General features: G+C 46.4%; 1 protein-coding gene across 3 annotated transcripts; it reads left to right on the forward strand.

The window, feature by feature from the left end:
- The first annotated feature begins 11942 nt into the window (after window positions 1-11942).
- KARS1 (lysyl-tRNA synthetase 1) lies at window positions 11943-60600 on the forward strand. Of its 3 annotated transcripts, XM_078779718.1 has the most exons (15): window positions 11948-12035; window positions 13201-13352; window positions 14193-14334; window positions 15190-15355; window positions 20032-20125; window positions 25874-26060; window positions 26182-26307; window positions 30842-30961; window positions 32986-33148; window positions 33244-33417; window positions 36586-36671; window positions 44748-44833; window positions 44927-45053; window positions 46451-46594; window positions 60160-60600. In XM_078779718.1, the coding sequence occupies exons 2-15, from the start codon at window positions 13237-13239 to the stop codon at window positions 60250-60252; spliced, it is 1824 nt and encodes a 607-aa protein (XP_078635844.1). In that variant the 5' UTR covers window positions 11948-12035; window positions 13201-13236; the 3' UTR covers window positions 60253-60600. The 3 variants fall into 3 exon arrangements, with proteins under 3 accessions (XP_067975935.2, XP_078635844.1, XP_078635845.1); XM_068119834.2 differs by lacking the exon at window positions 13201-13352 and having other exon boundaries at window positions 11943-12035; XM_078779719.1 differs by lacking the exon at window positions 13201-13352 and having other exon boundaries at window positions 11955-12054.
- Window positions 60601-63138: the final 2538 nt, after the last annotated feature.

Genomic DNA, 63138 nt, shown 5'->3' on the forward strand with positions numbered 1-63138 from the left:
TGCGAGACATGTTGTCCGTTCCTTGTCAAAGATCCGGACCCCATTTGCGACTTCAGATATGATGAGTCGTTTTGATTCTTCGAATAGGGATTGTAGTGTTGCATCCCAGTAGAAGGGGGTGCATGGTTTTAGGAGGTCCCGAAAAGGTCGCATCCTCTCGGTCATGCTGAAGCAGTATGTTACCTGATTGACTAGCCCAAACCAGGAGCGAATGTCAGTAATTGTTTTTGGTGTGGGGAAGTCCTGTATCGCTTGGAGATACCTTTGGCATGGTCGTACACTGTCCATGGTGATCTCGAATCCAGCGAATTCGACCGTGTCCTGACCAAAATGGAATTTCGTCGGATTTTGCGTAATCCCATTACGGCCGCACAGGTCGAGCCAGTTGCATGTCTGAAAAAAGCTCTCTTCCAATGTGTCGCTCCACATGATGGTATCATCAATACATTTGGACTTGTTTTTGAAGTCCGATACAATTTCGTCAAATCGTCTGGAGTATCCATCACCTGAAGCGATGTAACCTTGGGGAGTGGTGCAGTAACGGTATCGGCCCCATGGTGTGATGAACGTTGTCAGATGGCGGTCACATTCTCTGATTGGAACGCTGTGATAGCCATTCCAGGCGTCTGTTACCGTCTTTTTGGTGTTATGTGGCACCGCCATTGCTTGATGGAAGGGTGACTGGGTGTGGTGGGTCTCACGTGTGCAGTGCGCATTCAGTGGTTGCAGATCAACTGTCCTCCGTGGGGTCCCATCCTTCTTTGGACAGACGACCATTCTGCTGCACCATGTCACTGGTTCACCAATTGGCACCGGTTCCAGAACCCCTAACCTGATGTCGCGATCGATACCAGCCTTGACTTCTGCCTGCCAGTGTAAGGGGACAGGCACTGGGGTGTGCACCGCTTTTGGTGTTGCCTCGGGGTCAACCATCAGTGTGAGAGGCGGACCTTCCATGTGGGGTAGTGGCTGGTGTTCGCAGACATTGAATGTGCTGCTTTTGTAGTACTCCAGTAGCCATTTCTCCAGCCTCTCTCGGTTCTCGTCAGTGGCCGGAAATGGGATAGATGTAGGCAGTGTAGGGGGAAGCGATCTTTCCGGGCAGTTACAATTTGCATCGATAACTGCTGCCACTGCAGCACCAACTGTGTTGGATTCGCCAATGGTTGGGAAGCTACTAGACACGAGGCCTAGATCGACGCATGCTTCACGACTGAGATACATGTTCCGTGTGTCAGGTGAGATGTAGCAGATTTGTCGGGTTTCAATAATGTCGCCATTGGCTGTGCGACCAGACAGGTGTAGGAGCATGGCGCCGATAATCCGGACCCTTCCACTGTTAACAGCATTCATCTTCAGGTTGACAGGTAACAGGTCTTCATTACGCAGCCCGAGTTTGTGGAAAATATTAAGTCCTGTGAGGCAGCTTTGACAGCCAGTGTCGGCCATGGCCTGGAGCCTGGCCGATTTTGGTCGGGATGACAGTGGCTGGCCGAAATGGTCATAAGATTCCTTATCGATCCGTGCTATGAGTTTTATGTACGGCTGTGGTTGAGACTTCTTCTTGGTCCAGCCAGAGAGGTGGTCAAATATATGGTGGTCGAGGTGTAGTGGAGTTGACAAGGTGGCCATGGCCCTTTTAATTTGCGGCTTCCAAATGGCCGTTTCTCGTTCCGTGACAGAGCAGAGGAGATCGTGGACCTGGCTGCTTTCTTCCACATCATGAGCATCCATTGATTTGTCCGTAGGTTTGTTGTCCGCCTTTTTCGTGCCTCCCCGGCAGACATGTGCAAAATGGCCGCGAGTGGCGCATTTACTGCATGTTTTCCCGTAGGCATTGCAGAATTGACGCCTTTGGTCGATGTTCGGCTGTTTGCCATGACCAGTTTTGCCGCAATAACTACAAATGGCCGCCTGCTTGTCGGTAGTGATCAGGGCTCTTTTGTTCTTCCAGTTTTTGTATTGGCTTGCGCCATGAGCGCCTTCACTATCGAGCAAGGCATTCTGGGAACGTTTCCCTGCTTCCTTGGCCTCGACGAAAATGAGAACTTCCTCCAAGCTCATGTTCTGATTTTGATCGCCGAGAATGTCCTGTTGTATATCTTGATCGGCGAGTCCCCGACATAGGACATCGCGAACCATGTCCTTGGTGTAGTTGACATCAGTAGGGGGATTGCATGAGCATACAACAGAAAACTTGCAGATCTCAGCTTGACCAGCCAGACGGGCTGCGTAGGTACGAATTGGTTCTTCTCGGTCCTGTCGCATGTTGTGGAGGTTTACGCGGGACACCATGGTATTCTCCTCTCGGACAGCAAGGGACCGAATGGCTTGTAGTATAGCTGCCTCGTCCTTGATTTCAATGCGTGGGTTGCTGCGGTGGAGGTCACGTCGTAGGTTATCATCACAACATTCAAGGAGTTGAACGCGAACATCATTGCCGATTATCTGGGTCGCTGCCTTGTAACCATCCCATCTTCTGGTGAAATATTGCCAATCTTCGCTGGTACCGCCGGTTTGGATACGAGGACGGCTGACTTTGTCCGGTTTGGCTGGTGCAATGGACGTGTGAGTCATGGCGTGGATGGAGAGCTGGATAGCAGCAACGGCATTGTCAGTGCTGTCAGTAACGTAGACACAGCTCGGGAAGGGGCAGGCTGCAGCAGGCATCTTCAGATGAGTTGATTGTTCATAAACAAGAATGTATCAATTGAATGCAGGTTTATTAGCAACAACGATGAACAATCAATCTGCAAGACAAAGAAAGCGATGGTAGATATTAGAATAAGATAATAGATACAGAATATGCAAATAACAATGCGCAGTATTACACAAGATGAGAACGCAATAGAGAACAGCACCATACAAGAGTTGTCTACATACCGTTTTGTTGGAAGAGACGTAACGCCGATGCTTTCGATATTGATGATCATTTTAACAATCGGTTTGTTTGTGTTTCACACTGAATGAAAAACGTTAAGGTAGAGCATGGCGATTGTGATATATGACAGGTTCGACAATATATTTGGCATGAACAGCATATAAATCAAAATGGCGGTGTGTGGAGAGTCAGCATCCGCACCGCCGTAATGACATCAGACGTAATCACATCACCCTGTCATGTGACCAGATCCTCAGCTCTGATTGGTAGACGTTTGAGGGGACATACATACATGCATACATATATACATACAGATGCACAAACACTGTTCTGGACAGCTTTGCTCTATGGGCTACTAAAAAATTTAATGTTTCTATACAATTAAATGATTCTACACCAAAACGAAACAATATATAGCGTATTATTTCAAAAAAGTTGTGGCAGATTTTGAGAAAAACTTGTTGGATGAGTTGGTTTGGTGACAAGAACAAGCCGAATAGATTTTGGTTTTGGTCCGAATCCAGATCAGGCCTATGAGTGGGATACAAAACGTAAACTGTTCAGCCTGGCGAAGGTATACTCCCTACTGAGTGCCGTTCTAGTTTTTATTAGTTTAGGAGCGATCTCGGCAGTGGTCTGTGGCCTATACACTGCCCAAATAAAGAAATAAGCAATTTATGTAAATGCATTAAGGTTTTTCTGCATAATTTCGGTCTTAGCCTGAGTTTTTGAGGATGAATAGAGTAAAAATACAGAAGGGTTTTCCTTCATGTTTGTAATCCAAATAAAGGGTATTGTAGCGGTTACCGCTGGATGTACATAATCGCCTTGCACCGGCCAGAACACGGCCAGACGCGCCTCTCCCGGGCATGCCCGGACTCACTGTTCCCGGGCACGCCCGAACCTCCCGGGCACGCCCGGTCTCGTCTTTCCCGGGCTCGCCCAGAGCATCCGGGCATGCCCGCTATCGCCTTTCCAGGGCTCGCCCAGAGCGTCCGGGCATGCCCGCTATCGCCTTTCCAGTGCTCGCCCAGAGCGCCCGGGCACGCCCAGCCTCGACTTGCCAGGCCGCAGCCAAACACGCCCGGGCAGGTCCAGACTCGCCTTTCCAAGGCTCGCCCTTGATACCCGGGCATGCCCGGTATAGCTTTTGCCGGGCAAACTTCCCGACATAAATGTGTATATATATTGTTGCCCGAAAAACGGGCTTGTGAGAATACCTGAGCTGTTTTGTTTCAATAAAGCAACTCGGACGAATTCCGTCTTTGGTCGCGTCAATTATTTCGACTCGCGTTGGAGCGCAGTTCCTTCATTGGTGACCTACCGACATGGATACGGCAGTGACGCTTAAACTGCCTACCTTCTGGGAGGCTCACGCGGCTGTTTGGTTCGCCCAGGCGGACTCCCAGTTCGCCCTGCGAGGCATCACCGCGGACGACACCCGCTTCCACCATGTTGTGGCGGCGCTCGGTTCCGCCACCGCAGCCCGCGCCTTGAGCCTCCTCCAGCACCCGCCGGCTGCTGACAAATACGACGCGCTGAAGACGCTCCTCCTCGGCGCTTTCGCCCTCTCACCGGCAGCACGCGCACGGCGCCTGCTTGACCTGCCCGAGCTCGGCGACACGCGCCCGTCCGAGCACATGGACTATATGCTCTCGTTGCTCGGCGAGCACTCTCCGGCATTCCTGTTCCGGGAGCTGTTCCTCCGTCAGTTACCTAACCCGGTACGCCTCGCCCTGGCTGGCACGTTGATCACGGATTCCCGCGCCCTCGCCAGGGAAGCCGATAAGATCTCCTTGGCGGGCCAGCACATCGGCGCGGTTACCTGGAGCCCGCCGCCGTCCGAGGCGACGCCCACGACGCCCGAGCGCCCTGCGCGGTTGGAGGCCGAACTGCCGGTGCAACTGGCGGCCGCCACGCCGCACCGCCCGCTTCCGACACGACGGCCGGGGCCTCCACCTGACCGGGCGTGGTGTTATTACCACGCCAGGTTCGGACACAAGGCTCGGACGTGCCGGCCCCCGTGCACTTTCGGCAGGTCGGGAAACGGCCGGGCCGGCGTTCATTCCCAGCCATGAGCGCCGGCCACTCGGGCAACTTGCTGTTTATTCGGGACAAAGCGTCTGGACGGCATTTCCTGTGCGACACCGGCGCCCAACTGAGCATCATACCTGCCTCCGAGCAGGACAGGCTGGACGCAGTTTGCGGCCCCTCTTTGGTCGCTGCTAATGGCTCGGCCATACACACTTTCGGCCCACGCGTCGTCACCCTCTGCTTCGGCAGCCAGCGCTTTCAATGGACTTTTGTTACCGCCAGCGTCCCCGTGGCTTTGCTGGGCGCCGACTTCCTCTGCGCGCACGGGCTGCTGGTCGACGTCAAACGACGTCGCCTTGTCCACGCCGAGACCTTCAGCTCCCTGGCGTGCACAATGAGCAGCTCCGCGCCGACCGAACTGGCGTGCGCCCTCCCGGCAATGAACGAGTTCGCTCGCCTGCTCGTGGAATTACCGGCCCTCACGCGGCCGACGTTTTCGGCCGTCGCGGTGCGGCACGGGATCGAGCACCACATACCCACTACGGGCCCGCCGGTCTACGCCAGGGCCCGCCGCCTCGACCCAGCCAAGCTCGCCATGGCAAAGGCCGAATTCGACGCGTTGGAGCACCTCGGCATCGTGCGGCGCTCCGATAGCGCGTGGGCCTCGCCACTGCACATCGTGCCAAAGCCGGGGGGTGGATGGCGCCCGTGTGGCGACTACCGCCGTCTCAATGACGCTACCACCCCCGACAGGTACCCGATCCCGCATATTCAGGACTTTTCCGCCCGTTTGGCGGGACGGGTCATCTTTTCGAAAATTGACCTGATACGGGGCTACCACCAGGTACCTGTCCGGGCGGCCGACGTCCCGAAGACGGCCGTCATCACGCCGTTCGGCCTGTTCGAATTTTTGCGGATGCCGTTTGGCCTCAAGAACGCGGCCCAGGCGTTCCAGCGCTTGATGGACGGCGTGCTGCGCGACCTGCCGTTTCTTTTCGTCTATCTGGACGACATCCTCGTCGCTAGCACGTCCCGCGCCGAGCACCTCCTCCACCTCTGAACACTGTTCGGTCACCTCAGCGAGCACGGCTTAATTGTCAACCCGGTCAAATGCCACTTCGGCGCGACGACCGTTGACTTTTTGGGCCACCGCATCACCAAGACCGGGGCCGTGCCGCTGCCGACCAAGGTCGAGGCCATCACCACGTTCCCGCGTCCCCGTTCCATCAAGGCCCTCCAAGAGTTCCTCGGCATGGTGAATTTTTATCACCGATTCGTGCCCCGCGCTGCTCAGCTCATGCGGCCCCTTTACGAGGCCCTCCGGGGCAAGCCGGCCAAGCATGACATTGTTTGGTCCACGGCCATGGATGCGGCTTTCGCCAGTGCCAAACGGGCCCTCGCTGACGCAACGCTGCTGGCTCACCCGGTGCTCAACGCGCCCATCGCCCTCACTACGGACGCCTCCAACTACGCGGTGGGCGCCGTCCATGAGCAATGGGTGGACGGGGTTTGGCAGCCACTCGCTTTTTTCAGCCGGCAACTCCGGACGAACGAGTTAAACTACAGCACGTTCGACCGCGAGCTGCTCGGGCTATTCCTGGCCGTTCGCCATTTCCGACACCTCCTGGAGGGCCGCCCGTTCACGGCTTTCGTCGACCACAAGCCGTTGGTCTACGCAATGGCTAAGGTCACGGAGCCGTGGTCGGCCCCCCAGCAGCGCCACCTCTCCGCCGTGTCGGAGTTCACCACGGACATCCAGCACGTCGCCGGCAAAGACAACGCCGTGGCCGACTGCCTTTCGCGGGCCAGCGCGAACGCGGTCCACTTCGGCGTGGACTTCACGCTCATGGCGGCCGACCAGACCACCGACGCCTCGGTGCAGGCACTCCGCGTGGCGGACACGGGCCTCCGCCTGGCCGACATCCCCTTCGCGGGCACCGTCCTGCTCTGCGACGTCTCCCAGGGCCAGCCTCGCCCCATCGTGCCCGTTTCCTGGCAGCGCCGCATCTTCGCCTCCATCCACGGCCTTTCTCACTCGGGCCGGAAAGCTTCTCAGAAGCTGGTGTCGGCGCGTTTCGTCTGGCACGGCCTTCGACGAAACATCCGCGACTGGGCCAACGCCTGCACGGCCTGCCAGCGAGCCAAGGTCCACCGCCACACCCAGGCCCCGCTGGCACCTTTCGCCGTGCCTGAACGGCGTTTCGACCACGTCCACGTGGACCTGGTGGGTCCCCTGCCCCCCTCACGGGGGTTCACCCACCTGCTCACCATGGTGGACAGGACCACCAGGTGGCCGGAGGCCGTGCCCCTCACCTCCACCACCACCGCCGACGTGGCGCAGGCGTTCATCGCCACCTGGGTCGCGCGCTTCGGCGCACCAGCGGACATCTCGTCCGACCGCGGCCCACAGTTCACGTCTGAGCTTTGGGGCGCGGTCGCCCGTTCGTTGGGGGTCACGCTGCACCGCACCACGGCCTACCACCCCCAAGCCAATGGGTTGTGCGAGCGGTTTCACCGCTCCATGAAGGCCGCACTCATGGCCGGCCTTCAGGACGACGGTTGGGCTGACCGGCTGCCGTGGGTCCTTTTGGGCCTTCGCACGGCCCCCAAGGAAGACCTCCAGGCATCCGCCGCCGAGCTCGTCTACGGCCAGCCACTCCGCGTCCTGGGCGAATTCGTGCCTGACGCTACCAGTCCCTGGTCCGCCGCTCGCCAGCGCTCGGACCTCCAGGAGGCCGCCCGACGATTTGCCCCCGTGCCGACGTCCCGCCACGGTGGCCCCCAGTCCTACGTCCCCCCGGCGCTTCGCACAGCGGAGTACGTCTTTGTGCGTCATGACGCGCACCGGGGGCCACTCCGGCCGCCGTACGACGGGCCCTTCCGGGTCCTGCGACGGGGCGACAAGTCTTTCATCGTCGACTTCGGCGGCCGGCCGGACCGGATTTCTGTGGACCGCCTCAAACCGGCGCACATGGACGTCGACCGACCACCACGGTTGGCCCTTCCTCCGCGGCGAGGCCGCCCCCCGTCCACAGTTCCCCCCGCTCGACCACCCACCACCACGTCAGACCCCTCCCCACGACCCTCCAGGGGTCGCTTCGGCCGGGTCATCCGGACCCCCCTTAAATTGACCCTGCCGGTGCAGGTCGATTCTGGAGGGGCGTGTGTAGCGGTTACCGCTGGATGTACATAATCGCCTTGCACCGGCCAGAACACGGCCAGACGCGCCTCTCCCGGGCATGCCCGGACTCACTGTTCCCGGGCATGCCCGGACCTCCCGGGCACGCCCGGTCTCGTCTTTCCCGGGCATGCCCGCTCTCGCCTTTCCAGGGCTCGCCCAGAGCGTCCGGGCATGCCCGCCATCGCCTTTCCAGGGCTCGCCCAGAGCGTCCGGGCATGCCCGCTATCGCCTTTCCAGGGCTCGCCCAGAGCGTCCGGGCATGCCCGCTATCGCCTTTCCAGGGCTCGCCCAGAGCGTCCGGGCATGCCCGCTATCGCCTTTCCAGTGCTCGCCCAGAGCGCCCGGGCACGCCCAGCCTCGACTTGCCAGGCCGCAGCCAAACACGCCCGGGCAGGTCCAGACTCGCCTTTCCAAGGCTCGCCCTTGATACCCGGGCATGCCCGGTATAGCTTTTGCCGGGCAAACTTCCCGACATAAATGTGTATATATATTGTTGCCCGAAAAACGGGCTTGTGAGAATACCTGAGCTGTTTTGTTTCAATAAAGCAACTCGGACGAATTCCGTCTTTGGTCGCGTCAATTCTTTCGACTCGCGTTGGAGCGCAGTTCCTTCAGTATCATGTTTCTTGTCACTCAAGCTTTTGGGTCTCACTATCTGCCATGATCTTTCCTGGGAAAACCACATTTCCAAGCTGGCCTCCAAAGCCAGTCGCCGACTGGGCATCCTCCGTCGTGCGAAATCCTTCCTTGGCACACCTGAGCTCCTCACCACATACAAGGCTTTCATCCGCAGCTCAATGGAATACTGCTCTCCCCTCTGGGCCGGTGCTCCTGCCTCAAACCTAGCTCGTCTTCACGCTGTTGAAACCAAAGCGTTCTGAATCATTGGAATCTCCCGCGATGAAGTTAAATCTGAGGGCCTCTCACTTACTCACCACAGGCAGGTTGGTGGTCTTTCTGTCTTCTACCGACTCCTCTCCGGCCTCGCTCCCCCAGCTCTGTGCTCTGTCCCCCAAATATTCCTACAGGTCGCAGAAGATCTGCCTGCAACCCTCTTATGGTTAAACTGCCAAAATCAAGACTCTCTGCTCACCTTCACTCCTTCATTCATCTTTTCTCCCGCCTCTGGAACAAACTCCCTCACTCTCTTCAATCCCACTCCTCCCTCCAGGTCTTCAAAACAGATGTTCACCACCATCTCTTATCTTCCCCCATCCAAAACCTTGATCTTTTCTACCCCCGTTAATTCACCCCAGATCCACTTTTTTGAAATACCGACTTCTTTCCTGGAAGTCCTAGCAGTTTGTGTCCATTTTTTTTTTTTTTACCTCTCCCAACCACTCCCCACCCCTTTCCCATGCCTCCTCCCCCCCAAGCCCTCTCCCTCCCACAGATCTCCCGATGTCCCTGCTCTCAGATGTTGTACTTGTGTGCCTCCCTCTCTTTCCCCATCTTGTCTCCCGCTCCCTTTACTATATGTTTTTTATGTGTCAGTTTGTTTTCTGGTGATTAATGTTCGCTCTTCCAGGAGCCTCGATCTTGAATACAAAAAAAAGGGAAGCTTCCATAAAGTAATCAGAACCTGCGATGTTTGGGGCCTGCCTAAGGGCCCTCGACCCCACGCCATATTGGCCTCACACTCACATGTTCTACTCTCACACTTTTCAAAAGCGATGGACGCCATTGCATCCTCTGGACGGTCAGAGTGCTGGCAGGAATACCTAATATTGTCTTGCTCCAGAAATACTCAGCGATCTTCAAACCCACGCATTCACAAACGAGTCGGCCTTCTTTAGGTCCCCTGGGAAGATCGTTTTTTCGGGTGCAGCACCCTCTGCTGGCAATACTCTACTCCGATGCCTTTCACTCACTGCTTTGATCGCTTTTCACTTTTAGAGTGCAGCATCGGACAACCTCTGCTTTACTCCGAGGGCCTTTCCCTCACTCACCGCAGGCAGGGAGGTGGTCTTTCTGTCTTCTACCGACTCCTCTCTGGCCTAGCCCCCCCCCCCCCCAGCCCTGTCTGTGCTCTGTCTCCCAAATATTCCTTCAGGTCGCACAAGATCTGCCAGCAACCCTCTTCTGGTGAAATTGCCAAAATCAAGACTCTCTGCTCACCTTCACTCTTTCATTCCTCTTTTCTTCCGCCTCTGGAACAAACTCCCCCACTCTCTTCAATCCCACTCCTCCCTCCAGGTCTTTTAACCTTGATCCCAAAACCCCATCCAAAACCCATCCAAAACCAAAACCCCATCCAAAACCTTGATCTTTTCTACCCCCGTTAATTCACCCCAGATCCACTTTTTTGAAATACCAACTTATTTCCTGGAAGTCCCAGCAGTGTCCATGTGTTTTTTTTTGTTGTTGTTGTTTTTTTTATTTGTATACAGGATCGAGGCTTGTGAAAGAGCTAACATTTATCACACAAAAACTCAACCAGACAAACAAAATATATAAAAAGAGGGAGCGGAAGACAAGATGGGGAGAGAAGGGGAAGCACACAAACACAACATGTGAGAGCAGGGAGATCTGTGGGAGGGAGAGGGCTTGGGGGGAGGAGGCGTGGGAAGGCGGGGTGGGGGAGAGGTGGGATAGGTAAAAAAAAACACAAGGACACTGCAAGGATAAATAAAGCAATAAAGGGGCGCCAATTTGATTCATACACCTACATGAAGAAGCAAATGTATTTTATTTGCCAGATGTCGGGCGCCCCTTTATATGGACTTTAATAGAACATTACTTGGTTCCTCCTAAGAACACAAGGGTAGCTCCAGAATGCACACAATATTTTTTTTTTGAATGTCCCTTCTTTTCTATATTTTGCCACATGGCACATAACATATAAAGGGCCTTTTCTATGCCCCTGGCATTTTACCCAAGAATGGTGATAATAAGCTGAGGGGAGTTCAAGGCGTTCTCCCAATGAGATGCTCCCAGTTGTCCAAGACACAACGACATTGTTTCTTTTTCACAATGTAGGTATGGATCAGATCCGATGTACCTTACTCTGTTACAGTGTTGGTTCTGCCAAAACAGTGGCTTGTCCAAGGGTTGGACATGCTGGGCGGTTTGCCATCCCTTTCCCAGCAGTAGTTAGGGCAGGAATGTGTTGATGGTACTGGCAATAACATATGCCAACTCTTCGAGGACATTTTGGGATTTTTAACATCTACCAACTCATGCTGGCTGATGGGATGCCGAGTTTAACGTCCATCCGAGAGATGGCACACACATTGATGAATCACCCAGCCTGTAAAACACCTGGATTACACAGTTTATACCTGGGTCGGGATTCGAACCCAGGTGAGACAGCATAGAGTGTGCATACCTCTCGGGCCTCGGCCATCCTGTCAGCCCTTAAGTACCGTACCAAATATAATTTGTGCTGTGTTTGGTCACAATCCCATCAGCTGTTTCGGAGAAGTTGCAAATGTTTACGGACTGATGACGCGTCATCGCATAAGCTGCCCGGAACTACGGTCCAGGTGAGCTAAAAAGTGTCAGGTTATAGCGTCCGCTATGAATTTGGGGGTGGCTGTGCGGGTCGTGTCGTGATCCGGGACGACTGGCTAGGAAAGCGATAGCAAGCTGCTTGCTAACGGAACACATCCAAGGTTTGCCGGATATTGTGTAACGACTGCATCAAAAGTACCCTAGACTCTGCAAAGCTGTGTAAGTAGGTATTCGTTAAACAAACTGGGGATTATTTTTCCTTTCACAGGCGCGATGACTCCGTATGTAAAACGACATAATTGTCTCGTGGCCTATCTAGAGCCTCGCAGATCTAAAGACGCCAGTAATTAGGAAAAAGAGGAAGAGGGAACCTACCCCACAATTGGCGGAAGCGAAAGCAGAAGCGGAAGTTGTGTCTTTCGAACTCGTGGCTGTCATGGCAGATACGGTCGGCGAGGTGCCCGTCGGGGAACAGATAAGCAAGAAGTGAGAATTAAAGGCAAATGTGAATATTTTAACGTTCATATGTTGTTATGCAACACATATAACAACTAAGTTGCCATTTATTATTGATTTCCATTGTTTATATACATCTCTTCGCCAGGTCAACGTTCATATTGAGCGGAAACGTGTTAATTCATGCCTTGCCGTGCGTTTTCTTCTCCGTGTGATGCGTCGCCATGTTCCTGATCTTCTCTTTTCTCTTTATATGTATTTCAATCCTGTTAAGTCAAATGTTTATTGCGATGCTCACAGGTTTACGTTTTGGGCGATGTATAGCCAAAGGTGTTTAATATACTGTATTGTAGTCACGTTTGATTTTGATACCTTATCGTAGTTTACTTGGCGGTAACTGTTCTGGTGGTCTGAGTTTATCCTCTCAAAGGTACAGATGTGAAAAGCACATTTGGAAAGGTTTGTCTGAATTGGAGGAAAATCCCATGTTTCTGGTCCATTCCTATGAATGATTGTTTTTTTTTCTTCATTCCTGGTTCCATTGAAGGAAGGTCATTTGTGGGGAGGAATGAGTTGAAATTGGTGTCTAGAATGAAATGTTTTTATTTGGGATGAGGAGCAAGATGAGGTGTATCTATGAGAAATGGTGGAATGAAGGATGTTTAAATGAAGATAAATGAAAAGGGACATGTCCTACATTTTGTACTGGTGGCAATAATTTTATATCAGGAATAGGCCTGTCATTCTTTTTTTCTTTTTCTTTTTTACGATACCTCTCTCTGGACTTGCTTGTTACTTCATCTGGGAAAAAAGATGAACTTTGTATCCGATTCAAAGGGAAACTCGCCTTTTACAACTCACCTGATACGGGATTTTTGGCAGAACCAACACTCCGTATATAGCATGGTACATGATCACGAAGTTATCTTAGCAAACAGATCCTGATTTTCCTGTCCATCCAAGGGACTGTACAATGTTTTGAAGCAACATCGTGATTGTAAAGCACCAATCTGAGTTTATAAGTCAGGCCGAGAATCAAACCCACACTACACAGCTCAATTTTAAGTGCGCTGCTTCCACACGACCCTGTCAGACATTGTATAAATGGTCAGAGTTGAGTTAGAATTGGGTGGTTATGGCAGGAAAGGGTCATGACCCTTTCATGTTCCCTGCCATGTTGCCTTCTGTCTACCAGGTGTACAAGCTGATAGCGAGCAGGTGGTTTGAGGTCATGTCTTTGCGACTGAGGGGCAGACTGATGGGGGTCATGCAGGCGCTGGGGGCCGTGGGGTTTGCGGGGCGACCAACCGTGCCCTGCCGTGCAATGGCCGAGCAAAGTGATCGGAGGTGTGTTTTGTCACTGCGCCAAAAGCATCACGGTCGTCTCGGTTTACGTAACAAAGAATAAATTGTCTTTAAACATTTTCGCCAAATGTTATTATACCCACTCTTTTTGGAAAAAAACAAACAACGGGGAGATATTGTAATTGGCTCCGTCAGTTGGTCTGTCCGTCCCTCATGCTATTTCCTCCTAAACGCCTGTGCAGAAATTTGTGAATGAAATTTTGTATATGCAATCAACATTGGTGGCGCATGAAATGGGAAATGGGAAATTTTTGAATGAAATTTTGTATATGCAATCAACATTGGTGGCGCATGAAATGGGAAACGATTTTTTTGAATTTGACTTCCGGTTCATGCCCCTTGGGGTGGGGAGCTAGCATCTTAGTCCATGCCCAGGATGGGGAATTGAAATGTAAATCTATTGTTTGGTACGGGTCTGTTGCATTTTACAGGAGTCAAAATGGAAAATTGCTAACTCAAAATTTGATATTGGTCATTCTTGGTGGAACATTTTGCCATCTTTCAACTTTGCTTCAGGTGGGAAATGTGGGGATTTGTGAAGGTGCCATCGACTTTGCTCTAGTTTTGTATGTCACCACAATTATAGAATCTCGTTATTTTGCATTTTTCTATTCACATAGAGTGAGGAGTCTTTATTTTAGCAGAACCAGTCATTGAAATGCTAATGCATGGTTTCGGTGCAAGTCCGTTGCATCGGGCATGTCGTCTTTATTTTTTTGACTTGAGGAGTTTGAATCCTCAAACCCCGACATATTTGGCTTGTGTAGTGGATCGCTCTATTGTAATTCTAATTTTGCACCGTCTACTTGTGATGTTTCCCAGTGAGCAAAAGCGCCGACAAAAAGCCATTGCCAAAGCGGCCGAGAAGGATTTACGGCAGCATGAACGAGAGGCAGCCGCAGCTACTGAAGAGGATAGTGCCAATGGCTTCACTAAAGATGAAGATGAAATGTTGGATCCTACTGTAAGCTGGACAGGGATGGGTTTGGCCATGTTATCTATCTGATGGGTGCATTGTGATGAGAATGTAGAGAAAAGTTAAACTTGGATCATTCGTTTGAGGAAGGATTGACGTTTTAAATGTCTGGGACAAAGAACATGGAGAAAGAAGGAACCCCGGGAGGAACGGATGTTTTTTTTAAAGTTGTTGACTGATTTGGACGAAACTTGATGGACCGGTTGTGTGTCTGATAAGGACGGTTCGATTCGATTTTGGTGAAGATCTGAGTATGGATTCGGATATGAGAATTGTTTAATTTTTATGTGATTCTTCACCATTGGGAGATATAGTATGGCAGATAGGTGCAGGAATTGTGCCTTTGATGATACAAGTATGGCATTTGACACACAGTCAGAGTATGTCCTAAGAAAACTATTTGGCTGTAGGGCCATCGCAGATTTGTCCTTTTTTGAAAAATGGCCGCCATTGTTGTCACAGGACAAATCTGCGATGGCCCTATAGCCAAATATCTTCCTTTGGGCATACTCTAACTGTGTGCCAACTCTCGTGCTTGTATCATCAAAGTCACAATTCTCCCAAATATTTCACCTATCTGCCGTACTAATAGGGGCAAAAACGATACAAAGTAGGATATCTCAAAAAGTTATGCATGGATTTGGGCGAAACTTGTTGGACAGGTTGTGTGTGTGACAAGGAAGAATCGATTCAATTTTGGTGAAGATCCGGATCCAGCTAGTATTTTCTTTTTTTAAGTGATTCTTCACCATTGAGTGATATGGCCAACCAGGCAGAGGTATGCTCTCTACTGAGTGCTGTTCTTGTTTTAATATGTCTTGTCCCTTGTCGATTTCTTTTCAGCAATACCACAAAATTCGCTCCCAGGCAATTGAGCAGTTGAAAACCTCTGGGCCACACCCGTACCCTCACAAGTTCCACGTGGAAATCTCGTTGTCCAATTTTGTGGAAAGGTACAACAATCTGGAAGATGGAGATCAACTCACAGATGTAACTCTATCAGTTGCTGGTCAGTGTGCGGATTCCACACCCATCATTACTCGCTTTAATGCTGAATTGCCGCACATAGCATGGAGTTCCACAATTGGAGAAATAATTGACTTTTTCCTCGGGCATTTAATATTTCCTGCATTCGTACGCAAAACATCGACGTACTCAAGTGGTGCATGACGCCTGCAGTTTGTACCTTTGGGAAAGATTACAGAACTTTTTGGAGAAGTCTTTGGAAGAGCCAAAAGACTGAGCTATAAAGGGAACGTTGTGACAACTAGTTCTGAACACCGTGCATTGGTACCGTGGCAAGCATGATTATGCCTGCACTTTTTGAAAAAAAAACCAGGGGTATATTGTAATATGCTCCGTCTGTCTGTCCATCATTAGAGTATGCCCAATCCCTGGCGTTGGGCTAGCGGCTAGGGTGCCGGCTTAGGATCCTAGGATCCTGGGTTCGAATCCCGGTCAATCGCTGAATTAACGCCAGGGGGGTTGACTCAGCCTGTCATCCTTCCGAGGTCGGCAAATTGAGTACCAGTTCACTGGTAATTCCCTGCTTGTCGTTAAAGGCGGCAAAAAGGGTTGGCGTCAGGAAGGGCATCCGGCCGTAAAACATTGCTTCAAAAAGGGGACCGAAAAACAACAACAACCACAGTTCCCGAAAAAGGCCAACCCCCGCTTGCGGGGAAAAATGGCCTCTAAAGGTGTTTTTTTTTTTGTTTTTTTGTCTGTCCATCATCTCCTAAACACTTGTGCAGGATTTCGCCAAACTTGGTAGCTATGATCACCACCTGGCAAAAATGTGCAAGAGCAGTATCATCTTGGCCCTGCCCCTTGGGGTGGGGTCAAAATGTCAATACCAAAAATGCAATTACGGGCACAATTTAAATATTTTAAAATTAAACTTTGGTTATGTAATCAACATTGGGGGACACATTAAATATTTAACGAGTTTTTTGTTTGACCCCGGTTCATGTTCCAGAGGGTGGACACTTGTCTGTTAGCAGGATGCCTCAAAATGGACGAATTTTTACGAAACTTGGTGGACAGGTTGGATGTGTGACGAGGACAAATTAATTCAATTTCGGTGAAGCTGTATACGATAATTTTTTAAGTGATTCTTTACCCTTGTGAGATAGAGAGGGCCGAAATGTTTTTTTGCACGATATCTCAAATAGTTATTGACGGATTTGAACGAAACTTTGTATATGAGTTGGGTAGGTGACAGCAACAAGCAGATTCGATTTTGGTTGAGGTCCGGATGCATATCTGGCCTATCTATGGGATACAAAGGGTTAACTGTTCAGTCTGGCAGAGGTATGCGCTTTACAGCATGCCATTTGATTTTTAATTTGTATTCATTGCTCCCCTGGTCTGTCTGTACTGGGTGCATTCAGAAAGTATTTAGACCCCTTCACTTTTTTCACATTTTGTTATGTTGCAGCCTTATGCTGAAATCGTTTAAATTCATTTTTTCCCTCATCAATCTACACTCAATACCCCATAATGACAAAGAGAAAACAGGATTTTAGAAAGTTTTGCAAATTTATTAAAAAGAAAAAACTGAAATATCGCATTGACATAAGTATTCATACCCTTTGCTATGACACTTGAAATTTAGCTCAGGTGCCTCCCATTTCTCTTGATCATCTTTGAGATGTTTCTACACCTTGATTGGAGTCAACCTGTGGTAAAGTCAATTGATTGGACATGATTTGGAAAGGCACACACCTGTCTATATAAGGTCTCACAGCTGACAATGGATATCAGAGCAAAAACCAAACCATGAGGTCGAAGGAACTGCTTGCAGAGCTCAGAGACAGGATTGTGTCGAGGCACAGATCTGGGGAAGCCCACAAAAAAAATTCTGCTGCTATGAAGGTTCCCAAGAGCACAGTGGCCTCCATAATTCTTAAATGGAAGAAGTTTGGAACAATCAGGACTCTTCCTAGAGCTGGCCGCCCGGCCAAACTGAGCAATCGTGGGAGAAGGGCCTTGGTAAGATAGGTGACCAAGAACCCGATGGTCACTCTGGCTGAGCTCCAGAGATCCTGTGTGGAGATGGGAGAAACTTCCAGAAGGACAACCATCACTGCAACACTCCACCGATCTGGGCTTTATGGCAGAGTGGCCAGACGGAAGCCAAACAGTTCAATCTTGGTTTCATCAGACCACAGAATCTTGTCTGAGAGTCCTTTAGGTGCTTTTTTGCAAACTCCAAGCGGGCTTTTATGTGTCTTTCACTGAGGAGAGGCTTCCGTCTGGCCACTCTGCCATAATGCCCAGATCAGTGGAGTGTTGCAGTGATGGTTGTCCTTCTGGAAGTTTCTCCCATCTCCACACAGGATCTCTGGAGCTCAGCCAGTGACCATCGGGTTCTTGGTCACCTATCTTACCAAGGCCCTTCTCCCCCGATTGCTCAGTTTGGCCGGGCGGCCAGCTCTAGGAAGAGTCCTGGTTGTTCCAAACTTCTTCCATTTAAGAATTATGGAGGCCACTGTGCTCTTGGGAACCTTCAATAAAAACCACCGTTTAGAGGCCATTTTTCCCCGCAAAGCGGGGGTTGGCCGTTTCGGCGACCGTGGTTGTTGTTGTTTTTTGGTCCCCTTTTTGAAGCAATGTTTTACGGCCGGATGCCCTTCCTGACGCCAACCCTTTTTGTCGCCTTTTTACGACAAGCAGGGAATTACCAGTGAACTGGTACTCAAATAGCCGACCTCGGAAGGATGACAGGCTAGGTCAACCCCCCTGGCGTTAATTCAGCGATCGACCGGGATTCGAACCCAGGATCCTTGGATCCTAAGCTGGCACCCTAGCCGCTAGCCCAACACCAGGATTGGTGGCACTTGGGAACCTTCAATGCAGCAGAGATTTTGGTTTTTTGTTTTTGCTCTGATATGCATAGTCAGCTGTGAGACCTTATATAGACAGGTGTGTGCCTTTCCAAATCATGTCCAGTCAATTGAATTTACCACAGTTGGACTCCAATCAAGGTGTAGAAACATCTCAAAGATGATCAAGAGGAATGGGAGGCACCTGAGCTAAATTTCAAGTGTCATAGCAAAGGGTATGAATACTTTTGTCAATGTGATATTTCAGTTTTTTCTTTTTAATAAATTTGCAAAACTTTCTAAAATTCTGTTTTCTCTTTGTCATTATGGGGTATTGAGTGTAGATTGATGAGGGAAAAAATGAATTTAAACGATTTCAGCATAAGGCTGCCACATAACAAAATGTGAAAAAGTGAAGGGGTCTGAATACTTTCTGAACACTAAATATGAATATTTGTATTTTTAAAAAGAGTGATGATTAATTGAATGAACAGGAAATTTATTGAGGTATGTTAACCACCATAGCAAGCAAGGAGTGGCTGAGGTTTCTGGCAGTAATCCTTCATCAGAACAGAGGATGATGGGTTAACGCCCGAAACATCGGCTTCTCCTTGTTTTTCCGCATGGGTTCGAATATCTCGATCAACGTTGTGTTAATTCCATCAATTATTCTGCCTGTCCGCCGACACAGATAGACACTAACCATCACCAGCCAGACTAGTTCTTCATTTTAGCATCATTTTCATAATTGGCCAAAATAATTGCTTTTTTGGACAGGTGTTCCCTTTCGGTCAGGTTAGCCGAGGTTTATTGTATTGCTGGTGTAGCAAAGCAATTTGGTCCCACCTTGGGAGCGTAATTGACTGATCTCCACAATTGAAACATGTTCCATTTGAGAAACCTGCATCTAGACCGGGCAAGGAAAAGGGTCACGATTATAAATTGATGTCTCCTACTCAGGATACGATACGACTGCATTGGCAGGTTTTTACTTATTTATTTATTTTGCCTACTGGAAAATGAGACATTTTCAAAAGAAAGGGAAACTTGTCAAAATATACAATTTGTCATCGTCCTGCAGAAATAAATTGTTTTCGGACAAACAAAATGTCATGAGGAAGTTAAAGATCGACAATCTGGAGAAAAAGAACGAACACATATTTTTGAATTGCAACCATATCTGTTGGTTTGACCTTTGAGGTCACGTGTGATTGAGATGGGCTTGAACTAAAGGAATGTTTAAGGAAGTCACGTTGCAGTTTTCACAGCAAAACAATATGCATTTTTGCTATTTTGATCAAAACCTCATCACAATAACCATACAGAGCAAAATGAAGTTTGTATATACTTGGTAGTTGATAGAGCCTGAGAAGTCGCTTCATTTTATATTACAGCAGCAAAGGTACCTGGCGTTGCTGGCCATGCAGAGTCGCTTCGTGATGGGAATGTTGAGAGGGTGAAGGGAGAGAAAGAAGGGGGGGAGAAGGAAAGAAGGAGGAGAGGAAGTGAGGGGGGTGAGAAGTGGGAGGTAGAGGTAGAGGGAGAGCGGAAGCAAACATGGGCTATCGTTTTGTTTGGAACAGAGAAAGGTGTATCTTGGCTAAAAGGTGGTGCTTGTGACACTGGGGGAGAGGAGAGAAGGCGTTGCCTGTAGAATGAGCAGCGTTTATGACCCACAGACACAAACTCAGCTTTAGTTTATATTGCATGGTGTCAAAACCTTTTCTTTCATGCTTTGTTAAAGGATCCTCAAAGATTCATTTTCAGAATGCCAAATGTTTTTTGAATGATCCGAGGTAAATCTGAACACATGTGAAAACATTATTTTCACTTTAATCCTGGCCCCTCCACCGATCCCAAGGGCGTATATATGCCAAGCGAGTGTCAGGTGCCAAACTCATCTTCTACGATCTTCGCGGCGATGGAGTGAAGCTGCAGGTCATGTCAAATGCCAGGTAATAAGTTATTGGTGTCTGTCTGGTTTTGAGAGAAAATATTTTTTTGCCTCATGTTATACAATGTTTTCTGTTGTGTGAACATTGTGATGCAAAAGCAGACGTTGCACACGGAAATTGTAATTACCCCGTGCACGCGAAGCGAAAAGCGGGCTTAAGCTATTGGTTCATGTCAGTCTGTCCGTCCATCTGTCTGCATATCAGTTTATGATCGAGGAACAACCTATGTAAATCAAATGTTATGTTTTGAACATTAATCGGAACAAGAATGTGTTTGCTGGTTTACCGTACTTTGGCTCCGAATTCGCCCTGACCACACATGTGCAGCGAGGAATAAGATTTTTTTTTAAATGATCTGTCTGCCTGCTTGGCAGTCAGACAACATTGAAAATCATTCCAAACATAAAACTTAGTTTTTAAGGACGGTATAAAGGACATAAACCGGCACAAAAGAAAGTAACATAACGTGTTAGATTGGGTGATGTAATACAAACTAATAATATAAATAGGGTAAAACGGTGGTAAGACGCAGAATTTATTTATACAACTTTTACAATCTTTATTTTATTTAAATTGAATGATACACTTGAACACTAGAACATAAATCACCTTTTAAATACATCAAATAACCTCCAGTTTTCTGTTCTTGGACATGGTCAATAGGGTGGTGTACAAGACTGCTTCAATAGCGCGAAATTTTCGAATTTCTTTTGTACTGTCAAACCCCAACATCCCCGAGGGATATGTTCCTGGAAAATTCCACGAATGTCGGGGCATTGTTTCAATGGGAACTTGGGGAATAGGTTATCGGCGGTTCATGATGCATGAAAAATGCCACGAATTGCGAATGCACAGAGTGAACATCACACCTCTCATTCCAAATTAATGGGCATTAATATGGAGTTGGTCTCTCTCTTTGCTGCTATAACAGCCTCCACTCTTCCGTGAAGGCTTTCCACGAGATGTTAGAACATTGCTGCGGGGATTTGCTTCCATTCAGCCACAAGAGCATTCGTGAGATCGGGCACTGATGTTGGGCGATTAGGCTTGGCTCGCTATCGGCGTTGCAATGCATCCCAAAGGTGTCCGTTGGGGTTCAGGTTCTTCCACACTGATCTTGACAAACCAGTTCTGGATGGACCTCGCTTTGTGCATGGGGGCATTGTAATGCTGAAACAGGAAAGGGCCTTCCCCAAACTGGTGCCACAAAGTTAGACGCACACAATCATCTAGAATGTCATTGCATGCTGTAGCGTTAAGATTTCTCTTCACTGGAATTAAGGGGCTGAGCCCGAACCATGAAAAACAGCCCCAGACCTTTATTCCTCCTCCACCAAACTTTACAGTTGGCACTATGCATTCAGGCAGTTGCATTCTCCTGGCATCCGCCAAACCCAGATTAGTGTGTTGAACTGCCAGATGGTGAATCGTGATTTATCACTCCAGAGAACGTGTTTCCACTGCTCCAGAGTCCAATGGCGGCGAGCTTAACACCACTCCAGCCAACGCTTGGCATTGCGCATGGTGATCTTAGGCTTGTGTGCTGCTGCTCAGCCATGGAAACCCATTTCATGAAGCTCCCGACAAACAGTTGTTATGCTGACGTTGCTTCCAGAGGCAGTTTGGAACTCGGAAGTGTGTTGCAACCGAGGACAGACTATTTTTAACGCGCTACGTGCTTCAGTACTCGGCGGACCCGTTCTGTGAGCTTGTGTGGCCTACCACTTTGCGGCTGAGCTGTTGTTTCTCCAAGATGTTTCCACTTCACAATAACATCACTTACAGTTGACTGGGGCAGCTCTAGCAGGGCAGAAATTTGATGAACTGACTTACTGGAAAGGTGGCATCCTATGACGGTGCCATGTTGGAAGTCACTGAGCTCTTCGGTACAGCCCATTCTACTGCCAATGTTTGTCCATGGAGATTGCATGGCTGTGTGCTTGATTATATATACCTGTCAGCAATGGGTGTGGCTGAAATAGCCGAATCCACTAATTAGAAGGGGTGACCGCAAACTTTTGGTTATGTATTGTATATGTGGTAGCAACAGTCTGCTTCCCACGTCTCCGATCCCCCCCCCCCCCCCTCCACCCCGAGTAATACCCGGGAAGCACACAGAACTGTTCACACGGTGTTTATTACAAGAGCCTGTTACATGCACGGAATATTTTCAAAGTATGCGCCAAGCCGGCCGCGCCCGGTACACGGCAGCATGACCCACATTAGCCAGAAGCTAGCCGTGATGCGTACAATGCACAAGGAAGCGCCCCGAGGCCATACACTGAAAATCTTAGAGTTCCATCCGTCAAGCTGGTCCTATACATAGTTCTTACCATGTCTCCTACCCTCATCCCATACTGGGAGATCAAAGAGGTGGCCCAGACAGTGAGGAGCCTGAGCGGGCTGCAAGGCCACAGGGAGGACATAATATTTCACTTTTAGTGTGTGAGGAATCCAATGATCGTGGGAGCCGTGGGAGCGATAGATCTCCCAGGGAGGTCTTCGAGTGGGAAATGGAGTTATCATGTATGGTCTTAGACTACCCTCAAGAGGTTTGGGAGGGTACAGCGGGGGGCCAATACTCAGTATTTTAATGGAGAAGGTGGGAGATATATGGGTGGCCCCCAATCATTGCCACGACATATATATATATATATATATATATACTGTCGTGGCCAAAAATATTGGCATCCTTGCACTTTTTTCAAATAATGCACCATTTCCTCCAGAAAATTGTTGAAATTAAAAAATCATTGGGTATTCACATATGTATTTCTTTGGTTTGCAGTGGAACAAAACAAAAAAAGCTGAAAAAATTACGAAATCTAAGCTTATTCCACACATAAATCCTAAAATGGCCCGGACAATACCATTGCCACCTTTTAGACGTTGCTAGAAATAATTAGATTTCAAGCAGGTGATTCTCCTTTACCTTGGAATTGAACTCACCTGTGGTGAGTTGCAGGTGCCTGCAATATAAAAATCACTCATTCAACCAGTTTGAATGGAGAAAAGGAGTCTTTCTGCTGTTTTGTGTCACTGTGTGTACCGCAATGAGCATGGAGAAAAGAAAGAAAACCAGAGAATTGTTTGAGGAGCTCAGACACAAGATTGTAGCCTAGCCCGGACAATCTTAAGGCTACAAGTCCATCTCCAGAGACCTTGATGTTCCTGTGTCCACCGTACGCAATGCTATCAGGAAGTTTAAGCCCATGGCACTGTAGCCAACCTCCCTGAACATGGCCACAAGAGAAAACTTGATCAATGATTGCAGCAAAAGATTGATCGAATGGTGGAGAAAGCACCTCGATCAACTGCCAAACAGATTCAAGCTGAAATTCAGACACGAGGTACGATGGTTTCAACTCGCTCGATCCGTCACCAACTCAATGAAAGGGGTTCTATGGTAGGAGACCCAGGAGGACCCCACTGCTGAGAAGCCTGACTGGAGGAGGCCAAAACACACCTGAACAAGCCAAAATCCTTCTGGGAGAATGTCCTGTGGACAGGTGAGACCAAATTAGAGCTTTTTGGTGAAGCGCATCATCTGTGTTTACAGAAAACAAAATGAAGCCTTCAAAGAAAAGAACACCTTCTTACCATCAAACATGGAGGAGATTCAGTGAAGTTTTGGGGTTTCTGTGCTGCCTCTGGCACTGGTACCTTGAATGTGTGCATGGCATCATGAAATCAGGAGATTACCGAGGCATTGGGGAGCGCGATGTTCAACCCAGTGTCAGAAAGCTGGGTCTCCGTCGAAGGTCATGGGTCTTGTAGCAGGACAATGACTCCAAACACACTTCAAAAAGCACCCAGGAATGGTTCCAGACAAAACGCTGGACTATTCTGAAGCGTCCAGCAATGAGTCCAGATATAAATCCGATTGAACACCTGTGGGGAGATATGAAAACAGCAGATGGGAGAACTGGAGCAGTTTGCACAAGAAGAGTGGGCCAAACTGCCAGTAGAGAGGTGCAGGAAGCTCATTCATGGCTACAGGAAGCGCTTGACTGCAGTTATTTTGTCCAAAGGCCGTGCTACCAAATATTAAGCCTAGGGTGTCAATAATATTGTCAATGCCATTTCTTTTGATTTTCTGATTTAAAAGGATATATTAAGTTCTGAATCAAAAACAAACGTTCTGTAATATTAACAGTGAAACAAAGAATTGTGGAGACCAAATACGTTTGTCAATTTAAACTTATTTTTTGAGCAAATTGCGAGTTAGTTAAAAAAAAGTGCACGGGTGCCAATATTTTTGGCCACAACTGTATATATGTATGTATATGTAATATATATATATATATATATATATATATATATATATATATATATATATATAAAACACAGTTTGTGTGTGTGTGTGTGTGTGTGTGTGTGTGTGTGTGTGTGTGTATGTAATGTTACCGATAGACTCCTAAACGGAGAGGCTTACGTGCTTGATATTTGGCATAGACATGGCCATTGAGTCTGGGACGAACATGGCCGAACTCAAAATATTTGACGATCCATATTTTTTATTCATATTTACCTCAGCGCATTTCAGCGCACGGAATCAGAGCAGGTGGGCGCTGATTCGCTCAGAGCGATCACGTGATGACGCTATGGACGCTATGAACGCTATGACGCTATGAAAAAAAAAATCGCTATGACGCTATGAAACCCTATGAACGCTATGAACGATATGACACTATGACCGCTATGACGCTATGAAAAAAAAAAATTCGCTATGAACGCTATGACGCTATGAACGATATGACGCTATGAACGCAATGACGCTACGACACTATGAAAAAAAAAATCGCTATGACGTTATGAAACGCTATGACGCGATGAACGCTATGACGCTATGAAAAAAAAAATCGCTCGCTTTGCCAAGGGGCTCGCTCCCCCCCCGTTCCCCTCCCCTCCCCTTCCCCCTCCCCTCCCCTCCCCTCCCCTTCCCCCTCCCCCTCCCCTCCCCCGCCCGGCAATGCCGGGTACTTCTGCTAGTATATATATATATACATATATACATATATACACACAGTCACGAGAGGTGTAGGCGACGACTGTATATCTACCATATAAAACACAATGTCAGTTTGTGTGTTTGCCCAGATGTCTGTCCCCCTTCATAAAGGTAGATCTTAAAGGCCAATATTTTAACATGAATGTGTGTTCACTACGGTATACATTGAGGATAAAACAATCGTGGCTGATTTTATTGGCAACCCGCCGGACCGAGGAGTTGTACGTGACCAGTGGCATCAAGTTCGGAGGTTGAGAGGAACCCGATGAGTCTGGCAATCCCCAAACCCCGCATCTGTAATTCTTTTTATATTTTTTATTTATATAATGGAAGCCATTTTCTTCTTTTTTTCTTTCTTTTTTTGTATACTGAATCGAGGCTCGTGAAAGAGCTAACATTTATTTCACAAACAAATCAACCAAACAAAATATATAAAAAGAGGGAGCGGAAGAGGTGGTAACCTTTGGTGGTAACCTTTGGTGGTAACCAGTATTGCAAAATCATCTTCCTTTACCTTCTTCATAATATAATGGAACCTTTTCAAAATTATGTGTTGTGATCAATAAAAATGTCTTTCAAAAATTACAAATTTTAATATACATACCCAAGAATGTGCCACAGCACATTGCCCACTGTAGGTGGGCCGAGAAGGGTACTAATTATTATAATGCACCTGTGATGTAACACAAGAGGAAGAGAACAATATATTTTGTATTGTATGTTTATTTCCCATCTAGATTTTTCCCGACTGAAGAGGAATACTTTAAAATAAATGGCCGTGTACGCCGGGGAGACATCCTCGGGGTTAAAGGTCACCCCGGAAAGACTCGCAAGGGGGAGCTGAGCATCATCCCAACTGAGCTGCAGATCCTGTCACCCTGCCTGCACATGATGCCCCATCTGCACTTTGGCTTGCGTGACAAGGTTATAAACACAAGCACATGTCTCCTTGTAATGTTCAATTCTCCAGCTGGAGCATGAAAAATATTCTTACCATACTAAACTTGTGTTTTCCCCCCAACTGCAACAACCTCCATTGTTTCAGGAAACCAGGTATCGTCAACGCTATCTGGATCTTATCCTTAATGACTACGTCAGACAAAAGTTTACCACCCGGGCAAAGATCATCAACTATGTCCGAAAATTCCTGGATGAGATGGGCTTCTTGGAGGTATTAATGGTTTTGATTATCTCTAATGTTTAGAATCACGATAATGAGATTTCTTCCTTGCAATTTGTAGATTATTCTCTTGGGTACTTTGATCTGGTAGTTGATGGAGTGTCAATAGAGTGGAAATAATTTATTGTCCAAATTTTTTAATGGATTTTTAATTGGGTATTTAATTCACTTAAAAACCTTTTGATTCTTATTCTTCTTCTTCTTCACATTTGACCATTGAGTCACCTTTTAATGTGCCCTTTGCTAAACGTGTACACGGTCCGTTTGTTAATCGTGCACACGTGTAAATCTTCAAATGTACCAAATCGCTACAAAAAACATTTAGTCCAACGTCAGTTAAATATTTCTCCAAGAGTAATTACGTTGTGTTAAACAACAACAACAACCGGCAAATGTAGTAATTACGTTCCATTTATTTTGCAGCTTTAACAGACGAATTAATCCATTATGAGAGAGAGTAAAGAGCAACTTTCTGAGAAAGAGTAAAGATGTATACATGAAGAATTAAAAATAACTTATTATTTACTAGCAGAAGTACCCGGCATTGCCGGGTGGGGGAGGGGAGGGGAGGGGGAAGAGGAGGGGAGGGGAGGGGAACGGGGGGGGAGGGGAGGAGAGGGGGGGAGGGGGGAAGAGGGGGGGGGGAGTACCCGGCAGGAGGGGAGAAGAGGGGGGGATGGGGAGGGGGAGAAGAGGGAGGGATGGGATGGGGAGGGGGAGATGGGAGGGGGGGGATGAGGGAGAAGATGGGGGGGGGATGAGGGAGAAGAGGGGGGGGGATGAGGGAGAAGAGGGGGGGGATGAGGGAGAAGAGAGGGGGGGATGAGGGAGAAGAGGGGGGGGATGAGGGAGAAGAGTGGGGGGGGGGATGAGGGAGAAGAGGGGGGAGGAGGGGGAGAGTGGAGGGTGGAGGGGGAGGGGAGGGGAGTGGTAGAGGGAGGGGGAAAAGGGAGGGGGTAGGGGGGAGGGGAGGGGAGGGGAGGGCCAGTCAACAATGACGTTGCAGTTCTCATGGTCGGAGAGCAGCACAACAATCGCGACATCGTCCTGAATCTTCGCAACAGCACGAAGCGGATTTTGGAGACTCACCGATCCTGTGATGCCCTCCAGTACCGGCGTTGCCGGGTGGGGGAAGGGAGACCCGTACATTCCCAACCCGTACATTCGCCCTCTCGACTCAAGCTCACTCGGACAAAAGACTCGCACAAATTACACCGTGAAGGCCCAATGGCCGGGTACAAATCAAGTACCCGGCAAGTACTTCTGCCGGGTACAAATCAAGTACGTGAGCGAGTCGGGCGCACTGAATTGAAAATATATAGAACGCTCATACTCCGTGAAAAGTGAAGCCAACTGGCGGCGGGGATGGAACATCACGTGATCGCTCTGAGCGAATCAGCGCGCTGCTCTGCCACCGGTCAGAATCCGTGTATAATATTCCTCGCTGAAAAAAATCTACGTGAAACATGCTACTATCTATGCTAAATCATGCTAAATCATGCGAAATGCTAATCATGCTAAAATCTATGCTACTTGCTGTGAGTTTATGGCGGCAAGGAACATCACGTGATCGCATCACGAACATCATTCGTGATCACGTCATCACGTGATCGTGATCGTCATCAATGAGCGCGAATGAGCGAATCAGCGCGCTGGAAATTTTCCTTCCTTACTCATGGCGTAAATAAATATACTGCCGTAAATATGGTACATTATTAAAAAAATTAATGTACTACAATATTTTTGAAAAATTTCATTGGTTGCTAGGAGATGGCAGCATGTAAAAACCGTTTGAATATTTGAAATACAGTTTGATCCAGAGGTAAGTGGTATGGTCTTGCTGGTTGGTGGACACGATATGTGTAAGGGAAATTATTTTGGTGTCCTGTATCTGGTCGTGCTAGTTGGTGAACACGGTAAATTTAAGGGAAATGATTTTCTGTCATTCTTCTGAGTGGTTGCTTCTCCTTCCCCGTATTTTTGTTCATTTTATTGTTTTTTTCCACTCTCTTGAGTTGTGGGCCTTCCTTGAGTGGTATTACATTTATCATCATCATCATTGGAATGTCTGTTGTAAAGATACGGACATCAAGTCCGTATCTTGACGGACATCAAGTCCGTATCTTGACGCAGAGAGCATCAAGCACCATCTTTTTATACCAGGTAACGGCAACGGCAACGCACTAACGCAGACCTCGCTCGGCCCCGCCCACAGCGACCTCGCTCGGCCCCGCCCACAGCGGCCTCTCTCGGCCCCGCCCTCAGCGACCTCGCTCGGTCCCGCCCACAGTGACCTCGCCCGGCCCCGCCCACAGCGACCTCTCTCTGCCCCGCCCATAGCTGCCTCGCTCGGTCCCGCCCACAGCGACCTCGCCCGGCCCCGCCCACAGCGACCTCGCCCGGCCCCGCCCACAGCTACCTCGCTCGGTCCCGCCCACAGCGACCTTGCTCGGTCCCTCCCACAGCGACATCACTCCGCCCTACACGGCACTATCTATATATTATTCGTACAATGCCGGGTACTTCTGCTCGCTGAAAAAAAAATCTATGTGAAACATGCTACTATCTATGCTAAATCATGCTAAATCATGCTAAATGCTAATCATGCAGAAGTACCCGGCAAAAACGCAATTGCTTTTCGCTCTGAAATACGTGCGAACGCGTAACTGAGTTAATGGCGGCAACGAACATCACGTGATCGCTCTGAGCGAATCAGGTCGCTGCTCTGCTACCGGTCAGATTCCGGTCATAATATTTCGCGCTGAGGTAAAAATATGGTAAAAAAATATTATGAAATCGATTTTTAGGTCGGCCATGTTCGTCCCAGGCTCAATGGCCATGTCTGTGCCAAATATCAAGTACGTGAGCCTCTCCGTTTAGGAGTCTTCCGGTAACATTACACACACACACACACACAAACTGTGTTTTATATATATAGATAATATTTTATGTAATAATGTTATATAAAAATAACTTAGGCTAATGAATGCAGCCACCAATACGTATCTATAAAAGTGAAACGGCACCAATACGTGTATGAAAAAAAAAAAGTCTACAAACAACATGGTGGCGATTAAACAAAAACATTGCAGGCCCCAGGTCTCTCTCTTCACCCCACCCATCGCCAGAGTGAACCGATCTGATAGGCCTGTGGCATAAACCACGCCCACCGATCTGATAGGCCTGTGGCATAAACCATGCCCAGAACGGACGGACGGATGGAGACTGGATTTAGATGCAGGCTCCTTTTCTAGTTTAGATTGGCAACAGAACGTGTGTACACGTTTACATATTTTTACAAACGTTTCCCATTCTTTCTGTGTGCACGTTTGTGTACACAGTCACAGGCTCACTCGTAATCCTTTTTACATCAGTGTGCCAAATTCCAAGCTTGTACTTTGCAATACTATACTGTTACGGATTCGTCACTTCCGCTGTTGTGGTTTTCACCCACTTGACATATTTCTGATATTATGTACTATTATTATTCTCAAAAGGTTTATTATTCAGGAACAGCTATCTAAAGTTAAAAAGGTTAACTTAAAATGATACTGGAAACCGAACCGGAAGACGAGGGGGTGAAGAGGGAGAGGTGGCGCGAGCAAAGTTGGAGAAGACGCGTGACGTCAAGGCTCCATAGCGAGCCTGGTCTACCGAAAGTCGCGAGGGAATTTTGAGTTCCTTGAAGGGACATCCGGCGACAGGAATTATCGCTGGAGTGGAAAGTCTGCGGTCAGATTTGGTCCCTGAGATTTCGACGAATCCTCGCCTAGTCGCATCGGCTCAAGTAAGAGCCGTCGGCCATTTTGAACCCCGCGCTTCGGACACCTACAAAGCTTTTGCCTCGCGTCATCTTCACCCCAACATCCTACCGTTTGTCGGGGATGTGTGTGTGCGACCGCTTCGTCTCCAATTACGTTGCAGTTCGCTGAGTGAGCGGTGAAGGTGCTCCTCTGAAGGGCGCCGTTGTACAGTTTTGGCGGGGCGACCACCATTGTCAACTGTACGCGATTCGAATATCGACTGGAGAGCGAGATTTGGGCTTCGACTGGATATCGTTCTAGCGACCGCTGGAGCGAATCACATTCGCCTTGGAAAAGGTTATAGAGACATTGAGGAGTGTCCTTTTCACTCGCTGGGAGCGCAGTGAGTTATCTGACTTTATTGATGGTATATAGAGTGCACTCTTAATTGCCATTTGTTGTGCCGTTATTCCTGTGTGATTTTCAATATATTATTTGTTCATTTATAATCATTGGTGTGGTTTCACTATTGATTTCTAACACAGAGTAACATATTTTTCTGCCGTGGCTCCTCTCGGGGTTCGGAGGTGTACCGAGACCAGGAGATCATAGAGGAACCCGTAACAATACCTTGTAGTGGGTAAAATACACTTTATACCAGGAAATGCTGTGCAAATCTATACAACGGTCACCAAGAAACAAAAATGATGAAGTGTTTGAAAGCATAATTGTGTTTGTTTGGATATATAATTAATTTTTGCATGCATGTAATCGCCTTTCAGGTGGAAACGCCGATGATGAACATGATCCCGGGAGGTGCCACGGCACGGCCATTCATCACGCATCACAATCAGTTGAGCATGGACCTGTACATGCGTGTTGCTCCAGAACTTTATCTCAAGGTGTGAAAATAATTTTGCGGAATGTTTGTAGTTACGATACAATTTGCAACAAATTTCCTTCCCCACCTGTGCATGCAGAAATTGTATTTACTCGTGTATGGCCCCCGTAAAAACAACGTTTGTTGTTTTTTCTGAAGTTTGTTAACCGTATGAGACGTTTGTTAACCTCTCTAATCTAAAATGAACAAAACCCCCCTCTCACCTGGGCCGTATGCCAGACAAATAACTGTGTCCTTAATACATGTTCAACTAGAACGCCACGCTTCAACGTCACGACATTGACCGATATGTCTCTGCCCACATTATCATATCATTATCGGCTGTCCATCCATGGTCGGTTTTCATTACTGCGATAACTTGAGAACGGCTAAAGGGATCTTAGGCAAACTTGATGCAGGTATGTATAGTGAAGTAAGGATGAACTGATTAGATTTTGGGGTCAAAGGTCAGAGGTCATTTTCGGGAAAAATCCTGTTATCACGATAGCTTGTGAAACGGTGATTGGATTCTGACCAAATTTGGTGCAAGTATATATTATGATGCAAAGATCAACTGATTTGATTTTAGGGTCAAAGGTCAAATAAAGTCTGTAATGGGTCTATAACTTACGAACGGCTGAAGGGATATAATTCAAACTTGGTACAGATATGTATAATGATGTAAAGATTAACTGATTACATTTTGAGGTCAACAGGTCAAAGGTCAAATGTCAGATGTCCTGTCAGGTAAAAATACTGTTACCAAGCTAACTTGTGAACCAGTCATGGGAATTTCACCAAACTTGGTATAATTATATATTATAATGCAAAGATAAAATTATTCGATTTTGGGGTCAACAGGTCAAAGATCAGAGGTCATGTTAAGTTACAATTATTTTGTTACTGCAATAACTTAAGAACAGCTGAAGGGATCTTAGTCAAACTTGGTGCAGGTATGTATAATGAGGTAAAGATGAAATTATTAGATTTTGGGGTCTCGAGGTAAAAGGTCAGAGGTTATGTTAAGCAAAATTTATGTTGCCACGCCAACTTGTGAACAAGTGATGGAATTTTGAACTAATTTGGTATCGGTATATATGATGCAAAGATGAACTGATTGAATTATGGCATCAAGAGGTCAAACGTCAGTGGTAATGTCAGGTAAAAATGTAATAACTTGACAGCAGCTGAAGGGATTTAAATCAAACTTGGTACAAGTATGTATAATGATGTAAACATGAACTGATTACATTTGTGCGTTAAGAGGTCAAACGTCATGTTCGCAAAAAATCATGTTACCGTGATAACTTGTGAACCAATCATGGGATCCTGACCAAACTTGGAATAAATATATATTATGATGCAAAAATGAACCGATTATATTTTAGCATCAAAGGTGAGGAGTGACATGATTTTGGTGAGGTCAGAGGTCATGTCAGGTAAAAATGTGATACTTGAGAACAGCTGAATGCATTGAAATCAAACCTGGTACAAGTATGTATAAATGAATGATAGTTTTAAGGCCATTTTCCCCGCTGGAGCAGGGGCTAGCCTTGCGGGCCCCATGACAATCATGGTTCCCTGTTTGAGGCAATGTTTTTATGGCCGGATGCCCTTCCTGACGCCAACCCTTAGTCGCCTCTTACGATGTGCAGGGATACGGTGTACCTATTCTAAGCCGGAGTACACACCGGGATCATTCATCCCAGCAAGCTGGTACTCAATTTGCCGACCTCGGAAGGATGACAGGCTGAGTCAATCCCCCTGGTGTTAATTCACCGATTGACCGGGATTCGAACCCAGGATCCTGGGATCCCAAGCCGGCACCCTAACCGCTAAGCCAACACCAGGCATGTATAATGATGTAATAATGTGGGCGGAGGCACATCGGTCGACGTCGAAGAGTGGCGTTCTGGTCTAGTTTGCTCTTGTAGCAGCAAACAAACAACTTTTACTTTCAGATATTAAAGTCCCCTTTGGAGTTTTTGTTGGAATATCATAATTCTATATTAAAATATATTCCTTTTATTAATCTCACGAATTTAGATGCTGGTTGTTGGAGGGCTTGATCGTGTCTACGAGATTGGGCGCCAGTTCCGCAACGAGGGCATTGACCTCACCCACAATCCGGAGTTCACGACGTGTGAATTCTACATGGCTTATGCAGACTACAATGACCTCATGGAGATTACAGAAAATTTGCTCTCTGGTGAGTTTTTTGACAATGTACAAAAAACGTTTACATCAATGTCTACATACCTGTTTGTGTGCTTGTCTTCAAATAATTATTTCTTCACACTCCAGGCATGGTCAAGCATATCACTGGAGGTTACAAAATTGAGTACCATCCCGATGGTCCTGATGGTCCAAAACAGGAAGTCGACTTCACTCCTCCATTCCGTCGCGTATCCCTGCTGTCGGAGCTGTCACGTATCCTCGATGTTACTTTCCCTGCACCTGATACGCTTGAAACAGAAGGTGAGGCACATCTTTGTTCTGTCATATGAATTGCTTACCTTTTTCATTATGATCCTCTGAGAAAAGCCATGTACATTATATTGATAAGCGCAGTATATGAGCTGGCAGGATGGTATATAGGTATTTATACTCACCTCCAAGCTGTCCAGCCAAGGCATTTCACAGGCGGGGTGATTCATCACCAACGTTGAAAACGTGAAAGATGAGGAAGTTGTTGTGGTGGGAGGAGACCAGAATGGACATGTGGGAAGGAGTATGGATGGTTTTGAGGGAGTTCATGGGGGTTACGGATATGGTGTGAGAAATGGAGAAGGTGAAAGGATTTTGGAGTTTGCTGATGGAGCTGATTTGTTGATTTGTAATACTCAGTTCCAGAAAGAGGATAATAAGCTTGTTACATACACGTCAGGTGGGTCGACGACAACCGTTGACTACCTGATGGTGCGTAGGCGAGATAGGGGGCACCTCCGGGACACAAAGGTGATCCCGGGGGAGGAGGCTGTTTCACATCACCACTTGGTTGACTGCGACATAAGGGTGAAAGGTGCGAGGAGATCGGCGGGTGAAGTACCAACCGAGAATGAAGGTGTGGAGGTTGAAAGAGGTGACAGTAAGGGAGGCATTTTAAAGAGAGGCTGAGTAGGGTAGAGGATGATGTGGTTGAGCTTGAAAGTGGTTGGATGTCAATGAAAGCTAGTCTGTTGGGAGCCGTTGGTGAGGTATGTGGATGGACAAAAGGACCACCGAGGCACTCGGAAACATGGTGGTGGGATGATGAAGTTGGAAAGAGGATTGACGAGAAGAGGAAGAAGTTCAAGGAGTGGCAGAAGGCGAAGGGTACGGGAGCAGAAACAGCAGAGCATTAAAGTTATAAGGCAGCCAGGAAGGCTGCAAAGAAAGACGTAGCAAAGGCGCAGGAGGCATGGAGGAAAATGTTCGGAGAACGCTTGGATTCGGAAGAGGGTGAGAAAGCAGTATTCAGGATTGCAAAGCACATAGCGAAAGAGAGGTGTGATGTGATGGGGGTGAGTTGCTTGAAGGATGAAGTGGGACAAATCGTTGTCGACCCAGATGGAATTAAAGGAAGATGGAAAAGATATATGGAAATGCTGTTGAATACAGAGAATGAAAGGGATGGCAACATAGAGAGTAACCCAGTTTTAGGACCGGCAGAGAAGATAACTGAGAAGGAAGTTGAGGAAGCGATAAAAGCAATGAAGAGTGGAAAAGCGGGAGGGCCGATGGGAGTTGTGGGAGATATGTTGAAGGCAGCAGGAAGTTGGGGGTGTGAAGAGAATGACAGAGATCTGTAATCTGGTGGTGAAAGGAGGTCGCATTCCAGTGGATTGGGAACTGAGTACCCTCGTCCCTCTATACAAGGGGAAAGGTGACCCTCTGGTGGCTCGTACCAAGCGATAAAGTTATTGGAGCATGGAATGAAGGTATTGGAAAGGGTGTTGGAGAGGAGGATAAGGAAGAAAGTGAAGATCGACGAAATGCAGTTTGGATTTATTCCAGGAAGAGGAACGACAGACATGCTTTTCATTGTGAGGCAGTTGCAGGAGAAGTACATGGAGAAGAGGAAGAAGTTGTTTTTTGGGTTTGTTGATCTGGAGAAAGCATTCGATAGGGTTCCACGCAAAGTATTGACATGGGCATTGAGGAAGTTCGGAGTGGAGGAATGGTTGATCAGAGTAGTGATGGCAATGTACAAAAGAGCGCGCACAGCTGTAAGGACGAAGGACGGGAACAGTGGTGAATTTGAGGTGAAGGTGGGAGTGCATCAGGGGTCGGTACTAAGTCCACTACTATTTGTAGCTGTGATGGAGGTGCTGACTCAGAACGTAAAGGAGGGTTTACCGTGGGAGTTGTTGTATGCAGATGATCTGGTGTTGATTGCGGAAAGTATGGATGGACTGAAGGAAAAGATGAACAGGTGGAAGGAATGTATGGAGACAAAAGGTCTGAAGGTGAATATCGGAAAGACGAAGGTGATGGCAAGTGGTAAAGCATGTGGTGAGGTGGAAAGAACTGGGAAGTGGCTGTGTGCTGTGTGCAGGAAGGGTGTCGGAGTGAATTCCATTCAATGTACAATGTGCGCTGAGTGGGTTCATCAAAAATGTAGTGGTCTGAGAGGGTCATTTACCAGTGTGGCAGCTACATTCAAATGTAAGGTGTGCACAGAGGGAGCTGCAGATGATGGAAATGTTGAGTTGGATCTTGGAGACGGCGTGAAGCTGGAAGGTGTGAAAACATTTTGCTTCCTCGGAGACATGCTGAATGGAGAAGGTGGATCAGACTCGGCAACGGTTGCTCGAGTGAGATGTGCATGGAAGAAGTTTCGGGAACTGAGTGGCGTGCTGATGAGGAGAGTGTCGCTGAAGCTGAAGGGAAAGGTGTATGCTGCATGTGTGAGAAGTGTTATTATTTATGGGAGCGAGACATGGGTAATGAACGTAGAGCAGCAATGAAGGCTGGAAAGGGTGGAAATGCGAATGTTTCGATGGATGTGCGGAGTATCGTTGAGAGAGAGGAAGACAAATGATGAATTGCGAAAGATGATGGGAATATTGCCTGTGATTGATGCTGTGAAGAGGAACAGGTTGAGATGGTTTGGTCATGTGTTGAGGAAGGATGAAAGTGACTGGTTGAGAAGAGTGATGGAAATTAATGTAGAAGGAAGTAGAGGACGGGGAAGACCGAGAAAGACTTGGCTAAAGATGGTGGAAGAAGAAATGCGGGCAAGGGGGTTAACAAGGAGAGATGCAGAAAATAGGGCAAAATGGAGAAGATTGTCATGGGGACCGCAAGGCTAACCCCCGCTCTAGCAGGGAAAATTGCCTTAAAATGCATGTTGGTGATTCATCAAGGTATGTGTGTCATCCCTTGGATGGAAGGTAAACTGGGTTGCCTGTCTTCCAGCATTAGTTTGTGGATGTTAATGATCCTACGGTGAACGTCGGGAAGGGTAGGCGACCTGTTGCCGGCACCTGGCCAAATTATTGCCCGAACCTACTGAGGACATTGCATCAGCGGCACATCCGCTCCCTCAACCAATGATGCTACCCCTCAGCTTTGTGCTGTGTACGAAAGGAGAAGCCTATTATATAGTCACTCCATCCTCCTGTAGCTTCCAATCTTATTGTTTGCTATGCTTGGACCTTCCAGAGGCAAGGATGTTTTTTGACCACCTGTGTGTTGAAAAAGGCGTGGAATGCCCTGCACCTCGAACCATGGCTCGATTACTGGATAAGGTAATACTACGGCATGAGAGACCTGTGCTCCATTATACGGTACCCATGATTTTCCTCTCTCCTTGTCCCCAACCTGTCACTGCAGTGAATCTGAAATGTTCTGTCACCATTTTGCACACTTTCCTTGACATTCCAAGTTGTACCCCTGAATGGTTTACTTTGAGTTGCATGCCTCAGTCAACATTGGCCAGTGTTCTTTTTTTTTATGACCGTAGCCGAACACCAGAGGAATTATGTTTTCGGGTTGTCCCTACCGTCCCTCCATTGACCTTTTTTGTTACCGTGATAACTTAAGAACCACTGTTAGAAATTCAACCAAACTTGAGTGCCAGCTTTCTGGGATGAATGATCCCGGTGTGTACCCCGATTTAGAATAGGTACACCGTATCCCTCCGCATCGTAAGAGGCGACCAAGGGTTGGCGTCAGGAAGGGCATCCGGCCATAAAAACATTGCCTCAATCAGGGAACCATGATTGTCATGGGGCCCGCAAGGCTAACCCCCGTTCTAGCGGGGGCAAGTGGCCGTAAAACGATCACTCATTGATTCATTCATTGGCACGAGGTTGGACTGTAATAGAAAGATGAACTGATAAAATTCTGGCTTAGAAATATTTAAGGTCATGTGGCCTTTAATTGAAAAACTTTGTTTCCATGATAACTTGTGATCCGCTGCAGGGATATCAATTAAACTTGGCACATCCATTGGCTTTAATACAAAGTGAACTGATTCCAGTTTGGGGTCAAAAGGTCAAAGTCGTGCGTACTTTAATCCTTACGATAATTCACGGACCGATGTGCGTTTGTCGCTGTACTCCTGCAGTTCTGGGCTGAATACATCCAGACTAGCTATAAAGGATCAGCAAGGCCCCAATTAGTGTATTTTGGGGTGGTTTTATTTTTGCCCGTGCTCTTTTTATTTTTGCCCGTGCTCTTGGGGGGGAGGGGATTGGAGGGAGGATACAAATTCTCTATGTAAATGTGTACCGTGTTATCGCCACCAAGATGGGAGAAGGTATCACAAGTCCCCACCCTTCACAGTACAGTGCAGTATTTACTGTCACCACGCTTCCCAGTCCAGTGAGGTGTTTTTAATGTATAAGCTGTCGGCCTGTTTTTGCTTCATGCACGGAATTTGGGGTATTTGTTTTATTTCTGGGAGCGATTGAGGGAGCTGTTTCATTTGCCTGTACACCGCCCAAATAAAGGTATGTGTCAGAAGAACATGTTGCATGCTTGGAACAAGATCGCCCCGTTGGGCAGGTACTCTGCGAGTTTAATATAATTTTCCAGATCATAACTCAAGTTAGAAGCATCTGATATCCTTATTTTGTCCCTTCCTCTCTCTCTCTCTCTCTCTTCCCCCTCTCCCTCTCCTCACCCTCTCCCCTTCCCTCTCTCTCCCTCTCTCCCTCTCTCTCTCCCCCCTCTCTCTCTCTCTCACTCTCTCTCACCTTCTCTCTCTCTCTTCTCTCTCTCTCTCTCTCTTTCTCTCTCTCTCTCTCTCTCGTTCTCCTCTCTCTCTCTCTCTCTCTCATCTCTTCTGCTCTTCACTCTCACCTCTCTCTCACCTTCTCTCTCACCTTCTCTCTCACCTTCTCTCTCACCTTCTCTCTCACCTTCTCTCTCTCTCTCTCTCTCTCTCTCTCATCTCTCTCTCTCTCTCTCTCTCTCTCTCTCTCTCATGCTCTCCCTCTCTCTCATGCTCTCCCTCTCTCTCATTCTCTCTCTCTCTCTCTCTCTCTCACTATCTGGCTCTCTCTCTCTCTCTCTCTCTCTCTCTCTCTCTCTCTCTCTCTCTCTCCTCTCTCTCTCTCTCTCTCTCTCTCTCTCTCTCTCTCTCGCGCCCCCTGCTGGTCGTTGGTGAGTCGTGCGTGGGTGTGGCAATCATGGCTGCTGTGTGTGAGGAGCTGTGAGTACTGTGTTGTGTTGTTGCCTTTCCCATCCCCCTTTTCGCTCCCTCTGTGTCCTTGTACGTGTTTGTGAAGTCTTCCCCGTGTTTTTCCTTCTTTGTTGAGACAAGAGAGAGAAAGAGAGCGCGCATGGTGAGTTTGGTGCGAGTCCTAAAGAACCTTGTGTTCTTCGGGCCTGTGCTCTGCTTGCCGTGTTCTTTATTATCGTCGTTTATCGGCTCCCTTATTCTATTTCTTTTCTTTTTACCTTCGCCTGCAGGCTTTGCTTGCGATAGGTTCTATTTTGTTTTGCTTTTTCAAATATTTCCTTAGTTTTGGTTCATTTATCGCTATGGCAAACAGTCGTTTGCAGAACAGCATTTACGAGTCACTTACTCGTAAAAATGGGGGTAATAGTTAGTCCACCCGACGGGGTTCGGGTCGATGACGTCGTGATGGGCTTGGGTGAACTCGTTGGTTTTGAAAATGTGTTAGCAGCTTCAAAGATGAACCAACGAGTTGTTGTTTTTCTTTCCGAGGAGCGCTATGTCGCTCAGGCGGTTGAAACTGGTTTGTCCTTACCGCCAGATATTTTCGTTAACGTTAGTATGTTGGACTCACCGGCGGTGAAAATCACTTTATCTAATTTACCGCCTTTTGTTAAAAACGAACAGATTTTGTCCGTTTTAACACAGTTTGGCACCGTGGTGTCAAAAATCTCCATGATTCCCTTCCGTTTGCGTTCGGATTCTACAGTCCGCCATATCATGTCCTTTCGGCGGCACTGTTACATGGTGTTAAAAAACAATGCTCAATCGCTCAATGCCTCAGCTACATTGGTCGTTGAAAATCGAAATTATCGAATGTACATCGCAACAGAGACAATGACGTGTTTCACGTGTGGTGCCTTCGGACATTTAAAAGGTGCTTGTCCGAAGTGTATATCCGGTGGCACATCTAGACAGTCAGGAACAAATGCCGATCCTAGTGGCACATCTAGACGGACAGAACCAAATGTCGATCTTCGCAATGATAATGACGCATCTGGGACGGCAGATCAGCCTTCACATTCGAGCGCGGAAATCGATAATTCACCGGCTGATGACGCGGGTTTTATTACCGTGTCCTCCAGGAGGAGTTATAAAAGAGGAAGCGGTAATGAGGACATACAGGCGAGCGTTTCGAAAAAGATAGCGCCGTCGAACGAACGTAATGTTTCTTTTTTAGAAACAGAAGCCCCTGCAGCTGGTCTTCTGCTGCAGAATAGGTTCAGTGTGTTTGCTGAAATGGAAGAAGACGTTTCCGTTCATTCCTCTCATGAACAAGGACCAAGCGCAATGCCCCAAGATGTTGTGGTAACCCCCCCGGTTACTGAAACTAAAGTCAAGAACCACAAACCTGCTCTCGTCCCGCGCCCTGCTGACGATGAAGTGTCTGAAGTAATGGAGGCAGAAGAAGTAGCAGCTCCAGAAGGAGAGTGCAAAGCCTCTGATATAAAAACGTTAATCCCTGTTACGGTTTTTAAAACTCCCGCTGTGGAAACAGCTGCACCTTTAGTAGAAGACGATATTCCCGTTATGAGAGCATCGGTTTCGGTGTGTGGGGAAAAAAATGAAGACCTTTCGGATTACGACTCAGATGGGGCCTCGTCGCTCGCCTCTAGTGCTAGTAGCGAGGTCTGGAATGACCCAGCAATAGCCAAGGAACTGGAGGGTGATGATGATTTATCACCCATGGAAATTCTAAAGTTTCTTCAGGACACCTTTCGAAAGAAAAAGGTTAAAATTACAACCTTCTTCCCGAACCTGTCTGGCTTTATAAACTCCTCAAGACGTCTCCTCCTTAAGGCTGAACAACTTGGTGTGACTGAGTCACAAGTATTTCGCCTGAGAAAGTGTGTATTGAAAGCTCGGAAAGAGCTACAAGCACACCCTAACTTCTCTGTACATGATAAATCTTCCCTACCTACACCATGACCTTCTCTGTTGTAACTTTAAATATAAATGGGGGACGTTCACCCCTGCGTAAAGCTCAGGTAAAGTTGCTTGTCGAGCAAAAACATTTCGATGTTGCTCTTTTGCAAGAGACAAGATGTAGCTCTTCGTGCATGAGCGAATGGACTCGCATCATGAAAGGACAGTGGTTCTTTAGTAGCTTGACCTGTCCTAGTGCTGGAGTGGCTATTTATTTAAATCCTTCTTTCTGTCCTGAAAATGTCACTTTTAAGGAGATTACTAAAGGGCATTTAGTCTCAGTTAATTTCTTTTATAATGGTTACAAACACACTTTAATAAATGTATATTCACCCAGCACGAGCACAGAAAGATTAGTTTTTTTCACACAGTTAGAAATGTCCCTCACACACCTTGATTTTGATGGTCTTGTTTGTCTGTGTGGGGACTTTAATTGCACACTGTATCCCACCCTTGATCGTAATGGAGAAGAGCCCCACCCATCAAGTACAACACCCTTAAAGAGAGCATTGTCCAAATTCTCCCTTATGGATGTATGGAGACTCCAGAACCCATCTGCACGGCAATACACATGGTGCCGATGTGCAAATGGCCGGTTATCTCTTGCAAGGCTAGACAGATTTTACATCAATAATGACTCTCTAAATGTCATAGACCATGTTGACACCACCCCAAGTGGTTTTTCGGACCATCACATGGTTGTTCTTCATATACTCTCCCCGGCTCGAAATCGTGGCACTGCCCATTGGACCTTCAATGTGAGTCTTCTGCAAGATGACGCTTTTCCTGTCGCCTTCCGAGCCTTTTGGGAAGCCTTACTACTACGGAAGCCTTCCTACTCCTGCCTCACACAATGGTGGGACAATGCGAAAACCCATATTAGGACCTTTTGCCAGCAATATAGCTCCTTTTGTACAAGGAATGAATCTGCGCTGCAATCTCTAATTGCCAAAGAAATATTGTCTCTCCAGTCAAGCCTTCCAGCTCCCAGTGCCGAAAGGACCAGTTCTCTAATAGCAACGAAGAAAGCACTCCTTGCTCAACTCTGTGCAAAACAAGCCAGAGGGGCTCTAATAAGGCTACGAATGGAGAACTACAGCTCTATTGATACTCCTTCCAAGTTTTTCTTTGCTTTGGAAGCACGAAAAAAGAGAAACCAGCAAATAACTTCGCTGCAGGCACCAGGAGGCCGAACAACACACGATCCAAAAGACATTAGAAGCTTGACAAAACAATACTTCTCTGACTTGTATTGTGCCAGAGACACTAAAGAAGACATGATTCGTTCCTTAACCACTTCTTTGCCCACCTTGTCCGAACCTGCATGTCAACAACTTGACAAGGAAGTGACTCTTGACGAACTTTTCACTGCTTTGCAAACTTTGCCCACAGGTAAAGCTTCTGGACTTGATGGAATCCCTGCAGAGTTCTACAAAACCTTCTGGGATTTGTTGGGACCTGAGTTGCTTGACCTCTTAGTTGATAGCCTACGATCAGGCTTGTTACCAATCAGCTGTCGCAGGGCTATACTTGCTCTCATACCTAAGAAAGGAGACCTCCAGCAACTTAAAAATTGGCGTCCCATTTCGCTCCTCTGCACGGACTACAAGATTTTTTCAAAAGCTCTTGCCAACCGCCTCAAACCTTTGATTGGGGAGATTGTACACCCCGATCAATCCTATTGCACTCCTAAAAGGACAATACACGATAGCATTTTTATTGTACGTGACATGATCGACATTTGTATTGCTGAACATAGAAATGTTGGTCTGGTGTTTTTAGACCAAGAAAAAGCTTTCGACACGATTGATCACTCTTATCTCTTTGCTGTTTTACGGGGGTTTGGTTTTAAGGAAAATTTTATTTGTTATATCAAAATATTGTATAATAATATTTTTAGCTTGCTCAAAGTAAACAACATCTTAAGTCAGCCTTTCCCTGTTACCAGGGGTATTCGTCAAGGGTGCCCCCTGTCTGGCCTTCTATACTCCCTATCAATTGAACCTTTACTACATCGTTTACGCACACGGCTACAAGGGTTTTATCCTCTGCCGTTAGAAAATCCCGTAAAGACCATTGCTTATGCGGATGACCTCTGCGCAATTGTGTACTCCGATGACGATGTTCGCGCTCTGGTTGAGTCTGTCGAGGAATTCAGCCTGGCAAGCTCGACTAAAGTTAATTGGGAAAAGAGCAAAGCTTTTTACTTAGGTCCACAGAATGAAACTCCCCCTCCAACCCTACCAGGGCAGCTTGTATGGACCAATGAAGGAATACACTACCTCGGTGTCTTTCTTGGAACTCAAGATTTTATTTCAAAAAACTGGGAGTCGCTGATTACCAAAACTGAGCAGCGGTTGATAAAATGGAGGGGACTATTGAGGCAGCTTTCCTTCCGGGGTCGTACTCTGGTCATTAATAATCTCGCGGCATCAATGCTCTGGCATGTTTTCAAAGCACTGCAGGCCCCAGGTTTTATCCTTAAAAAACTTCAAAGCTTTTTTGTGGATTTTTTCTGGGGGGGAAAGCACTGGCTCCGGCCAGGAATACTAAGCCTGCCGATTGCAGAAGGTGGACAGGGGCTAATAGATGTGACGAGCAAAGTGATGGCTTTTCGCCTCCTCTCAGCACGAAGGCTTCTATACTCCGACGTCCCATGGAAAGCCTTTGCCCATTGCTTGCTTAGGCAAGCTGGGAAACTTGGCTATGGTGACGAGCTTTTTCTTCTTGACGCGAAGCACGTGGATATGACATCGGTCCCGTTGTTTTACCGAAGCATGCTGGAAGCGTGGCAGGCTGTTTCTTTTCGCCGTGACACCAGTGCTTACTCCCTTCAGATGTTCCTAAATGAACCAATATTTCTAAATTCTTTCTTTGATGGGGTCTGTAGTGACAGATCTTTTATGCAAAAGTTTATTGATGCCGGTGTTACCAGAGTAAAACACCTCAGGAACCCCTTTGTACATAGATGGAAGCCAGCTGCTGACATTGCCGTGGCCACCAGTGTGAGGTCCATCAGAGTCATTGGCAGAATTTTCTCTGTGATTTTACGGACCTTTAAGCAAACCGGGTTAAAATGGGACCCAGACATAGAAGATGCCCTCCATCGATCCCAATGTCCTTTCCCAAATCTTTTAATTTTATTTCAAAGTTTTAGGCTCTTTAATCAGATGGAGAAATCCTCAGTGTACAATCTATGTGTTCTCACTCTTTTTCCTGGCAAACCTGCAGAGCCACAAGCTCATTGGCGAGCGCTGCTTCAAGCTAACCGTTTCACAACAATAAAGTGGCAGGTGATGTACAAAGAACCTACTGTCAAGCGCTCGGGTGACCTACAATGGCGGTTAGCGCACCATATCCTGCCTTGCAACATCCTGTCCCACCGTATATGTCCTGAAAATTCGGAATTGTGCCCCTTTTGCGACACCCCAGAGACCATTTTTCACATTTTCATTGAATGTTCAAGGTTGGCCTCGCTTTTTAAAATCCTGTCACATGTGATCCGGGGGCTCGGTTTGACTTTTACACATTGTGTTTTCATATTTGGTTTTAATGTCTTGTATCAATGTAAAAATGAATGTCTTTTAGCAAACTTTCTGTGTTCGGAGGCAAAACTTGCCATTTATTTATCGAGGAAACGAAAACTGCAGAACACTGACGTTTTAGCTGATGACGTTTTAACTGTTTTTAAAGCATTGGTTACATCGCGTGTTCTTTTTGAGTTTGAAACTCAAGATCCTGCTTTATTTAAAAACCGGTGGTGTGCGAAACAATCCTTATGTGGTATGGTTGGTGGTGTTCTAACAATCAATTTATAAATCTAAAGTATTGCTTCTTTGTTACCCCTTCCTTTCCTGGTTATTTCTTTTGATGCCTGTACAAACATCCTTCATCATGTAAAACTTGTTTTCCTTGTAATAAAGGGGAAGAAAAGTCAAAAGTCTCTCTCTCTCTCTCTCTCTCTCTCTCTCTCTCTCTCTCTCTCTCTCTCTCTCTCTCTCTCTCTCTCTCTCTCTCTCTCACCTTCTCTCTCTCTCATCTCACCTTCCCTCTCTCACATCTCACCTTTTTTAAAAGTGACCTTTAATTGAGATCAAATGTAGCAGTGGGTTCACATCCAATGCTGGCGGAGATCAGATCCTTCGTTCTCATCTAACGCATTTTGCTGTTTTACTTGGCCTGATGGCTGGTAATCTGTCTTTCTCTATTCCAGCTGGCTGGTGAATTTGTGGAGGTGTCCTGCATGCACCCTACATTTCTGTGTGATCATCCACAGATCATGAGTCCCCTGGCCAAGTGGTACGTACAGTGCAGAAACACTTGTTTTCCATAACGCACAGACTAACACCAGGTGTTGTTGGTCATCCTATTGCCCATTACTTCTGGCTGCAGGCACCGCAGCATCAAAGGCCTGACTGAGCGTTTCGAGCTCTTTGTGATGCAGAAGGAGATCTGTAATGCATACACAGAATTGAATGATCCAGTTGTCCAGCGCAAGCTGTTTGAGGATCAATCTCAGGTACTGTATGATGCTTAATTGATAATTATCAATAAGCATCAATTAATCAATCAATTCATTAATTATCAATTAAGCATCAATTAAACAATTAAGCATTATAATATATGTTGTCCTAACTATTGCCTCCATGCATTAACCAGGTAAATTAATACCACCCTTTTCAGTTTTGTGGATGATGGCATCGTGGTGAGGACATTGGACTGACAACAACAACATATAATTTATCAAGTTCAACAGAAGGCAGCAATCTTCGTATTCAGCAATTTTGAACTTCTAGAAACTGAGCTAATGTCATACAATGTACCGCATTTATCAGCGTATAAGTCTCAAGTAAATTGTCAATTCAACTTGGACGAATTGACTTGTAGGCCGAAACATACGGTGACATTTTACTATCAGATTGGATATAAAAACAAGGCTGGCTCACTAATAGCTTTGCCTTTTTCTTTTTTTATATACTTGGTCTAAGGTTCATAATGGAGCTGCAACACACGCACACACGGACATACTGACAAGACAAACACTTAACACAGCCACTAAGCTTGTGAGAAGTGCCATCACTGCCGTCACTTCCCGGTATACTCTGGGTACCAGCGATGTCATAACTATGGTGTCGCTTTTCTCACCGCACTCAGCGGGGCATTTCCTCCTCCCCGTGGATGCCAACCAATGGGAATTGTCTTTGCTCTACCCCTTTAAATGCTGATCATCAAGCAAGGATGCAGCACGTACCGGGAACTGAGTGGCATGCTGATGAGGAGGGGAGTGTCGTTGAAGCTGAAGGGAAAGGTGTATGCTGCATGCGTGAGAAGTGTTATGATTTATGGGAGCGAGACATGTGTAGTGAACGTAAAGCAGCAACGAAGGCTGGAAAGGGTGGAAATGCGAAAGGTTCGGTGGATGTGCGGAGTATCGTTGAGAGAGAGGAAGAGAAATGATTAATTGCGAAAGATGATGGGAATAGAGCCTGTGATTGATGCTGTGAAGAGGAACAGGTTGAGATGGTTTGGTCATGTGTTGAGGAAGGATGAAAGTGACTGGAAATGAATGGAAATGAGTGATGGAAATGAATGTAGAAGGAAGTAGAGGACGGGGAAGACCGAGAAAGACTTGGCTAAAGATGGTCGAAGAAGAAATGAGGGCAAGGGGGTTAACACGGAGAGATGCAGAAAATAGGGCAAAATGGAGAAGATTGTCATGGGGACCGCAAGGCTAACCCCCGCTCTAGCAGGGAAAATGGCCTTACAATGCCTGTTGTTTTTGTAGTGGGTAATGATACAATTGTGGGCAAAGTTGAAAATACGTTTTCAGAATAAACAAAAACTGGTAATTTTTTTTACATGTTTAAAATCGATTTGTGGAAGAAACTCGATTTATTTCTGCAATATGCTTGGCAGGCCAAGTCTGCTGGTGATGATGAGGCCATGTTCATCGATGAGAACTTCTGCACAGCCCTAGAATATGGCCTGCCTCCAACAGCAGGCTGGGGCATGGGAATCGACCGCCTCACCATGTTCCTCACAGACTCGAATAACATTAAGGTTTGTGCCAAGCCTTTAAGGTTTGTGAACTTTCATTTTCATTTTTCTTTCCTGTTGCTTCAACCATCACCCTTCAAACACCACAATACATGTATTCACAAGCCAATTATCATCCCCATTATTTCTTACGCAAATATTCCTACCTTCGGATATCTTATGCAGTCACGTTACACTTTTGCATATGTGGCATCAATCATACATCAGGAGAAGCAAAGAGATATGAAGATAAAAAATAGGGAATTAGATGGGGACCAATCATGCCTCAACACACCTTGCGTCCGCTCAGCTGAGCTGATGCCCCAATGACTCCAGCACAATGTCGCTTTAGTCGTGGTGCATCTTGATCTGGCACTGGCTCCGCTCCACGTGTCTCCGAACCGCCGTGGCACCGGAGACCCTAGGCCACAAGATGGCCGCAGTGTGGACCTCAGACCAAACACGCTGACAAGAGAGGTGTTAACAAGAGCGAAGTGGTAACAACAAGCCAAGACGCGCTCTTATTATTATTATTTTTTTCCTCTCCTCGAGACAGCTCTTTTTCACTCCCTTTTAAAGCGTCTTCCACCCCTACACCCTCCCCCCCCCCCCCCCTCCCCTTCCCCACCTTCTCCTGTATCTCTCCTCTCTCTCACCCTCTCGGCTCCCCACTGTTTTCCCTAGGAGGGGTTGTGCAGGTTTGGGGGTTCACTCCTCTCATCCGGTTTGGTGTGTCCGCTCCCCGAGCTCTGGTGGTGTCCAGTGTTGCCCCCGCGGGGTCCTAGACTGGGACTGGTTGGGTTTTGGTGTGCTGCGGAGTTAACAATGATGGATTGACCATCTGCTGCGCCGTGCCAACAGGATACACTCCGGACCGGTTTGAATCGGTCATAAGGATTTGTGAGGACGGGGAGAGATAGCTGACAGCCTAACCCGAGCGAATCCTGTGCTGAGGGTGCATGAAAGTGATTAAAGAAGAGGGTGTGCGAAGTAAACAAACATATATGGACTCCTTTCTAGCACATTCGCAATGCATATCGATTTGTATGCAATACAATTCAAGCCGAGCAAATATTATGAAATAACTACCGTTTATACTAACAATTTATTATTTTACCCCCTAAAAGTCAAAACCACAACAATATCATATAATTTAGTAAACACTACTGGCTGGAAGCACATGGTAAAATAAGAATTTTACGTCCTTTATTGTCTATGCGGAGCATTTCCGTGTTTCAGGGGGGTGGGATGGGGGGTGGGGGGGACAGGGGACAGGCAGACAGCATAAGCTTGTTAAATATATTGTATAGAGTATTGTGAAATTCCAAAATCATCATATTTCTTAACAGCAAATATATCACAGCATATTTCTTAACAGCAAGTAACAAAAATTCAGGAGTGATCAAAGGAGTGGTCTGTTGCCTTATACACTGCCCAGGTTCAATTTTTGGTCCCATTGAAAAAATTTAAATTTCCCCGTATTGTGTGAATACTTTCTTGTGTGAAAGCCATCAAAGTATTCACACCCTTTGACTTTTTTCACATTTTGTCGTGTTACAGCCTGAATTTTAAATGGGTTTAATTGAGATTTTCTTGTCACTGATCGACATATAATATCCCATAATGTCAAAGTGGAATTAAAACTTCTTTTTTTTTTTTACAGAATAATTAAAAATGAAAATCTGAAATTTATTGAGTCAATAAGTATTCAACCTCTTTGCTATGACACTTTGGTGCATCTATGACAAAGTGGACTCAGATGCATCCAATTTCCTTTGATCATCCTTGAGATGTCTCTCCAACTTGATTGGAGTCCACCTGTGGTCAATTAAATTGATTGGACATGATTTAGCAAGAAGCACACCTTTCTATACCAAGTCCCACAGTTGACAGTGTATGTCAGAGCAGAAACTCTACCATGAAGTCCAAGGAACTGTCCGTATAACTCAAAGGTAGAATTGTTTGGAGGCATAGATCTGGGGAAGGGTATCAAACAATTTCTAGAGTGTTGAGAGTTCCCAAGAGCACAGTGAGCTTCCATCATTAGGAAATGGAAAGCATATGGAACAACCGAGACTCTTCCTAGAGCTGGCCATCCGACCAAACAGAGCAACCGGTCAAGAAGGACCTTGTTCAGGGAGTCCAATAACCCAATGACCACTCTGACAGAACTACAGAGTTCCTTGGCTGAGATGGGAGAACCTGGCAAGAGGACAACAGTCTCTGCAGCACTTCACAAATCTAGGCTTCATGGGGAGAGTGGGCAGACAGAAGCCACTCCTGAGAAAAAGGCACATGGCAGCATGCCTGGAGTTTGCAAAAAGGGACGTGAAAGACTAAGAGTATGAGGCAAAATAATCTGTGGTCTGAGGAGATGAAAATTGAACTCTTTGGCCTGAATGCAAAGCAATACATCTGGTGGATTCTGAGCACAGCTCATCACCCATCTAACGCCATCCCTACGGTGATGCATAAAGGTGGCAGCATCATGCTATGGGGATGCTTTTCAGCAGGAGAGATTGGAAGACTTGTGAGGATAGAGTGAACAATCAATGGAGCCAAAATACAGGCAAATCCTTGAGGAGAACCTGTTTTAGAGTGCAAAAGACCATAGACTGTGCTGAAGGTTTACGTTCCGAAAGGACAATAACCCCAAACATACAGCCAAAGCAACACTGGAATGGTTTCAGAAGAAGAACGTGAAAGTCCTCGAGTGGCCTGCCCAAAGCCCAGACTTGAATCCCATTGAAAATCTGTGGAAAGACTTTAAGGTTGCTGTTCACCGACGCTCCCCATCCAACTTGACAGAGCTTGAGCAAATCTGCAAGGAAGAATGGGAGAACTCCCCAAGTACAGATGAGTAAAGCTGATCCAGATTTACTCAAGAAGACTCGATGCTGTAATCACTGCCAAAGGCGCTTCTACAAAGTATTGATTCAAGGTTGGATACTTATGTAAATTAGATATTCCTGCATTTTGTTTTTAATTATTTTGTAAAAAATATCTATGAAATTCCACTTGGACATTATGCAGTATGATGTGTAGATCAGTGACAAAAATGTCAATGTAATACATCTTAAATTCAGGCTGTAACACAACAAAATGTGAAAACTTCAAAGGGTGTGAATACTTTCTGAAGGCAAGGTATGTCTCGTCTGATATTTTCATCTGCTGTTGCATTTCATTTGGAGGACTTTCTTGTCATAAGTTTTGGCCGAAACTATATAATTATTTGGATTGGGGAGTGGTTTGGGGATGTGGGTGTTATGAGACATGTATTTTTTCCGCAATTTCATAAATTCTGACTTTAAGAAACATTTTCATGATTATCAGGTGACTAACATATCCTTTTATCCTTTTGTAAGATTTATGATAATTTTCTTCTACATAATCATTGCCACAGGCCTTCCATCTCTCTGGAAATTTATGTTTTAAATCCAAACATTTTCTGATGTACAATTATTGTACACTAACCCTCCAACTATATGCCAAAAGTTACGTGGAACAGAAAAGCTGTTGCCCTTTTTGCCACCGTATTTCGCTTTTTTCGTTAACTCGACTCACTTCCTCTTGATAGCATCTGTTTTTTTAATGCACACATCTGAGGAAGTGAATAAGAAAAACGAAACTGAACAACAGGTGGGGCCTGTTTATTGGTGCTCTTTGCAGTAGCAATTTGTAACCCAGGAATTACCGTTTTTACCTTGTGCTATGCACGCGTGTGCTGCTCGATGGAGGTTACATACCAGACTCGAGTAATCGATACTGCTAGAATGAAACGACACACATCTCCGAATGTCCTTGCCATGCGTGCCCTGCTCTGAACCGGTGGAAACAAGTTTTGTAAAATGGCGTCACAGTGAAAGGGTTATGACTCATCAAGCAAGTCAACTTAGTCCAAAGCCACAAAACCGCCGAAGACAGTGATTTTTGAAATAACATAACTGATTCCATGTTTTAGGGCCACATGGGACTAATGGCCTCGTCCTCCTGTGTTGAAGTACCTTGTTTGGGAACATATATTTATCAGTCTCAGCAGTTGGTGTGTGTGCTGCAGTTATTGCCAAGGTGGCTTCAATTTCAAATTATCTGATATCGATTAGTTCACCAGAATTACATTAAATTGGTTTATTACTTGCAAAATCGAAGATTTTTCAAATACATTAGTTAAACTTCATGAGATGGTAGAGTTGGTCATAAGGAAGAAGGCTATTGATTTGAGGTCAAAGGTCATCTTGAGGTCAAATTTCCAAAATTGTCTGTTCATCCGATTGACTTGAAAATTGAATAGCCTATGCACATTGAGTCACTAAATTGAGGAACCAAATAGTTTTGATGTCAAGAGGTCAACTCAAGGTCAAATGTCCAAAATCAACAATTTTCATCTGAAAAATCATCAATTTCCATCCGATTGACTTGAGAATTAAACAGCAATTGCATAGCGCCTCACCGAATTGGGAAACAACTATTTTGAGGTAAAAAGGTCAAAGGTCAACTCAAGGTCAAACTTCTAATATCAATTTTCATTTATTTTAATCGAATTGACCCGAGCTTTGATTACGATCGTCAATTATAATCTTAATTAAATCGACAATTTGATGTATCCATGGCGACTTTTTTTATTTTGGGCAGGGTGGATTTTGCCAGTATCGTGCTCTGCACGACGTCTTCTTGTTTAGAATGTCTTTCTCCCTCTCTTTCTCTCTTTCTCTCTCTCCTTCTCTCTCTCCTTCTCTCTCTCCTTCTCTCTCTCCTTCTCTCTCTCCTTCTCTCTCTCCTTCTCTCTCTCCTTCTCTCTCTCTCTCTCCTTTCTCTCTCTCTCCTTTCTCTCTCTCTCTCTCTCTCTCTCTCTCTCTCTCTCTCTCTCTCTCTTTCTCTCTTTCTCTCTTTCTCTCTTTCTCTCTTTCTCTCTTTCTCTCTCTCCTTCTTTCTCTCTCTCTCTCTCTCTCTCCTTCTTTCTCTCTCTCTCTTTCTCTCTCCTTCTTTCTTTCTCTCTCTCTCTCTCTCTCTCTCTCTCTCTCTCTCCTTCTTTCTCTCTCTCTCTCTCTCTCTCTCTCCTTCTTTCTCTCTCTCTCTCTCTCCTTCTTTCTCTCTCTCTCTCAATGTTTCGCTTAATTTAATTAAACATTTAATTTGCTCTTGATGTGTTCATAGCTCTTGCATGAGCATTTCCTTTAAAAATTGTTTGTGGTTTTGTTTGTGTCTTCACCTTTGGTTTGTAAAATTTTTATACTTGCTGGTTTCCTTTAAATATCCTTTGCTCCTTTTGGTGAATTCATGATCCTTACAAAATGTTTCTTTTAAACTGGATTGTTCCTTCCAATGCTGTCATCCGTTTTTTTTCCCCATTTCCGGCTGTTGCCCCTTTTGTCCGGCGAGGGAAGATTTGCTTCATGCTTTCATTAATTGTGAAAGACTTTCTCCTTTGTTTCATTGGTTAAATTTATTTCCCATAGATTGCAGGTTACCTTTTCTTTGAAAGCTTACATCTTTGGCTTTCCTCCCAAAAAGGGAACCACATCCATTGTATTCGGGTTCCTAACCGCTACTGCTAAACTGGCCGTATACCTGTCGCGGAAGGCGAAGCTGGGCGGCAGACCCATGCAGGAATGCAGTATCATGGTGTTCTTTAGTTCATTGGTGTCAGCAAGGCTCAAGCTTGAATTTGGCTGTGTCCAAACGGCAAACGACCTTGCTAATTTTGTTGCGACTTGGTGTGTTGGAGGGATTTGTGAGGTCCAGGAAAACAAATTGTTAATCTCCGTATAATACAGTGCGGGTGTTTCTTATCGTGTGCTGTTTTTTCTGGCATTTGCACCTTTCTGTTGCTGGGTTTGCATTGCACCGTTTGTTTTTTTCCTTTCGGGATTGCTATGATTTTACTGATTGCCCTGATTGATTGCTTTTGGTGGTATTCTTGTTTTATACTTTTATAATAAAAAGAGCTTAAAAGTCAAAGTCTCTCTCTCCTTCTTTCTCTCTCTCTCTCTCCTTCTTTCTCTCTCTCTCTCTCTCTCTCTCTCTCTCTCTCCTTCTTTCTCTCTCTCTCCTTCTTTCTCTCTCTCTCTCTCTCTCTCTCTCTCTCTCTCTCTCCTTCTTTCTCTCTCTCTCTCTCCTTCTTTCTCTCTCTCTCTCTCCTTCTTTCTCTCTCTCTCTCTCCTTCTTTCTCTCTCTCTCTCTCCTTCTTTCTCTCTCTCTCTCTCCTTCTTTCTCTCTCTCTCTCCTTCTTTCTCTCTCTCTCTCTCCTTCTTTCTCTCTCTCTCTCTCTCTCCTTCTTTCTCTCTCTCTCTCTCTCCTTCTTTCTCTCTCTCTCTCTCTCCTTCTTTCTCTCTCTCTCTCTCCTTCTTTCTCTCTCTCTCTCTCTCTCCTTCTTTCTCTCTCTCTCTCTCTCCTTCTTTCTCTCTCTCTCTCTCCTTCTTTCTCTCTCTCTCTCTCTCTCTCTCTCTCTCTCTGTCGCCACCTATCGGCTGTTGGTGCGTTGGGTGTAGCGTCATGGCGGCTGTGAGCAACTGCTCGGTGTTTTGGTGAGTCCGTTGTGAGTTTTCCCCCCTCTCCTGCCCTCCCTCCCTCTCCTTTTCCATCCCGTGTGCTTCGGCATTGTGTTTTCATCCGTTCTGCACCCTTGTCTTCAAGAGAGAGAGGATTGAGAGCGAGCCCATTTTGGGTGCGGCCTACTGGCTTTGACGACGCTTTGTAAGCCATTTTTGTGCTTATAATGCACGTTTATTATTTACTTTAGTTCGATTATTTTGGTTTGATACCTTCTTGTCCGGTTCGGACAAGGAGGAGGAGGAGGAGGGGGAGGGGGGGGGGGGGATTTCGCTGGTATGGCGAATACACGCTCTCGTTACGAGGCGTTCGAAAATTTAACGCGTAAGCATGCATTCGCATGTGTTCCGCCTGAAGGAGCTCCGGCTGAGGACATTATCCTTGCCGTGGGATCCATCATAGGAGACGGTAATGTTCGTGCGGCATCACGAATGAACCAGAAATTTGTTGTCTTCGTGTCAGAAGAAAAACTCGTTCATGACGTCGTTAGTACCGATCTAACCATAAAAGGGGGTCATTATATTACGGTATCCCCTATGGATACGCCAGCTACCAAGATAACAATATCCAACGTTCCACCGTTTATGCCAGGTGAGAAACTCCTATCCGTTCTGTCTCGTTATGGTAAAATTGTTTCCCGAATCTCAATGATTCCGCTCGGGTGTCGCAGCGATCGTGTTAAACACGTAATGAGCTTTAGGAGGCAGGTGTACATGATTCTCCCGGATCGCGGAGCCGATACAGGTTTAAATATATCCTTTAAAGTATCGTTGGATGATCGGGAATACCACATATATGCTTCCTCAGCCTCCTTAACTTGCTTTAATTGTGGAGAATTCGGACATGTTAAAAGATTCTGTCCTAGGGCCTCTTGTCCGAAGTGTGGTGAACCGGGACATAACGAAAGAGTTTGTAAAAAGGCCAATCCCTCCACCGTGCCTTCTGACACCCCGAACATGCTCGCTGACACCCGGACCGTATCTCCTGTTACCCCTACCGTACCTTCCGTCACCCAGACCGTATCTCCTGTCACCCCTACCGTACCTTCCGTCACCCGGACCGTACCCTCTGACACCCCGACCGCACCTTCAGACGCCCCGACCGTACCTTCTGATGCCCCGACCGTACCTTCTGATGCCCCGACCGTACCTTCTGACGCCCCGACCGTACCTTCTGACGCCCCGACCGTACCTTCTGACACCCCGACCGTACCTTCTGACACCCCGACCGTACCTTCTGACACCCCGACCGTACCTTCTGACACCCCGACCGTACCTTCTGACACCCCGACCGTACCTTCTGACACCCCGACCGTACCTTCTGACACCCCGACCGTACCTTCTGACACCCCGACTGAGTCGTCTGTCACACCGGTGCTTTCCGATTCCAATGTGATGACACCCACCGATGTGACTGACACAACTAGCATTGCCCCCTTTCCCGAACCCATGAACGAAGGATCCATAGTGTATGCTAAAAAGTGAAGAGCACCAGCGCCAAGCATTTTCGCTGGTGCTGCAAAGAAGGCGGTCATGGGCAGCACCATTTCCGGTGCACATGTGTCCGAGTGTCCCTCTGACATTCCCTCACTAACTGAGTACATGAATACCGTTGTCAATGACACCAGCGAGTCTCATTATGTAAATGAGCCGAAAAATAAAATTTGTACCTCTCACCTGGAAGTTTCCGAGTGCGAAACCTCCAGTGAAAGTATTACCATTTCCGAGCTGGGAAATGTTTTTCCGCTTGCCCCCCCTTTAAATACCGAGCAGACTAAGGATTCAATAAACGTTCCCACTGTACAAACGGGGCCGGTAAATCTGAGTTTGCCGGGATCTCAAACCCAAGCTCCGACCCCAGATACAAATATCCACCAAAGTGTTAACGAGTGCTCTCGGGAACACCTTGGGAAACTTGTGAAGGTGCCTCCAGACAAGACCGCGGGGGCAGCGGGTAATACCCCAGAACCTGACGACATGTTATCTGACGTGTCTGAGTCCGAGGATGACATTGAGGCAACCGAGCTGTCACAAGCGATGACAGGTCACTCACAGGTACCCCCTCAACTCATTTTTACCTTCCTTAACGAAACGTATCGTCACCGCAACATTGTCATTAAAGACTATTTCCCTGACTTGGCTGCATTCATTTGCACCGCAAAGTCAATAATCAAAGCGCGTGAGGATTTTGACTTGACGAAATCTCAATTCCATAGGTTAAGAAAGTTTGTTACCCGAGCAGGTACGGAGTGTTCCCAAGCACAGGGCGATTTCATTACCACGGAATGAAAAACATTTCCTTTGCGACCTTAAACATGAATGGTGGGGGTGCAAGTCACCTCCGTCAGGCCCAAGTCAAAAACTTGTTTGACCGTAAAAAGGCAAATGTTCTTTTACTACAAGAGACCCACATCACACCTAACGTGGAACATGACTGGTGCCAAACTTTCAAAGGGCAATGCTATTTTAGCAATCTGTCAGCCTCATCTGCTGGGGTTGGGTTTTTTCTAAAGCCAGGTCTAGCTTTTGAGTCTTGCCATTTTCAGGAAGTCATAAAAGGCCGGCTTATTTCCCTTCAGCTTGCACATCAAAACTTCCGCTGTACCATTTTCAATGTGTACGCACCTAGTGAGAGCAGGGACCGAAAGGCCTTCTTCACCTCCATGGTAAACCACCTGAAATCAGTTGATCTCGACCAATGTGTGTGCATTGGTGGTGACCTTAATTGCACCTTTGACCCTTCGAAGGATAGAAACTCTGCAGAACCCCACCCCGAGTCCCATGCGGACCTATCCCGTTTCTTTAAGACGGCCGGTCTACTGGATGTTTGGCGATTGCATCACCCCAACATAGTCCAGTTTACCTGGTGTCGATGTGCCAATGGCCGGGTGTCTTCGGCAAGACTCGACCGCTGGTACATTAATGTACCCTTTAGGAACGTCGTGGCCTCTTCAGGTTGTTTTCCGTCATTGTTTTCAGACCACCATATGGTAACCTTAGATCTTTCTTTTCCTCGACCCACATGCAGAAATAGTTACTGGAAGTTTAACGTTAAACTTTTAGAAGATAGTTTATTTACAGACTCCTTTCGTGATTTCTGGGCTGAAATGAGTACTAAAAAACCTTCTTTCTCCTCAATTAGTCTCTGGTGGGATAACCTAAAGGCCCAAATTCGAGTATTTTGTCAACAATTTAATTCGCACTGTACCAATGTAAAACATATCACGATGGCTTGCTTGGAAGCAGACATCTTAAGGTTAGAGAGCAAGTTGGCCAATGAGAGCAACCCAGTGAACTATCGGTTGCTACTCGAGAAGAAGGCCCAATTAAGGGATTTGATCCATGAAAAAGCAGCGGGCACACTAGTTAGGCTAAGAATACAGAATATAAAGGTTTCAGATACCCCAACTAAGGCTTTCTTTCACCTAGAAACTGAAGAGAAACCAGCACGACTTATATCTTCGGTTTTGGACCCAGGGGGGAACATCCTAACAAATCCGAGTGATATAAGATTAAATGTAATCGATTTATTTTCTGAACTTTTCAAGGCCAAAACAGTTTCTCACGAAATGATGAATGTTTTGACCTCTCATCTTCCTTCTGTGGCTGAGGCCCAACGTCTGGAACTGGATGCTCCAATTACCCTTCCAGAGCTAACCGGTGCACTTGCTGAGATGGAGTCGGGAAAAGCCCCGCCCTGGCATCGATGGCCTACCGGCCGAATTTCTTTCGGCATTCTGGGACATTTTGGGCCCAGAGCTGCTCAATGTTCTGGATGCATCTCTTTTATCCAGAGAATTACCGCTCAGTTTTAGAAGAGCAGTACTCTGCCTGCTACCCAAGACTGGCGATCTCCGACACCTGTCAAACTGGCGTCCGATCTCTTTGTTGTGCACGGATTACAAACTGTTTTCCAAGGTCCTTGCGAACCGGTTGAAGACAGTTATTGGGGACCTGGTGTCACCTGATCAAAGTTGCGGCATCCCTGGCAGATCCATCTATGACAACATATTCCTAGTCAGAGATTTGTTAACTGGTAAATGTGTCAAAGAGGATTTTGGATTGGTGTTTCTTGACCTTGCAAAGGCCTTTGATAGCATTGATCATGAGTTTTTGTGTCATGTGTTACAAGCTTGCGGGCTCGGCACTAATTTTAGAGCCTACATAGCTTTGTTATATGCAAACATCTCCAGCTTGATCAAAGTTAACAACGAATTTTGCCCACCCATAAAGGTTCAGAGAGGGGTAAGGCAAGGTTGTCCACTTTCAGGTCTATTATTTGCCCTCGCCTTGGAGCCCCTCTTAATCGCCCTCAGAAAGGATATCCCTGGACTTGTCCTTTCTCCAGGACACCCACCTTTGACCCTGTCAGCTTATGCCGACGACCTTTGTGTCATTATAAAAAGAAAATGCGACAGTGACGCCATGGCAAAGTGTTTGTCGGACTTCAACCTTGCCTCATCATTAAGGTGTAATTGGGGGAAAAGCAAGGCTCTGTGGATCCCCTTTCCAAAAAATGACTTCCCTATGCCACCATTATTACCACCACCTCCCCTTCCTGTAGAGCTAGTGTGAGCAAACGATGGCATCAAGTATTTGGGCGTCTTCCTCGGTCCTCCTCAATATGCCCAGAAAAATTGGGACAGGATCATTGACCAGGTAGATGAGCGTTTGAGCCGATGGAAAAGAGCTCTACCCCACCTTTCCTATAAGGGTCGCGCGCTAGTTGTCAACAACCTCGTCACTACCCTTTTGTGGCACCGGTTCATCTGCCTGCAACCACCGGAGGTTTTGCTCCAAGCTATCCAGAGGAAACTGGTGGATTTTTTTTGGGGAGGCTACCACTGGCTTCGACTCAGCGCCATATGTTGGCCCTCAGCCGAGGGTGGTCATGGCCTAGTCGATGTGAAATGCCGCCTGTTGGCCTTCCGGCTCCGCTCCATCCAACGCTTGCTTTATGCAGAACACCTACCAGGAAAGCCCCTAGCCTGCTCCATTCTTCAACGAGCTGGGAGGCTCGGATACGGACAGGAACTTTTCCTGACCAACCTTCAACACGTCGATACATCTCTGCTCCCAGTCTTTTATCAGAGCCTCTTGAATGCCTGGCAGGGCGTTTCGATAAGTCGCCAAACAGACTCGTATGGCACTAACATGTATGCACACGAGCCTTTATTTTTCAACCCACTTTTCCCCGATATCCCGAGGAGTCGCGACTTCTGCCAGCATTTTATAGTGGCCAACATCCTGAAAGTGTGTCATCTCCGGCACGACTCTGGACAGGGATGGAAGCCTGCGAACGAGCTGGCGGACCTAACAGGTGTTCGGTCCAGGAGGCAAATCGGGAACATACTAAGAGCGGTGATCCGAAGGGGCCACCAGCTAGGCCTACAGTGGACGCAGGACGCAGAGGTTGAGCCCACAGTCCCAAAATTAGGTGTCGCTTTTACCCCAAACGAGCTGCCCCCCATGAGCGCAGGGTCACCCCTCTTCCATGCTATGAGCAGCAAGAGTATTTATAGGTCTTGTGTGAAACTCCTTCTTGGGGACCCACCTCTAGCTGGGGTTACCCGGTGGAAAGGATTCTTGCCTCCCGGTCCCCCCTCTGAGCCTTTATGGGATACAATGTATGCTGGACTTATTTCTAAAAGAACAGGTGACCTTCAGTGGCGTTTGGCCCACTGGATTGTTCCTTCCAATGCTGTCATTCGTTTTTTCCCCCCCATTTCCGGCTGTTGCCCTTTTTGTCCGGTGAGGGAAGATTTGTTTCATGCTTTCATTAATTGTGAAAGACTTTCTCCTTTGTTTCATTGGTTAAATTTTATTTCCCATAGATTGCGGGTTACCTTTTCTTTGAAAGCTTACATCTTTGGCTTTCCTCCCAAAAAGGGAACCACATCTATTGTATTCGGGTTCCTAACCGCTACCGCTAAACTGGCCGTATACCTGTCGCGGAAGGCGAAGCTGGGCGGCAGACCCATGCAGGAATGCAGTATTATGGTGTTTTTTAGTTCGTTGGTGTCAGCAAGGCTCAAGCTTGAATTTGGCTGTGTCCAAACTGCAAACGACCTTGCAAATTTTGTTGCGACCTGGTGTGTTGGAGGGATTTGTGAGGTCCAAGATAACAAATTGTTAATTTCTGTATAATACAGTGCGGGTGTTTCTTATACACTGTTCCATGCTTCTCCTTGCCGGCGTTTTTCTCCCCCTGGTCTTGACCTACTCTTTCTTTCTTAAGTCTCTCCTCAGGGTTGCAGATGCGATTGTAAATTTGTACATATAAAATTATGCCTAGTTTAGAAATTATGCCTAGATTTTCTCCTCGTGTGTTTTTTTTGGTATTTGCACCTTTTCTGTCGCTTGGTTTGCAGTGCACCGATTGTTTTTTCCTTCCGGGATTGCTATGATTTTACTGATTTTCCTGGATGAATTGCTTTTGGTGGTACTCTTGTTTTATCTCTCTCTCTCTCTCTCTCTCTCTCTCTCTCTCTCTCTCTCTCTCTCTCCTTCTTTCTCTCTCTCTCTCTCTCCTTCTTTCTCTCTCTCTCTCCTTCTTTCTCTCTCTCTCTCCTTCTTTTTCTCTCTCTCTCTCTCTCTCTCCTTCTTTCTCTCTCTCTTTCTCTCTCTCTCTGTCTCTCTCTCCTTCTTTCTCTCTCTCTCTCCTTCTCTCTCTTTCTCTCTTTCTCTCTTTCTCTCTTTCTCTCTTTCGCTCTTTCTCTCTCTTTCTCTCTTTCTCTCTTTCTCTCTTTCTCTCTTTCTCTCTCTCTCTCTCTTTCTCTCTTTCTCTCTTTCTCTCTCTCTCTCTCTCTTTCTCTCTTTCTCTCTTTCTCTCTCTCTCTCTCTCTCTCTCTCTCTCTCTCTCTCTCTCTCTCTCTCTCTCGCTCCTTATTTTGATGAAATGTTGTCGTTTTCTTCTTGAATATCTACAAATATGTGCAGCACATTTGTTTTTATCATTTATCATGACGACTCTTGAAGAACTTGTTTTTATCTGTATTTTAGCTTTGATGTCTCTTCTCTCCCACTCCTTCCCCCATATAGGAAATACTTCTTTTCCCAGCCATGAAGCCTGAGGATGGGCAGAAAGAAATTTCTGAAACGCCAAAGAATGATGCTGAAAAGACTGTAATCTAGAAAAAAGCACAAAGGCTAGAATGTTATTAATTTGGATCTCCTGGATGTTGTGGGATGATCATGACAAATGCCTTTATTCTTTCTTTTCCTTTACATTCACAAACAAACTCTACATTGGATTGCACAGTCTTCCAGGTTCATTTATGTTGGAATACTTTGACGCAACCTTAACCTCCGATCTATTATAGATCCCTGCTATATAGACTTGAGCTTTGCGCTCTGTGGGCCCTAATGGTGATATGCGATTTCATCTTTATTGGCACTCTTTTTACCATTGCCTTCCCTCTCGCGGAGATTTTTCTTCACTTTGAATAAACTGCAGGTGCTGTTAAAACCTGACATCAGAGACTTGGTGTTTCAAACACTGATTTCATTTAAAAGCCTGTTTGTTTGATGTATATTGTCGCCATTTTTCTCTTTGCAATTTTTTTTTCTTCTGTTATGTGTCTTGACAGGTTTAGCACACAGGTGTGCTCTGCAGCTCTGAAGCACACGGGTTTGACCGGACGGTAAACTGTCAGAGTAGTACTTCATCAGTCGGGCGTTATATCAATGATGTGTTGAGCTTGGGAACCATCTTTGAGCATCGAATGCTGGTTGTTGTTGAAGACCCCATATTTTATTTTTTGATGATGAGGAACTAAGTTATCACTGACCACTACGGAGAAGACAATGCTATTAATAGCCAAATATCATTTGCCAAGTGGTTGCTTTGGCAGCAGCGACCTTCCCTGTACGAGAAGCAGACCTGTGCTCCAACATACTTGTTGAGGGTTTTGCCTGGCATCTTGCATTTTGACCCTCGCCAGAGGAGAGGGTATAGCATTTGAGACCGTTTGTCTGTCTGTCTCTGTTTGTTACTTGGCAAAAAAAACAATTTTTGAAAAGTATGTTGATCACTCCTGTGTGTGTGTGGGTTTTTTTTTCCACTTATACTTGCCTCCAGGTCACAATTTTAAAGCGATCTTCACGAAGCTTCACCAAATAGTGGACTTCGTGGTCCGACAAAATCCTATATATTTTTGAGGTCAAAAGGTCAACCACTTTTTTGGTATTTCTAAAATCCTCACTTTTTGTCCGATTGACTTGAAATTTGAAAAGGATTTTCATATCAGCAAACTGAATGCAACCACCAACTATTTTTGAGATCAACATAGGCCAAAAGGTCAACATCGGACAAATTTCTGAAATTGTCAATTTTCATCCGATTAACTTAAAATTTGAAGAGGATTTGCATATTAGGTCACTGAATTCAACCACTAATTATTTGTGTCGTCAAAAGGATGCTCTTTGAGTGCCATTCTACTTTGTTCTCTTTTGCCAAGTGTCACTGTGATTATTTTTTTTGTTACTTGTTTGTCCTCAGAATAAATATGATTTTCTCTGCAACCGTTGGTCCGATTAACAGGAAATTTTCACCAAAGGTGCAACTCCACCTGTATAATTTTTTATGATAATTATGACGTCATACGTCACGTGGTTCGGCCGCCATCTTGGATAAATTGAAAAACTTTGCACCTCTATATCTCGGAAAGTGTGGAATAGAAAAAATTGAAACATGGCTCATTGTAAAGAACTCTCCATGATGACGTCATAATTCGACAAGTACAAAACTTCATCCAATCGAGATGAAATTTCTTGAGTGCCATGTCGACATAAATTGGTGGAGAAAAAAAATGATGACGGCATCGGTCACGTGGTTCGGCCGCCATCTTGGAAAAACCGAAAACTTTGCACCTCTATCTCTGAAAGCACTGAATAGAAAAAATAGACATGGCTCATTGTAAAGAACTCTCCATGGGGAATAAAATATGTTGATGCCAAAGGTGCCTCCATTATGACGTCATAAATCGACAAGTACAAAACTTCATCCGATCAAGATGAACTTTCTTGAGCATCATGTAGGCATAATTTGGTGGAGAAAAAAAATAAATGATGACGTCATCGGTCACCTGGTTCGTCTGCCATATTTGTTTTAACACAAAAGCCTTTAAAACCACTGAAAATACGTCCGGGCGAGGGTTTGCAATCTCTGATCTTTTTCTTGTTATACATTGTGATGGAGATATTCACTGAACCTCACCAGTGCCTTCTGCTTCCCAACCTCATTGCCTATCTGGCATTCGATCTGCTTTTGTAACATGCATGTCATGGTCATGAGCTCGGAAAAAAAACATCTCCAAAAGCCCAACTTTTCAACAAACATGTTCACACGTCTATGGCTCTCTGTGTTAACAAGGAGCTACAGTCGTGGCCAAAAATATTGGCACCCTTGCTCTTTTTTTTTAATAATGCACCTTTATTCCAGAAAATTGTTGAAATAAAAGAATCTTTTGGCATCCACATATGTATTTATTTGGTTTGCAGTGGAATGACACAAAAAGCCGAAAAAGTACTAAATCTGAGCTTAATCCACACAGAAATCCTAAAATGGCCCAGACAATATTATTGGTACCTTTTCGAAGTTGTTAGAAACAATTAGATTTCAAGCAGGTGATTCTCCTTTACTTTGGAATTGAACTCATGTATGGTGAGTGGCAGGTGCCTGCAATATAAAAGTCACTCATTCAACCAGTTTGAATGGAGAGAAGGACTCATTCTGCTGTTTTGTGTCACTGTGTGTTCCGCAATGAGCATGGAAAAAATAAAGAAAACCAGAAAATTGATTGAGGAGCTCAGACACAAGATTATTGCGAAGTATGGACAATCTCAAGGCTGAAAGTCCATCTACAGAGACCTTGATGTTCCTGTGTCCACCGTACGCAATTTTAACAGGAAGTTTAAGGCCCATGGCACTGCAGCTAACCTCCCTGGACGTGGCCGCAAGAGAAAACTTGATCAAAGATTGCAGCGAACGATTGCTTGAATGATGGAGAAAGCACCTGG

This window comes from Myxine glutinosa, chromosome 6 (assembly GCF_964187855.1).
Source record: "Myxine glutinosa chromosome 6, kmMyxGlut1.1, whole genome shotgun sequence".
In the NCBI taxonomy this organism is placed as follows: domain Eukaryota; kingdom Metazoa; phylum Chordata; class Myxini; order Myxiniformes; family Myxinidae; genus Myxine; species Myxine glutinosa.

Coding starts and splice junctions, on each gene's coding strand:
- KARS1 (XM_078779718.1), top strand. CDS start 13,237: ATGTCTTTGCGACTGAGGGGCAGACTGATGGGGGTCATGCAGGCGCTG. Junction 26,061..26,181: donor ACTTTGGCTTGCGTGACAAG/GTTATAAACACA, acceptor CCATTGTTTCAG/GAAACCAGGTATCGTCAACG. Junction 44,834..44,926: donor ATGAGTCCCCTGGCCAAGTG/GTACGTACAGTG, acceptor TTCTGGCTGCAG/GCACCGCAGCATCAAAGGCC.